Here is a 72,089-nt window from a genome sequence, read left to right on the forward strand (position 1 = left end):
TTCGGTCCAGGCATCCCCTGAACATCTACTGGACAGCCTCGGTCTTTTGAAGCAAGACCTTATAGAAAGACCCTTACTTGTTTTAGACTTTCTGAAAGTGAACAAACTCATGGACCTTGTCTAGCTATGCTAGAAATGGGGATTTGAAAGAAGAATGAATAATTGCGTCGTGTTAATACTTCTTAATTTAATAGGCTATGAAGATATTTTAGGTAGGAACGACATATTATGCTAGTAAGAATTCCTTACTTGCTACAAATAACTTGATTGTGAATAATATTAGATTTAGAGTAATATTAAATTATATTCAATCTAACATCTCGACTTCTAAACTTTTCGTCCATTTCATTACTTAAAGACTGGGATCACTTTTTGGGGAAATAGCACCACACGTTATTAATAAATAAAGATTAATTTGTGAAGGAAAACAGTAAGTTAAAATACTTCACGAAATATCCTTTCTCGTCAATACAATTTTATACCAGAAAAGTTGGTGTTTTCTTTACTAGAGAGCGTTGCATTATCTCTTTACCACCTATATTTCAGAGTTACTGTATCTGCTGTATTTTTAAACTATTTAGCTCAACTTGTTCACTGCATTGACCGCAAAATAAGTGAACAATGAAAATACAGTAAGCATAGTGAATAGTGTTATATAATAAACATATATTGTGAATAAGATAGTAAACAGGTGTTTGAGAAGTAATAAAAATTTAAAATTTGAATAAAATCTGAGCTTTAAAAACACCGATTACCTTATCAACAATATAGAAATTTCAAAATTCAAATCTAAATGAAAATTTGAAAAATGTTCTTTTTCTAGTTATACTCTAACTAAATACTAACTTTTACGTATTTAGAAACACAAGAAAAACAAATAATATTAATTAAGTCAATCGAAGCCAAATCGGGACTTCCAAAAAAGCGAGTTCTTTTTAAATATATATTTTTATTGGAAACAAATTTATCTGTTTGGAAATATCGTCTCCACACAATCAGTTGCAGTAACCGAAACTCGTAGAGGTAAGGTGTTAGAGATATGGAATCTATAGTTTATTGAAAATTAATTCGATTCGCGAACGACAGACTTTTAAAAAAAAATTTAAACTGTTGAATTGCAACTTCAAGTTCTTCACGGTTGGTTAGGATGTCATATTATATTGGTTCTGATGCAATCGACAGCTACTAGAGTGAAGGTCTAAGTTGTTTAGAATGTATTTATAATTTCATACTTTTTTTTTATATAAAACTATATAAGTTCAGTAGGTTATAGTTACATAAAATATAAATAAGTTCATTCATAAGGCAATTAAATGGCAGATAGTCTTGCCAATGCAGGTGCAGCTGAGGCCACTGGGTCTCCAGTGTCTCTTACCTCCTCAGAGCTCTTCTCCATTGCTAAAGCCAAAAATAAATCAGAATGGCTCACTCCACCCAGTCACAATTGGTACCAGAGTACCAGACCGGGTAGCTGTTTGACAGCTGACAAAGACCGTCAGTCTCAAACCGCCATCACACGTCTCCGCTGTGGACACCTGAAATCACTGAGGTACTCTGGAGGAGAAAAGTGCTTTGCCCTCTGTACCAAGTGCTCTTCGGCTCAGGCATCCACTGAACATCAACTGGACTGTCTCGGTCTTATGAAACAAGACCTTTTTGAAAGACCCTTACTTGTTTTAGACTTTTTGAAGGTGAACAATCTCATGGACCTTGTCTAGCTAGGCCAGAAATGGGGATTTGAAAGAAGAAGATAAATAAGTTCGGGTACCCGGAACTCATCGAAAAGTTTGATCTCTTGCTGATGCTTCTGTATATTGCATCCGGTTTGCACCTAAAACCGAACAGAAAGGTATTCTTAGCTGGTTCCACTCCCGGCTGTCACCGACCACAAAGCTGTCAAAAGGGATCGTGCACACACAATATGCGAAAAATTCGCTTAAGCAAAATTAGAGATGCGATTGTAAACCTGATTGATGGAATGTATTTACTTGCAAAAATCTCGCCAGCTTGCGTCTCGTTCTCATCTCCGAATTTATTGCTTTTGTGTTTTTTTTTTATTCAGTTCGAATGAACTTTAAATATTCTCAGGGGTCGTACAGAAACTTTGGGTTAGAATGCTTTTGCCATCTGTCTAAATATGAGACTTTTTCGTGGCTTTCCTCTGCATGCTATACAAAGGTGAGTTTTAAAAAAAAAGTTATCAAGAACCAGAGGGCAATAAGAAAGACAAGTTTGTCCCAATGCTTGACGTAGAAGTTCACTTGTCTTTGGGGCTGGACTCAAAATCAAGAGACTACAGAGTTGAGCATTGACAGTAATAAACACAAAAATGGGCGGGCCTTTAGCACCTCTCATAATGCAAAATAAAACAATAATGATATCTGAAAACAAAAACAAAAATGCAGCTTTTGCAAGTCAAATTGGGGTTCGTCCTTTTTCGGAAAATTTAAATCTACGATAAAAAATTAAAAAAAGCAGGGGCTTATTTTTAAGATATTGAAGATGACTCCACTCGACCACCCCCGGGGGGGAGGAGATTTAAAGAATAAGTTCCGTAATTGAATTCCTCATTTGATGTGATTTTACGAGAGTATTTTTAAATTTCTGGGTCGATATATTCTCGCGATATTTGACCGTTTCCGTACCTTTTTTTTTTTTTTTTTATCTTGTCCTTAATCGACTAACCCAAACCATTTTTATATTAGATTAACTATTAAATAAACAAAGTAAAAAAAAATAATTATGCACATTGTTGCTGATTTTCTGCAATAAGACAAAAGTTATTTTTACTTAAAATATCAAAACAAGTTGTAACATTTTTCGTATGCTTTTAACAATGTAAACTTTTATTTTAACAATGGCATAAGCAATTGTTATTTCGATTGATTAAATGCTTTGTCATTTCTTCTCAAAAATTATTGACTGAAGGCAACATTGAAGTTTGCATGAAAATTGTAAGTAGTATTATTTTAATGATATTTTTATTTATTTTCGTTTTCTTTTTTTTTTTGTAAATTAAACGGCTTTTCTTCACAGCTTATTAATAAAAGTCATTTAATAGAATGAAGAGAACTTAACTTCTACGTAAGACTCTTTATAACCAATGAAGTGCTTTTAGCTGAAAAAAGTTCTCCTTTTGCTTAATTATAGCCAGTATGCCCTATAATTAGTTCACTTATAAATTAGTTCAATCACGGGCCGAATGTTATAATATTTCATATTAAAAAAACATGTATAAGGCAATTTGACTAATCAGTCATTGATTTTTTATGTGCCTAATTCATAGTTATGGGCTAGTAGGGTCAATATCATTATACATAACATTTCTGAAAAACGTGCAATTCTATCGCTCAGTATTTCATTAAATGTATTCTGAATTTTTGCATGACCTTAACCAAACAAAATTGATTTAATAAAAAATAAAATAAAGTGAAAAATGAAAATTTTTACAATACGATATTTGCAGTTACTGATATAAATTGACTAGTTTTATTCGTAGCATGAAAACAGAATTGGAAATAAGTATTTAATAAGTACATCTTAAAAATGATTGAAAAGTAGTCAAATGAACCCACCAAATTTTTTGACGGAGGGAATCCATGTCCGGTACCCAGGCTAAATGATCCAGATCTACCATCCTATCACCTGTGTTCTATCCCCTGTGTCGCTTGATTAAAATTTAAAAAAAAGCAATAAATAAATAAATAAATAAAAATAAATAAATAAAAAAAAACGTTTTCACAAATGAAATAGGCTCAAAATTTCAAATCTAATTAATTGTCTTAAAACAAACTCTTTAGCGAAAAAGTAGGTGTCACAAATGTTCCAGCATAAAAAGAGTGTTTTTTAATGGGATCATTTTTATATTTCCCTGACAACTCTGCTCTACAGAAGGCATTATTATAACTTCCCAAACACTCCATAGTTTTATAGTGAATCAAGATCACGTGTCAATATCATAGTCGATTTAAATGACATATCACAGTGACAGTTACAAATAGTTACACGAATCACAGTTATCTTCAAAATATGGCAGACATCAGGTAATCAAGTGACCATCAGGTAATGAAGTTTAAATTGCATAGTAAACAGAGTTTAAAATAATAGAATTAAAATTTAAAATCAGATAACATAACAGATCATAAATTGGATAATTAATAATAATAATAATATTTAAGGTTTCCCAAATCAAAAGTGCCGTGCTAGAAATAGCAATAGTAACAACAGGAATGAGTTAGTTTCTGCTATGTATTGTTATGACTACAATCTTGTGTTTGCAAGATTATATGCTTCCCAATTCTAACCTGTCAAGTGCTAAAAAGCTAGTCTATATAGCAATAGCATGATAAGCTATATACGAGGATCTTGTGCTTATTTGCTGTTTAATCTTAAACCAAATAGAGATGTAGACACATTAACGAATTATTATATGCTTGTTAAATAAGCTATGAAAACATTTTTGGTATGAACAGCCAGCATGATGAGGAATAATTTCATTACTGCTAATATAAGAACTAATGACATATTCAATAATATTACATAAAATGTTATTTTCAACTAGTGGGCTACTCCCCCCTACTCGCTAACGCTCACCAACCCCCGAAAATTGCTACGCAATCATATATGGTTTGCTTCGCAAACCAAGCTCGCTTCGCTCGCTACTACTTTACGTACATTGCAAATGCACAAAATTCTAAGAATTCAAAACAATCATTCAAATCCATATAACAATTTTTTTTTAAAAAAAATTACATCTTTTTAGTAAATACTAAGTCATTAACTTAAATTTGAATTCAAATAAATGACATGTAATTCGTTAAACCTATTAGAAATGTGCTATAGCATAAAATCTTGAGATAAAATTTCTAAAACTGATATCTCTTTAAAAATGTTAAAATTTTGGCTACAATTAAGTCTATTAAAAATTGAAGTAAGTGAATTACAATGGAAAAACCTGCATAAACAAAACATTATGTTTTTAAAAAATAATAACCATGAAAGATTCACAACTTTGTTAAAAACATAAGTATAAGTCTTAGAACTTTGACATACAAAAGAACTAATAACAATAATAAAACAAATAAATTCGTGATATAAATCAAAAATCGTCAAATAATTTCGTAATATATAAATTCGTGGAAAAAAAACGCTTTCGACAAAATACTAAAATGGAGATCTATCGACAAAGACTACTCACTTCTGCCTAGCTTAATAGTAATTGCTGCAGCTGATAGGGTGAATTTCGGAAGAGATCACATTTGGTGAGAATGCTCTCTCTGGTTATTTCAGTTTCCGTTTTTAAAAGCGCTATATGTTGAGCCACCTCAGATAGATTTGGCATGAGACATTTTTAGAGGCAATCATTGGTCGATTTACTAGCTTTGCCATTCGAGGAGCTGTAATGAGGCTTTTTTTGTCGCCGCGTAAGAGAAATATATATATAGATAATACATAATATTAAATCCATTAATATTACTCAGAATATTAAATAATATTCTATCCAACATTTTGACTTATAAAATTATCCTCTATTTGATTACTTAACAACTGGGATCTTTAAGAGAAGGAGCACCTCATACTATTAAGCCAAATTTGAATTGAAAAAAGATCGAGTTTTTTTTTTAAATATAGCAAACATATTGCCTTTTTTTAACAATCTTTCTATAAGTATCTAAAACAATTGCACCCTTCAAACATATCAGAATTACTTAATATCATTAATATGTTATGAAATGAAGCATATTTGAACTCAAAAATTATATTATCTATTTTATTGGAAGCAAAATTATTTGTTTGAAAATATCGCCTATCAAAATAAGCTGCAGACGGCAGCTGGTAGGAAAAAACCACACGAATTAAACAATTTAGATTTTTTAAAAAATAAGTAAAAAAAAAATAGCAGCCGAGCTTTATGTAACAATGAACTAAATACATTCTTTAATTTATTTTTAGAATTTTAGCTCCGTAGATGAAACCAATTTCGTTTCCATGACAAAATCGGTTAAAGAAAAAATATATAACTATTAAAACACTTTCATTTAAAAACTTTGACAAATTAATACACTTTCAAATTATATAAAAGAAAACTTCTTTTCTTATTTCACAGAAAAAATTGTATCAGAGTGGGGAGAGTCATCTCAACTATATCAACCTTCATCTAACCCCATCATGGCAACAAGTTAACACGGCTTATATTCTACTGGAATGGAATTATATTTTTGTAGTGGTAGATACACTACAGTACTCCCCCGCCAGAATTATATGTGTGATAGAATTCGATGAACGGATGCAATTAGTTGATTCCTTACAGTTTTGGGAGAAACCGGGAGAGCTATGTTAAGATCACCGGACTTTTTTGAATGCTAATCGTGAGAGCTGCATTAAGTTCACGGTCGTAGTCGTTCCAGCGACAGTGTTGCCGTTAGCAGTCGAGTATATGGAGGCAGACATTGTGTTTGATATTGACTACGTAGCAACTGTGCCAGGAGTAGGATAAAGTCGCAGTCACAAGTAGCAAGTCAACTGTTCAATTTGGAATCCATTCAAGTAGGCGTGTTCAAATCTAATTGGAAGTTTCTGTCAAGGGAGTTAGAGGATCGAAGTAAAGGTAGTGGATGCTCAGCTCCAACTTTAAGTAATCTCGCATCGATTGCGGTTGAAGCCTGGTCTGTAGCTGTAAGTTACGGTGACTGTAGGGCCCGGAGAAGAACCTCGGCTTGTACGTTGCAACGCTTTTGCGACCGTGGGGGAGGGGGTGAATGCTCAGCTCAAACGTTGCGTAGCTTCGCATTGATTGCTAGCTGTTTGCTCAGCCTGTTGAAGTCTTTGCGAGGCTACGTAATGTCTGAGTCGAGCATCCACCTCTTCTACGACGGGTGTTACTTAATTGTATCGTACAAGCCGATCATCAACTCCGGCCTCTACAGTCCCCGTAACTTACACTTACAGGCCGAGCTTCAACTGCAGTCGATACGAGGCTACGCTGGCTGTTGCTTCCATAGCTAAAGCTTGGCTTTTACGCTGCAATGCTGTAGCATCCGTGGGGGTGGGGTGTATGCTCAGCTAAACGTTACGTTGTCTCGAATCGATTGCGGTTGAAACCTGGTCTGTAACTGTAAGTTACATTAACTGTAGCGCCTGGAGAAGAAGCTCGGCTTGTACGTTGCAACGCTGTTGCATCCGTGGGGGAGGGGGTGAATGCTAAGCTCAAACGTTGCGTAGCTTCGCATTGATTGCTTGCTGTTTGCTCAGCCTGTTGAAGTCTTTGCAAGGCTGCGGAATGCTTGAGTCGAGCATCCACCACCTCTACCACGGGTGTTACTTAATTGTAACGTACAAGCCGATCATCAACTCCGTGCTCTACAGCTCCCGTAACTTACAGTTACAGGTCGAGCTTCAACTGCAGTAGATACGAGGCTACGCTGGCTGTTGCTTCCATAGCTAAAGCTTGGCTTTTACGCTGCAAAGCTGTAGCATCCGTGGGGGTGGGGTGTATGCTCAGCTAAACGTTACGTTGTCTCGAATCGATTGCGGTTGAAACCTAGTCTGTAACTGTAAGTTACATTAACTGTAGCGCCTGGAGAAGAAGCTCGGCTTGTACGTTGCAACGCTGTTGCATCCGTGGGGGAGGGGGTGAATGCTAAGCTCAAACGTTGCGTAGCTTCGCATTGATTGCTTGCTGTTTGCTCAGCCTGTTGAAGTCTTTGCAAGGCTGCGGAATGCTTGAGTCGAGCATCCACCACCTCTACCACGGGTGTTACTTAATTGTAACGTACAAGCCGATCATCAACTCCGTGCTCTACAGCTCCCGTAACTTACAGTTACAGGTCGAGCTTCAACTGCAGTAGATACGAGGCTACGCTGGCTGTTGCTTCCATAGCTAAAGCTTGGCTTTTACGCTGCAAAGCTGTAGCATCCGTGGGGGTGGGGTGTATGCTCAGCTAAACGTTACGTTGTCTCGAATCGATTGCGGTTGAAGCCTGGTCTGTAACTGTAAGTTACGGTGACTGTAGCGCTAGGAGAAGAGGCTCGGCTTGTACGTTGCAATGCTGTTGCGTCCGTGGGGGAGGGGGTGAATGCTAAGCTGAAACTTTGCGTAGCCTCGCATTGATTGCTTGCTGTTTGCTCAGCCTGTTGAAGTCTTTGCGAGGCTACGTAATGCTTGAGTCGAGCATCCACCACCTCTACCACGGGTGTTACTTAATTGTAACGTACAAGCCGATCATCAACTCCGTGCTCTACAGCTCCCGTAACTTACAGTTACAGGTCGAGCTTCAACTGCAGTAGATACGAGGCTACGCTGGCTGTTGCTTCCATAGCTGAAGCTTGGCTTTTACGCTGCAATGCTGTAGCATCCGTGGGGGTGGGGTGTATGCTCAGCTAAACGCTACGTTGTCTCGCATCGATTGCGGTTGAAACCTGGTCTGTAACTGTAAGTTACATTAACTGTAGCGCCTGGAGAAGAACCTCGGCTTGTACGTTGCAACGCTGTTGCATCCGTGGGGGAGGGGGTGAATGCTAAGCTCAAACGTTGCGTAGCTTCGCACTGATTGCTTGCTGTTTGCTCAGCCTGTTGAAGTCTTTGCAAGGCTGCGGAATGCTTGAGTCGAGCATCCACCACCTCTACCACGGGTGTTACTTAATTGTAACGTACAAGCCGATCATCAACTCCGTGCTCTACAGCTCCCGTAACTTACAGTTACAGGTCGAGCTTCAACTGCAGTAGATACGAGGCTACGCTGGCTGTTGCTTCCATAGCTAAAGCTTGGCTTTTACGCTGCAAAGCTGTAGCATCCGTGGGGGTGGGGTGTATGCTCAGCTAAACGTTACGTTGTCTCGAATCGATTGCGGTTGAAACCTAGTCTGTAACTGTAAGTTACATTAACTGTAGCGCCTGGAGAAGAAGCTCGGCTTGTACGTTGCAACGCTGTTGCATCCGTGGGGGAGGGGGTGAATGCTAAGCTCAAACGTTGCGTAGCTTCGCATTGATTGCTTGCTGTTTGCTCAGCCTGTTGAAGTCTTTGCAAGGCTGCGGAATGCTTGAGTCGAGCATCCACCACCTCTACCACGGGTGTTACTTAATTGTAACGTACAAGCCGATCATCAACTCCGTGCTCTACAGCTCCCGTAACTTACAGTTACAGGTCGAGCTTCAACTGCAGTAGATACGAGGCTACGCTGGCTGTTGCTTCCATAGCTAAAGCTTGGCTTTTACGCTGCAAAGCTGTAGCATCCGTGGGGGTGGGGTGTATGCTCAGCTAAACGTTACGTTGTCTCGAATCGATTGCGGTTGAAGCCTGGTCTGTAACTGTAAGTTACGGTGACTGTAGCGCTAGGAGAAGAGGCTCGGCTTGTACGTTGCAATGCTGTTGCGTCCGTGGGGGAGGGGGTGAATGCTAAGCTGAAACTTTGCGTAGCCTCGCATTGATTGCTTGCTGTTTGCTCAGCCTGTTGAAGTCTTTGCGAGGCTACGTAATGCTTGAGTCGAGCATCCACCACCTCTACCACGGGTGTTACTTAATTGTAACGTACAAGCCGATCATCAACTCCGTGCTCTACAGCTCCCGTAACTTACAGTTACAGGTCGAGCTTCAACTGCAGTAGATACGAGGCTACGCTGGCTGTTGCTTCCATAGCTGAAGCTTGGCTTTTACGCTGCAATGCTGTAGCATCCGTGGGGGTGGGGTGTATGCTCAGCTAAACGCTACGTTGTCTCGCATCGATTGCGGTTGAAACCTGGTCTGTAACTGTAAGTTACATTAACTGTAGCGCCTGGAGAAGAAGCTCGGCTTGTACGTTGCAACGCTGTTGCATCCGTGGGGGAGGGGGTGAATGCTAAGCTCAAACGTTGCGTAGCTTCGCATTGATTGCTTGCTGTTTGCTCAGCCTGTTGAAGTCTTTGCAAGGCTGCGGAATGCTTGAGTCGAGCATCCACCACCTCTACCACGGGTGTTACTTAATTGTAACGTACAAGCCGATCATCAACTCCGTGCTCTACAGCTCCCGTAACTTACAGTTACAGGTCGAGCTTCAACTGCAGTAGATACGAGGCTACGCTGGCTGTTGCTTCCATAGCTAAAGCTTGGCTTTTACGCTGCAAAGCTGTAGCATCCGTGGGGGTGGGGTGTATGCTCAGCTAAACGTTACGTTGTCTCGAATCGATTGCGGTTGAAACCTAGTCTGTAACTGTAAGTTACATTAACTGTAGCGCTAGGAGAAGAAGCTCGGCTTGTACGTTGCAACGCTGTTGCATCCGTGGGGGAGGGGGTGAATGCTAAGCTGAAACTTTGCGTAGCCTCGCATTGATTGCTTGCTGTTTGCTCAGCCTGTTGAAGTCTTTGCGAGGCTACGTAATGCTTGAGTCGAGCATCCACCACCTCTACCACGGGTGTTACTTAATTGTAACGTACAAGCCGATCATCAACTCCGTGCTCTACAGCTCCCGTAACTTACAGTTACAGGTCGAGCTTCAACTGCAGTAGATACGAGGCTACGCTGGCTGTTGCTTCCATAGCTGAAGCTTGGCTTTTACGCTGCAATGCTGTAGCATCCGTGGGGGTGGGGTGTATGCTCAGCTAAACGCTACGTTGTCTCGCATCGATTGCGGTTGAAACCTGGTCTGTAACTGTAAGTTACATTAACTGTAGCGCCTGGAGAAGAAGCTCGGCTTGTACGTTGCAACGCTGTTGCATCCGTGGGGGAGGGGGTGAATGCTAAGCTCAAACGTTGCGTAGCTTCGCATTGATTGCTTGCTGTTTGCTCAGCCTGTTGAAGTCTTTGCAAGGCTGCGGAATGCTTGAGTCGAGCATCCACCACCTCTACCACGGGTGTTACTTAATTGTAACGTACAAGCCGATCATCAACTCCGTGCTCTACAGCTCCCGTAACTTACAGTTACAGGTCGAGCTTCAACTGCAGTAGATACGAGGCTACGCTGGCTGTTGCTTCCATAGCTGAAGCTTGGCTTTTACGCTGCAATGCTGTAGCATCCGTGGGGGTGGGGTGTATGCTCAGCTAAACGCTACGTTGTCTCGCATCGATTGCGGTTGAAACCTGGTCTGTAACTGTAAGTTACATTAACTGTAGCGCCTGGAGAAGAAGCTCGGCTTGTACGTTGCAACGCTGTTGCATCCGTGGGGGAGGGGGTGAATGCTAAGCTCAAACGTTGCGTAGCTTCGCATTGATTGCTTGCTGTTTGCTCAGCCTGTTGAAGTCTTTGCAAGGCTGCGGAATGCTTGAGTCGAGCATCCACCACCTCTACCACGGGTGTTACTTAATTGTAACGTACAAGCCGATCATCAACTCCGTGCTCTACAGCTCCCGTAACTTACAGTTACAGGTCGAGCTTCAACTGCAGTAGATACGAGGCTACGCTGGCTGTTGCTTCCATAGCTAAAGCTTGGCTTTTACGCTGCAAAGCTGTAGCATCCGTGGGGGTGGGGTGTATGCTCAGCTAAACGTTACGTTGTCTCGAATCGATTGCGGTTGAAACCTAGTCTGTAACTGTAAGTTACATTAACTGTAGCGCCTGGAGAAGAAGCTCGGCTTGTACGTTGCAACGCTGTTGCATCCGTGGGGGAGGGGGTGAATGCTAAGCTCAAACGTTGCGTAGCTTCGCATTGATTGCTTGCTGTTTGCTCAGCCTGTTGAAGTCTTTGCAAGGCTGCGGAATGCTTGAGTCGAGCATCCACCACCTCTACCACGGGTGTTACTTAATTGTAACGTACAAGCCGATCATCAACTCCGTGCTCTACAGCTCCCGTAACTTACAGTTACAGGTCGAGCTTCAACTGCAGTAGATACGAGGCTACGCTGGCTGTTGCTTCCATAGCTAAAGCTTGGCTTTTACGCTGCAAAGCTGTAGCATCCGTGGGGGTGGGGTGTATGCTCAGCTAAACGTTACGTTGTCTCGAATCGATTGCGGTTGAAGCCTGGTCTGTAACTGTAAGTTACGGTGACTGTAGCGCTAGGAGAAGAGGCTCGGCTTGTACGTTGCAATGCTGTTGCGTCCGTGGGGGAGGGGGTGAATGCTAAGCTGAAACTTTGCGTAGCCTCGCATTGATTGCTTGCTGTTTGCTCAGCCTGTTGAAGTCTTTGCGAGGCTACGTAATGCTTGAGTCGAGCATCCACCACCTCTACCACGGGTGTTACTTAATTGTAACGTACAAGCCGATCATCAACTCCGTGCTCTACAGCTCCCGTAACTTACAGTTACAGGTCGAGCTTCAACTGCAGTAGATACGAGGCTACGCTGGCTGTTGCTTCCATAGCTGAAGCTTGGCTTTTACGCTGCAATGGTGTAGCATCCGTGGGGGTGGGGTGTATGCTCAGCTAAACGTTACGTTGTCTCGAATCGATTGCGGTTGAAACCTAGTCTGTAACTGTAAGTTACATTAACTGTAGCGCCTGGAGAAGAAGCTCGGCTTGTACGTTGCAACGCTGTTGCATCCGTGGGGGAGGGGGTGAATGCTAAGCTCAAACGTTGCGTAGCTTCGCATTGATTGCTTGCTGTTTGCTCAGCCTGTTGAAGTCTTTGCAAGGCTGCGGAATGCTTGAGTCGAGCATCCACCACCTCTACCACGGGTGTTACTTAATTGTAACGTACAAGCCGATCATCAACTCCGTGCTCTACAGCTCCCGTAACTTACAGTTACAGGTCGAGCTTCAACTGCAGTAGATACGAGGCTACGCTGGCTGTTGCTTCCATAGCTAAAGCTTGGCTTTTACGCTGCAAAGCTGTAGCATCCGTGGGGGTGGGGTGTATGCTCAGCTAAACGTTACGTTGTCTCGAATCGATTGCGGTTGAAACCTAGTCTGTAACTGTAAGTTACATTAACTGTAGCGCTAGGAGAAGAAGCTCGGCTTGTACGTTGCAACGCTGTTGCATCCGTGGGGGAGGGGGTGAATGCTAAGCTGAAACTTTGCGTAGCCTCGCATTGATTGCTTGCTGTTTGCTCAGCCTGTTGAAGTCTTTGCGAGGCTACGTAATGCTTGAGTCGAGCATCCACCACCTCTACCACGGGTGTTACTTAATTGTAACGTACAAGCCGATCATCAACTCCGTGCTCTACAGCTCCCGTAACTTACAGTTACAGGTCGAGCTTCAACTGCAGTAGATACGAGGCTACGCTGGCTGTTGCTTCCATAGCTGAAGCTTGGCTTTTACGCTGCAATGCTGTAGCATCCGTGGGGGTGGGGTGTATGCTCAGCTAAACGCTACGTTGTCTCGCATCGATTGCGGTTGAAACCTGGTCTGTAACTGTAAGTTACATTAACTGTAGCGCCTGGAGAAGAAGCTCGGCTTGTACGTTGCAACGCTGTTGCATCCGTGGGGGAGGGGGTGAATGCTAAGCTCAAACGTTGCGTAGCTTCGCATTGATTGCTTGCTGTTTGCTCAGCCTGTTGAAGTCTTTGCAAGGCTGCGGAATGCTTGAGTCGAGCATCCACCACCTCTACCACGGGTGTTACTTAATTGTAACGTACAAGCCGATCATCAACTCCGTGCTCTACAGCTCCCGTAACTTACAGTTACAGGTCGAGCTTCAACTGCAGTAGATACGAGGCTACGCTGGCTGTTGCTTCCATAGCTGAAGCTTGGCTTTTACGCTGCAATGCTGTAGCATCCGTGGGGGTGGGGTGTATGCTCAGCTAAACGCTACGTTGTCTCGCATCGATTGCGGTTGAAACCTGGTCTGTAACTGTAAGTTACATTAACTGTAGCGCCTGGAGAAGAAGCTCGGCTTGTACGTTGCAACGCTGTTGCATCCGTGGGGGAGGGGGTGAATGCTAAGCTCAAACGTTGCGTAGCTTCGCATTGATTGCTTGCTGTTTGCTCAGCCTGTTGAAGTCTTTGCAAGGCTGCGGAATGCTTGAGTCGAGCATCCACCACCTCTACCACGGGTGTTACTTAATTGTAACGTACAAGCCGATCATCAACTCCGTGCTCTACAGCTCCCGTAACTTACAGTTACAGGTCGAGCTTCAACTGCAGTAGATACGAGGCTACGCTGGCTGTTGCTTCCATAGCTAAAGCTTGGCTTTTACGCTGCAAAGCTGTAGCATCCGTGGGGGTGGGGTGTATGCTCAGCTAAACGCTACGTTGTCTCGAATCGATTGCGGTTGAAACCTAGTCTGTAACTGTAAGTTACATTAACTGTAGCGCCTGGAGAAGAAGCTCGGCTTGTACGTTGCAACGCTGTTGCATCCGTGGGGGAGGGGGTGAATGCTAAGCTCAAACGTTGCGTAGCTTCGCATTGATTGCTTGCTGTTTGCTCAGCCTGTTGAAGTCTTTGCAAGGCTGCGGTATGCTTGAGTCGAGCATCCACCACCTCTACCACGGGTGTTACTTAATTGTAACGTACAAGCCGATCATCAACTCCGTGCTCTACAGCTCCCGTAACTTACAGTTACAGGTCGAGCTTCAACTGCAGTAGATACGAGGCTACGCTGGCTGTTGCTTCCATAGCTAAAGCTTGGCTTTTACGCTGCAAAGCTGTAGCATCCGTGGGGGTGGGGTGTATGCTCAGCTAAACGCTACGTTGTCTCGAATCGATTGCGGTTGAAACCTAGTCTGTAACTGTAAGTTACATTAACTGTAGCGCCTGGAGAAGAAGCTCGGCTTGTACGTTGCAACGCTGTTGCATCCGTGGGGGAGGGGGTGAATGCTAAGCTCAAACGTTGCGTAGCTTCGCATTGATTGCTTGCTGTTTGCTCAGCCTGTTGAAGTCTTTGCAAGGCTGCGGAATGCTTGAGTCGAGCATCCACCACCTCTACCACGGGTGTTACTTAATTGTAACGTACAAGCCGATCATCAACTCCGTGCTCTACAGCTCCCGTAACTTACAGTTACAGGTCGAGCTTCAACTGCAGTAGATACGAGGCTACGCTGGCTGTTGCTTCCATAGCTGAAGCTTGGTTTTAACGCTGCAATGCTGTAGCATCCGTGGGGGTGGGGTGTATGCTCAGCTAAACGTTACGTTGTCTCGAATCGATTGCGGTTGAAACCTAGTCTGTAACTGTAAGTTACATTAACTGTAGCGCCTGGAGAAGAAGCTCGGCTAGTACGTTGCAACGCTGTTGCATCCGTGGGGGAGGGGGTGAATGCTAAGCTCAAACGTTGCGTAGCTTCGCATTGATTGCTTGCTGTTTGCTCAGCCTGTTGAAGTCTTTGCAAGGCTGCGGAATGCTTGAGTCGAGCATCCACCACCTCTACCACGGGTGTTACTTAATTGTAACGTACAAGCCGATCATCAACTCCGTGCTCTACAGCTCCCGTAACTTACAGTTACAGGTCGAGCTTCAACTGCAGTAGATACGAGGCTACGCTGGCTGTTGCTTCCATAGCTAAAGCTTGGCTTTTACGCTGCAAAGCTGTAGCATCCGTGGGGGTGGGGTGTATGCTCAGCTAAACGTTACGTTGTCTCGAATCGATTGCGGTTGAAACCTAGTCTGTAACTGTAAGTTACGGTGACTGTAGCGCTAGGAGAAGAGGCTCGGCTTGTACGTTGCAACGCTGTTGCGTCCGTGGGGGAGGGGGTGAATGCTAAGCTGAAACTTTGCGTAGCCTCGCATTGATTGCTTGCTGTTTGCTCAGCCTGATGAAGTCTTTGCGAGGCTACGTAATGCTTGAGTCGAGCATCCACCACCTCTACCACGGGTGTTACTTAATTGTAACGTACAAGCCGATCATCAACTCCGGGCTCTACAGCCCCCGTAACTTACAGTTACAGGCCGAGCTTCAACCGCAGTTGATACGAGGCTACGCTGGCTGTTGCTTCCATAGCTGAAGCTTGGTTTTAACGCTGCAATGCTGTAGCATCCGTGGGGGTGGGGTGTATGCTCAGCTAAACGCTACGTTGTCTCGTATCGATTGCGGTTGAAGCCTGGTCTGTAACTGTAAGTTACGGTGACTGTAGCGCTAGGAGAAGAGGCTCGGCTTGTACGTTGCAACGCTGTTGCGTCCGTGGGGGAGGGGGTGAATGCTAAGCTGAAACTTTGCGTAGCCTCGCATTGATTGCTTGCTGTTTGCTCAGCCTGTTGAAGTCTTTGCGAGGCTACGTAATGCTTGAGTCGAGCATCCACCACCTCTACCACGGGTGTTACTTAATTGTAACGTACAAGCCGATCATCAACTCCGGGCTCTACCGCCCCCGTAACTTACAGTTACAGGCCGAGCTTCAACCGCAGTTGATACGAGGCTACGCTGGCTGTTGCTTCCATAGCTGAAGCTTGGTTTTAACGCTGCAATGCTGTAGCATCCGTGGGGGTGGGGTGTATGCTCAGCTAAACGCTACGTTGTCTCGTATCGATTGCGGTTGAAGCCTGGTCTGTAACTGTAAGTTACGGTGACTGTAGCGCTAGGAGAAGAGGCTCGGCTTGTACGTTGCAATGCTGTTGCGTCCGTGGGGGAGGGGGTGAATGCTAAGCTGAAACTTTGCGTAGCCTCGCATTGATTGCTTGCTGTTTGCTCAGCCTGTTGAAGTCTTTGCGAGGCTACGTAATGCTTGAGTCGAGCATCCACCACCTCTACCACGGGTGTTACTTAATTGTAACGTACAAGCCGATCATCAACTCCGGGCTCTACAGCTCCCGTAACTTACAGTTACAGGCCGAGCTTCAACCGCAGTAGATACGAGGCTACGCTGGCTGTTGCTTCCATTGCTGAAGCTTGGCTTTTACGCTGCAATGCTGTAGCATCCGTGGGGGTGGGGTGTATGCTCAGCTAAACGCTACGTTGTCTCGCATCGATTGCGGTTGAAGCCTGGTCTGTAACTGTAAGTTACGGTGACTGTAGCGCTAGGAGAAGAGGCTCGGCTTGTACGTTGCAATGCTGTTGCGTCCGTGGGGGAGGGGGTGAATGCTAAGCTGAAACTTTGCGTAGCCTCGCATTGATTGCTTGCTGTTTGCTCAGCCTGTTGAAGTCTTTGCGAGGCTACGTAATGCTTGAGTCGAGCATCCACCACCTCTACCACGGGTGTTACTTAATTGTAACGTACAAGCCGATCATCAACTCCGGGCTCTACAGCCCCCGTAACTTACAGTTACAGGCCGAACTTCAACCGCAGTTGATACGAGGCTACGCTGGCTGTTGCTTCCATAGCTGAAGCTTGGTTTTAACGCTGCAATGCTGTAGCATCCGTGGGGGTGGGGTGTATGCTCAGCTAAACGCTACGTTGTCTCGTATCGATTGCGGTTGAAGCCTGGTCTGTAACTGTAAGTTACGGTGACTGTAGCGCTAGGAGAAGAGGCTCGGCTTGTACGTGTCAATGCTGTTGCGTCCGTGGGGGAGGGGGTGAATGCTAAGCTGAAACTTTGCGTAGCCTCGCATTGATTGCTTGCTGTTTGCTCAGCCTGTTGAAGTCTTTGCGAGGCTACGTAATGCTTGAGTCGAGCATCCACCACCTCTACCACGGGTGTTACTTAATTGTAACGTACAAGCCGATCATCAACTCCGGGCTCTACAGCCCCCGTAACTTACAGTTACAGGCCGAGCTTCAACCGCAGTTGATACGAGGCTACGCTGGCTGTTGCTTCCATAGCTGAAGCTTGGTTTTAACGCTGCAATGCTGTAGCATCCGTGGGGGTGGGGTGTATGCTCAGCTAAACGCTACGTTGTCTCGTATCGATTGCGGTTGAAGCCTGGTCTGTAACTGTAAGTTACGGTGACTGTAGCGCTAGGAGAAGAGGCTCGGCTTGTACGTTGCAATGCTGTTGCGTCCGTGGGGGAGGGGGTGAATGCTAAGCTGAAACTTTGCGTAGCCTCGCATTGATTGCTTGCTGTTTGCTCAGCCTGTTGAAGTCTTTGCGAGGCTACGTAATGCTTGAGTCGAGCATCCACCACCTCTACCACGGGTGTTACTTAATTGTAACGTACAAGCCGATCATCAACTCCGGGCTCTACAGCCCCCGTAACTTACAGTTACAGGCCGAGCTTCAACCGCAGTTGATACGAGGCTACGCTGGCTGTTGCTTCCATAGCTGAAGCTTGGTTTTAACGCTGCAATGCTGTAGCATCCGTGGGGGTGGGGTGTATGCTCAGCTAAACGCTACGTTGTCTCGTATCGATTGCGGTTGAAGCCTGGTCTGTAACTGTAAGTTACGGTGACTGTAGCGCTAGGAGAAGAGGCTCGGCTTGTACGTTGCAATGCTGTTGCGTCCGTGGGGGAGGGGGTGAATGCTAAGCTGAAACTTTGCGTAGCCTCGCATTGATTGCTTGCTGTTTGCTCAGCCTGTTGAAGTCTTTGCGAGGCTACGTAATGCTTGAGTCGAGCATCCACCACCTCTACCACGGGTGTTACTTAATTGTAATGTACAAGCCGATCATCAACTCCGGGCTCTACAGCCCCCGTAACTTACAGTTACAGGCCGAGCTTCAACCGCAGTTGATACGAGGCTACGCTGGCTGTTGCTTCCATAGCTGAAGCTTGGTTTTAACGCTGCAATGCTGTAGCATCCGTGGGGGTGGGGTGTATGCTCAGCTAAACGCTACGTTGTCTCGTATCGATTGCGGTTGAAGCCTGGTCTGTAACTGTAAGTTACGGTGACTGTAGCGCTAGGAGAAGAGGCTCGGCTTGTACGTTGCAATGCTGTTGCGTCCGTGGGGGAGGGGGTGAATGCTAAGCTGAAACTTTGCGTAGCCTCGCATTGATTGCTTGCTGTTTGCTCAGCCTGTTGAAGTCTTTGCGAGGATACGTAATGCTTGAGTCGAGCATCCACAGCGAAGTCTTCTGTGCAAATGCTTCCTGAAGAGTATAAAGTTCTACAAGTATCCAGTACCCAAGTGTTGGATATGCCTCAAGGGAATGACGAATCTCAATGAAATGAGGATCCCAAGGGAATGTTGGATGGAGCCCAAGTGCCTTGTGATGAAACAGAAGTGTTGGATATGCCTCAAACGTTAGATGAATCCGAAGTGTTGGATAAGCTTCAAGTGTTTATTGAATCTAAAGTATTGGATATGCCTCAAGTGTTTGTTGAATCTAAAGAGCCCCAAGACGGGTTTTTTGATGTGGATTTTTAACTCATTGCACCAAAGGAGGATCAAGAATGGAATAACATCCGAGACTTTTTATACAATTTTTCGGACTATTTGGAGGCTTTGGATTTACGTACAGTTGTGATACCCTGTTAGAAAAGACAGTATCCATTTAATCCAGGAAAACCCTTGGATCAATAAAAAAACAGAGGAAACGCATATGTAATGTAAATATCGCATAGTATTGAAAGTATTGTGTTGTATTGTAAATTTGAATGTATTGTATTATAATATAAATAAATAATACCCTGGGGTTTTTTTCAATACTGTTTGTCATTCTTTAAGATTTCGTTTCTTGTCACATGGCCAAACAGGATGTGGACAATCAGAATGCCATTTTGTGGACAATCAGAATGCCGCACGTCATAACTCTTCATCCTTTTTCGCGTACAAAAGGGGATTCCATCCATCACACCATCTAATATGTTTAGTCTCTCTAAGATGGATCAGCTCATGAGAGAACAACTCTCATCATTACAGATTTTACTGACAGAACATAATTCTCGAATGTTTTCCATTCATGGCGCACACTGTCTCAGAAAAACATGTGAGCAGAAGATATGTAAAAGTTTTTGTCAATGGCTAAAAGAATATCACATCTCCCAAGATTATGAATATAGTCTAGTACCGTGTGAATTTTTGTTGTTGATGAAGAGATTGGAGTCAATCGACATGCAACTCTCAATTTTTGCCTGCAATTTGTCTGACAGAACCCCAAAAACCTTACTATTACTCTAAATTCACTTCAAATGCTTTTAAGTAAACTCAATAACTTACTTCATTTTCACTCAATTAATTAAATAAATCAATTTCAAAATTCATAAGTTGTCTTTCACCTTTCAAGTTTTACAAGGCAGCCGAAGCACCTTCGTTTTGACAACAAGTTCGTTGTTAAAGCGGCTTCCTATATTTCGTGGATAGGATATCAGATAGATCTCAGTAAATCAAATAATAAATATATCTAAGATGGCATCACTTCATTTACTGGAAATTCATTAATGATCAATCAGTTACAAACGCAACCAATAGGAATACGTTCCTGTTAGGATAAGAATACGAATCGTCTAATTAGGATTAGTGGAAGTGAATATTGATTGAATGATAGTGGAACACTGATCTAGTTGAGCCTCTAACTTGGACATCTGTATTTAAAAAAAGAGCCTTTTAGTTGTTAGTAAATTCAGCCCTGAATCTAACTATCTGTGATTTAAAATTTTGGTTGATAAAATTATTAAAAGTGGCAAAAAACTAAACCTTTTTTATACTTCACTACCATTTTAAATAGGTTTTCATTATTTTATGTTTTTGTAAATGTACAAAAAAAAAATCGAGTTTTAATTAGTTTTTATTTCGAAGCGTAATATCGAGAAAATATTCTTAATTTATGATGACACTAGAACGCCACCTAATCCTTACTTTGAAACCTTTTTTTAAAGCATTCGACGAATATTTCGAATAATTCAAACTGTTAATTTTGGAAAAGTTAAAGTGTTGAATAATATATAACTAAACTTATTTCAGATAAATAAATGTCTAATACCGCTTTTCCTAAGAAAGTCATAAAACTGAGAGGTAGAAAAGAAGTTGGCGACAAAAATTAGCGAGAAAACTTCTTTGATAATAAAAAAATAAAGGAAAAAAAATACCCTTTATGTTCAACAAATTGTTATGTAATAAATAACCGTTATTACCATTTATATCTAAAGTAAAATGTATTGCTTCAAAACAATGAATCTTTCTGGTTGTAATTGTAAAGCTATTTTTCATTATAAGCGCAACATAAAAACAGTGGCGTAGCGAGGGGGGAGCAAGGGGGGGGCATCATGCCCCGGGCGCTACACACAAAGGGGCGCCAAATGGTCAGCAAAACAAAAAAAATTGTTGGATAATTTTTATTTTACCACGTTTATATAAACTTGCCTTCGTGTATGTCTGTCCGGGTGGAATTTTGTAATCGATTTTAAACTAACTTCCCGACTAGCTACAAACTTCAAATTTGGCACATAGTTCAGAATTGGATGACAATGCATGAAAATGAAGAGAAAAAAGACATACGAAGTAAAATTAAATTAAAATTTGAAAAAAGTTTTTTTTTTCGAGATTGTCTTTTGTTGTTGATTCCATTATTTCAAATTAGTATTACATGTCAGGTGAAAAGATTTTTATTGTCGGAGTATTTTTATTGGCTGAAAAATCACGTGGTAGGATCCAGTTTTTCCTCATTCATTTCCAGATCGTCTTGGTTGCCATCAGCATAAAACTAATGAAAGTCGTAAAGGTATTGTTTTTCTATAAAGATCTTTGTATCCCTAATTTAAAATGAAAGTTCTATTATTTTAGTAGTGGTCTTGTAGTAGTCTTGACTACTCTTGACTAAGAAAAATAATCTAAATAAAAATATATATTTTTTAAAAATCGCGTTTTTTGTAGTGAAGATTAATAATTAAAAAGCAATAATTTTAAAAAAATATAAAATGAAAATTAAAAATTAAAAAAATCATAATTTAAAATAAAAAAATTCAAAATAAAAAGTAATATTTTTAAAAACCACGTTCTTGTAGTGGAGAGTAATAATTAAGAAAAAAATTGAAAAACGAAAAACGTGGGGCGAATGAAATACATAACAGTACATCATATACGCATACATATACACATTTTCTTACTCATACACATGCGCAGCCACATATACATCCACATACATACGCATATCCACAACCATATTCCACATCCACATTCAGATGCAATTACAATTACAGATATACATAAACATATTCTCAAGAGCACACATACACACATTAATATAACATTACTGTTATGTATTTCATGCGCCCCACGTTTTTCGTTTTTCAAATTTTTTTTAATTGTTATTCTCCACAACAAAAACGTGGTTTTTGAAAATATTACTTTTTACTTTGAATTTTTTATTATAATTTATTTCTGGAAAATATATTTTAAATTTAGTGCCGGTGAAATATAATAAATGTTAATTCGTAAATAAAAAGGAACACTAATCAAACTGTAATAATGTATTCATAATAGAAATAACACGTCTTTTCCACTGGGCTGACTCGACCTGTGTCTGTCAGCACTTCCTTATGGCATCTACGCTGTGTGGTTACATATATTGTCTCCAAATATTTGCAGTGTACGAAGTACAAACATCAGTGTACAAAGTGTTTGTATGTTTGTACAGTGTACAAACATTCTTTCTTTCAGAACACTATTTATTTTTGTTTCTATAAACGCTATGTAGCTTACGCTTGTTATTTTAAAACGATAACAATAGCACTCTAATGTACTTATATGTACAGTCACGGAAAAAAGTATCCCGAAAATAACAACTAAAAGATTGTCTATTTTTTAATATAGATACTTCTCAGACACACAACAAATACAGCGTTTTGCTGTTCTAGGAAAGGACACAAGCGCCGTATTTGTTGTGTACCTGAGAATTATCTGTTTCAAAAAATAAATGTTTCTTTATTTGTTACTTTCCGGATACTTTTTTCCGTGACTGTACATATCCGTGACACTTGCGACATGTTGTGGAATTCCGCTACAAGTTAGGTAAATACCCGAAATATTAACGTTTAAGTTATTTTGTGCCTGTATTTTTCAGTTTTGCGTCATTATCTTCGCGCTCTGTTTAGAATAAAAATGAAATATTATTAAAATATTATAAGTTTAATGTTAGCATAAATTATAGTGTATATTTCACTGTGTTGCTACCTTTCAAGTTCAAGGCATTCTTGGTTAGTAATAAAACAAATAAGATTACTTACTACATCTACTCGACGATTCTATTATTCAGTGAATAAGGGATGAAAAAATTTGAAATGATCAACTTTGATGATATTATTGATAAATTTGCTTCATCAAAAGCGGAAAATTTATACATAGTAATTAGTTTTTTTAATGTATTATAATCATATTATTAAATATATGTATCTCCTTAGAGATAATAAATATTTACTTTTTTATTGTTTTAAAACTGCGTGTTTTTAAAATATTTCTTTATAAATATGTAAAATAAATAATAGGTATCTTTTGAACTAATTCTAGATGATCATATACATTTCAAAATCTAGTCTTGTTTTCTCAACTACATTTTTTGTCTCAAATTTAATGCCTAGCTTGAGCCTATGACTTTATTTATTTTACTTTATTTATTTATTACTTTGCGAGTATATTTTACTTATAATATTAGATGGTTTTCGAATGGGTGGGGACGTTAAAAAGGTATTGTGCCCCGGGCGCGAGTTAAGCTCGCTACGGCACTGTTGCAAACGGTTCTAAAACTTATCCAGATTGCATGGTTTATAAATGCTAAAGATTGCGTTTGAAATTATTAAATAAAGTACGAAGAATTAACTAGGACAAAACATTTATTATAAATAAAACAGGTAATAGCTAACGACAAGCACATAACATAAACATTCCATGAAAATTATAAAAAAAAAACCAACTGATGCCACTCACAGCTTTTAAAAATAACTAAATAATAAATAATGCCGCGGTGGCCAAGAGTATCATTTCCAACATTCTCCCCCCTTGCAAAATAGGAATTTTGCAATCTATATCATTTAATTTTAAAATTTAACTTTAAAGTTCAACCCAAAATTAATAGTTCATAAGTTGAGTTTTTCAGGAGGGTGAACTTCTCTTCCAAAACGTGTTTTTTTGAATGACCCTTGTAATATTTTTCCACATTGAATACGGGCTGTGTTATTGTCTTCTCCTTGAAAACTTTGGCTATTCTTTTCATTGCAGTCTGCAGAGGAAAATATATCCTTCTCAGAATTTAATTCCAGTGGGAAGAGACGCTGAATAGGTCTATGAATAATTCCCGTTGATGTCTTTAATTTCACCAGACGGATGATGTTGTCCTTCCCTGGTATCATTTCTATCACTCGACCTAGCATCCAGTCTATTCTCTTTTTGTTATCATTTCCAATAAGAACTATGTCATGTATCTTGATATTTCCTCTCTGTCCCCTAGGAGTGTTACGAAGAAAGCCTAAGTATTCTTTCTGAAACCGTTTTCTGAGTGTTTCTCTGACACGCTGTAAATATTTCCATCTTTCAGTCAAACTTACAGACTGAATCTCATCCAAGTCTCCAACACCATTACAAGATAAGCTTTGGATAAACATAGATGGTCTTAATGTTACTAAGTCTTCACTATCTTCTGAAACATAGGTTAGTGGTCTGTTGTTCATCAAAGATTCGCATTCGCAAAGCAAAGTTAAAAATTCTTCGTATCCCAGGCAGGCATGACCCAAATTTTTCCGAAGAACATCCTTTAAAATCTTAATCAACCTTTCCCAGAATCCACCCCACCATGATGCTGTGGGAAGATTGAATTTCCATTTTATCTTCTGTAAGGCACTCTTATTTTCTATTTCAGCCCAATCCAATTGCTGTAAAGCGTTATTCAAACCAACGAAATTTGAACCATTATCAGAGTAGGCCACTTCAATTCTACCTCTTCGAGCAATAAAACGACGGAACGCTTTCATAAAGGCATAGGTGCTTAAGGAAGTAATCAGTTCAAGATGGACGGCTCTAAAAATAGCGCACGTGAAAATCACTATCCAAGATTTTACTCTACCTTTCAAAAAAATAGGACCAGCTAAATCTACACCAGTCACTTGAAAGGTTTTCACCATTTTTGTTCTGTCTTCTGGTAACGGTGGAAGAGGTACTTCAAAAGACTTGACGGCATTTCTCTGACAAATTATGCATCGTTGTACGACAGATCGTATGGTTTTTCTACCTCTAATAATCCAAAATCTCTCTCTGAGGATAATCAATAAGGTCTGAGTTCCAGCATGCTAAGTGTAGTTGTTCGATCATACGCAACACTATCAGATGTTTTGACGGTAAAATTATCGGAAAGGTATATTCTTGTGAATTTTGTGAATCCAGAACTCTAGACTTCATTCTTAAAATACCATCCTCGTCGAGAAAAACTTGAAGGTTTTTAAGATCTTTCTTTCGCTGTTCTTCATCGAAGGCATCTTTCTGTATTATATAAAATAATGTTTTTTCAGCCTTTTCAAACTCTTCATTGGATATGTTTTTCTGATAAGTTTGACTTCTAAAATGAGTAGGTCGGAATCTCAACATCCAAGCAATGGTACGTACAATCATGGAATATTTTGAAAATCTATTACCCAATTCCGAAAGTATTGTTTCCATGTTGGTATTTTCGGCTAAAATAACAGTTCGCCTCCTTTCTCTATCAATTTCGTCGATGTCATAATCAGGGTCAGCTGATGGCCAAAACTCGGGAGATGTTTTCAGAAATTCAGGACCAGTCCACCACTGTGATTTTAGAAGCTTTAAGGGAAAACAACCTCTCGACAACAAATCAGCAGGGTTTATAATTCCTGGTACATGTTTCCAAACACCTGATTTGCTGTAATCCTGTATTTCTCTAACTCTGTTCTCGACAAATACAGACCAATTATTTCGCCTTTTTATCCAAGATAAAACAACTGATGAATCAGACCAAAAGTATGTGTTCAAATCTTTTATGTCTAAGGATTTCAATGCTAATTGATATAATCTTACACCGAGTACAGCAGCCATAAGTTCAAGTCTAGGTAATGTCATTTCTTTCAATGGTGCTACTCGGGATTTCGCCAAGATAAGATACAAAAGAACTTCTCCTTTTTCCTCTGTACGTAGAAATATGCAAACACCATAAGCAGTTTTGCTAGCATCACAGAATGTATGTAACGAGCTTGACGAGTTTATGATAATTCTTCTTGGTAAAAGACAGTCCTTTAAATGATGTACTTCATTAGTCCATTTATTAAACTCCCCTAGAATTTCTTTAGGTAAATCCTCATCCCAATCAGTTTTTAGTTTCCAGGTTTTCTGTAGAATAAATTTTGGGATAAGAAGTGCTGGCGCAGTCAAGCCGATTGGATCGAAAATTTTCTGGATACTCGATAATAACATTCGTCTTGTAGTTGCTCCATTCCAACTCTCTACCCGACATCCCAATTCATCTGATGGACGGTACCATTGAAGACCCAATACATTTTCTGGACAATCATCTACATCTATGCTACTTTTCCAGCCTCTAAGATTAAATCCGGCAGAAATCATCAACTCCCTAACATTGTCAATATAATGTTGAATTTCATGTTCTTCAGATACACCTGTGAGACAATTATCCATGTAAAATGTTCCTTCGAGTGTTTCGGCGATCTGGCTCAAATGATCAGGTGGGTTCTTTAGCAAATCTTTCAAACAGGCAGAAAGGAGAAAAGGAGAGCTACAAACCCCAAAAACTACTCTGCAGTGTCGAAATTCAACTATATTATTATTTTTCCACCAGAAAAAACGAAGGAAATCTCTGTCTGAGATGTCAAGTTCAATTTGTAAGAATGCTTTCTCAATATCTGAAGTTAGTCCTACAGGAAACTTTCTGAAGTTTGTTAAAACTAGTGGTATTAAGTCTAACAAATTCGGTCCAACTTCTAGGCAACCATTTAAAGAAAGTCCATTTTTATCTTTGTTAGAAGCATCAAACACTGGCCTAGTCTTGGTCGTGCTACTATCCTTAAATACTGCCCGATGTGGTAAGTAATGAGTTTTTCCCCAACAGTTTGGCGTAGGCACTAACTCGATTATCCCTTCATTCAACCACTCATTTATTACATCATCATAATCTTGAAATCTTCCAAGTTTCTTTAATTTTCTTGATGTAAATTCGAGTCTTTTCAAAGCAGCTTCTCGATTGGATTCTAGAGGAAGATGATCGTCAACAAAAGGAAGACGCACAACATAGCGACCAGTATTATTTCGTCTGGTAGTTTGCTCAAAAAACTTGGTTACCTTCTCATTTCTTTCTTCTTCAGTAATTATTTCTACAGGATCCAAAATACCCAATGTTTCTAACTTCCAAAATTTAGAAATTTCAGAGGAGCATGTCATGGAAGTCAGTAAGGTAGACATTTCGAAATTGGAACCTTGTTTGCTACCAATTAGAGTCCATCCTAGAGTGGTTCTGATTGCCAATAAATTCTTATCAACCGAAACCATATCAGGAGTAACAATTTTTGTCCAAGCATCAGCTCCTAGTAATATTTGAATGTCTTCTATACTTTTGGCGTCTTCAACTGAATAATCACTAAGTACTATATTTTTATTCTTGAGCAAGTTATAAATTTTCTCATCATTAAATTTTGGTATAGTAGTACAAATTTGATCAGTGCCAATTAATTCAAGTACCAAATCAGATTCAGAATCTTGAGCTGACAATTGAACTTTGAACAAATTATGTGTCATTAATGGTGTTTTCTTCCCACCAAATAGAACTTGTGATAACGCAATTTTCCCGCATGTAACCAATTTACAATCTCTCGCACATGAGTTTTTAATGTAACTCTTTTGAGAGCCAGAATCACATAATACTCTCACAGGAATCCTTTGGTTAGCAATAACAACATGTGCAATCAAAGTTTGTAAATACGAAATCGAACGATTAGATGAAGTGGATAAGGTATTTGCAATTTCCGGTTCTTTTTGGTCAAACTTCGTAAGATCATGATTAATAGAATTAGGACACATAATTGGGTAATGCGTCTTTTTGCATATTACGCATTTCACAAAAACTCTACAGGTAGATGAGCGGTGACCCGTTCTTAAACATTTAAAGCAGGCTCCTTTCTTTTTTAACATTGCACTACGTTCTTCAAAAGATGAATCTAAAACGCTAGCACAATCCTGTGAATTATGAGTTGTTCTTGAGCAGAAAATACAACTCCGATCTTTAATTTGAGAATTTCGGGCTGATACTAATGTAGTTGCTGTTGGGATATCTCTAGGTTTATTTATCCTAAAACTACTTTTAGTAACATTTTCAAGAGAGTTCTTTCTTAATTTTAATCTCTCTTCACTTTCGACTTCAACTTTTAAAAAGTTAAGCAATTCCGTTAAGCAATCGGAATGGTCAGCCGTTGAAACATTTTTAGAAACACGATAGCGATCCCATGTTTTAAAAGTGATATCTGGTAAAGCTGATTCTACCAAAGGAAACAGCATGGCTGCATATTTTTCTTTCGTTACGCCCAATGAATCCAGAGCTCTAAGTTGGGCTTCTAAAGAATCATATAATTCAGCTACAGACTTTACACTTTCTTTCTTTAATACTAAATTTAAAATTTCGCGTACGTAATATTCAATTAAAAATTCATCCTTCCCGAATCTTGATTTTAAAAGGTTAATCGCCTTTTCATAATTTTCTTTCGAGGAAGGAAAATTTTCGACTAATTTATAGGCCGGAGAATTTGGTTTCATGCATTGGAATAAATACTCAAATTTATCCTCATTATCCAGATTATCATCATTATGAATTTTTGAAAACTGTGACCAAAATCCAATCCAACCCTTAAAATCGCCATCGTATTTCTTCAGCTCAATTTTTGGTAATCGTACTTGTCGCTTATTGTAGATAGACAAATGAGTATCCCAATTACTTTCAGGTTTCTCTAAAGACTTAATTAATTCCTGAATCTTATGAAATTTAATCGAATACTCATTTGAATTCATTAGTTCTTCTTCAATTTCGGCATCATTAACGTTTTCTTTCTTTAAAAGATCATGATAAATTTTATCGTCTGCTTCTCTTAGAACTTTAAACTTTTCCGTAAATGATAGAAATCTTGCCGAAATATCTGTTTTATCTTTAATTTCACTATCTAATAATTTAATCAGTGAATCATATTGTTTTGTAAAAACTGACCTTAAAATTCTTCGTTCCATAACGCCAATCTTTAGTTCAAATTCAATTTACTTGTCGTGTCCGTGTTCTGGGCGCCAAATGTTGCAAACGGTTCTAAAACTTATCCAGATTGCATGGTTTATAAATGCTAAAGATTGCGTTTGAAATTATTAAATAAAGTACGAAGAATTAACTAGGACAAAACATTTATTATAAATAAAACAGGTAATAGCTAACGACAAGCACATAACATAAACATTCCATGAAAATTATAAAAAAAAAACCAACTGATGCCACTCACAGCTTTTAAAAATAACTAAATAATAAATAATGCCGCGGTGGCCAAGAGTATCATTTCCAACAGCACTGCATAAAAACTGTATTTATTATTACATTCATGTTGAGAGCAAAAAAAAATATTGTTTTAAATAATATTCCACATAAGTGGAGCAAATATGAAAAAGAAAAACACAGTTGTTATTGATTTAAGTATACATGCGTTTGAAGGCCACAGAAAAGAAATATGTGTGTGCATGTTTGTTTTATTGATGTTAAAATAAGTAAGTCATAATACTATTTTCTTTTTAACTATTTTACTCTTCTTCGGTGTTTCGTTTATTTTTAATTATTAAAAAAATTATTCTTTTTATGTATTCGCATTTATAATAAGATTATTTCCATATTTTATTTACTGGATTTTTTTTTATTTATTAACACTAGAAAGACGGAAAATTAGTATATACCTATATTGCCGAAAAGCAGTCAAAATGACTAGATTGTGAATGCGTCAATAAATTTGTTTAAAATTAATTTTTAACATTTTTTATATTATTTACAGTCCTGTAACAAGTTATTAGTAAATATTAGCAATAAAAAAAATTATATGTTGTTCAAAAAGTCACAAAATTCTAAGAAATTGTGTCATTATATACATCATTGTTTTTCTAATTGAAATTAAAAACAGACAAAATGACTTCCTTGTGCAATCTAGTGTTAAATATGAATTGGTACTTAAATTGAAGCTTGTTTCGTTCTTTTTTTTTTTTTTTTTTTTAGCTTTTAATAAGGATTTTTCTGTTTACAAACAGCATTAATTAATTTAAATATAACTTATTTATCTGTTGTATTTATTATTGTGTAATCACTCGTGAGAATGGAAAATTGAGAAAACTAAACCTTGTTTCTTTTCTAAAGAAAACAAAGAGAAACAGAAAGGCAGTAATTAGAAACACTTCAAAATTTCATTTACCAATCTATCTAGTTTTAATGTCTTTTACTCAGTGTTCCTCATAAGTGCTTTGACGGATTTCGATAATGCTTATGTTGTTTTTTTTTCCTTGCTTAAAATATTAATGTATAAATCCAAATGTGCGTACTTTTTTCAACAAATATTCTTAATAAGGGTTATTCATAATTCCATCCACCTCCTGTAAACACCATTTTTCTTTACTGCAACTGGTTTCAGTGGTACATGTTACTGCCATCTACCGGCAACTGCTTAAATTAAAACTTGAATAATTTCGGTATAATTTCATGTGTTCTTTTTTGCCCCTATTCGTGTTCGTTTTTTTACTATACGGCTTCGAAAGCCCGGAGGGAATTATGAATAACCCTGTATTAAGGGTAATCAAAAAGTAACCTGAAGATTATTCGAAATTTTAAAACACAGTTGCTTTAACATGAAACTTGAACCAAAAAGTATGAATGGCAGAAATTATTTCAAATTTATTATTCTGTTTCTATTCAGAAACAAAGTACTGTCAAAACTACCAGAATATGGTAACATTTAATGTTTCTGTCTTTTGGGAAACACCAATCAGTAATTTTTAAGGAAGTGCCTTACCTTAGATCATGGTTAGGAAAGTATCTTGGAAGTGCCTTACCACGATACCTTAGATCAGGGGTCTCCAAACTACGGCCCGAGGGCCACATCCGGCCCGCGGACAGATTTCGTCCGGCCCGCGGAGAGCTAGCATACTTGAAACCTCCTTTTAGAGAACATATTTTTTATAGCAAATTAAATTTAGTTTACTGAAGTGTTCTAATTTTATGTTCAATAATTATTAATATGACATCTACATTGATATGGTCATGGGCTAACTACTCATAACGTTGTTGTAGGCTTATTGTTATTGTTTTTGTGATAAGTTGGATAAAGAAACACAGAATTGTAATGAGTAAAGACATGCATGATATGCATAAAATTTAACTTCAGTATATAATAACTAACAAATTATTGAAATGAATCCAACTAACATTTTATACATTTTGAATAAAAACATAACTTATAACAAGCATAATGACATATGAAATACTAATGAGATTTATGTAATTGAGATTTTCCACTGACAATAGTTTGTAGTTGTGGACTAATTTTACTTGTACCAATTATTAAAAGAGATTTAAGATGCTCATCAGTTAATTTAGATCTGTAAACATTTTTTGTGTACTTCATTTTGGAGAAGGTCTTCTCACACAAATAAGTAGTACCAAAAACAGAAAACAGCCCACGAGCAAATTTATGCAAATTATCAAATTGTGTCAGTGAAAGACTCTTATAAAATTCCAACAAAGATGAGTTTTGATATTTGTTCTTAATTATATCACTGCACTGTAGATCAATCACTTCCATTTGAAGTTCCGGGGCTAGGGTTTCAATGTCAGTATCAAAAGGATTCTGAAAAATCTTAATTTGATTCGCAATGGCATCAAAGTCCGAGAAACGAGTATCAAAATTTATTTTCAAAGCACTCAAAGTTTCGATTGCAAAATCGATAGGAAACTCAGTCTCAGTGGTGTGGCTCAATATTTCACATGTTTTAAAATCTGAAAAACATTTACTTCGTAGTTGTGATTGAAACAGTATCAATTTCTTCCGGAATGATTTGATATTAGTGTATAAATCAGGAAGATGCTGGTTTTCTCCTTGCAATCTCAAATTCAGTTCGTTTACATGTTTTGTCAAATCAACATAGAATGCTAACTTCCACAGCCATGCGTTGTTTTGTAATTCAGTAAGAGGGCGATGCTTTTCATTCAAAAAAATTTCGATCACTGCTCGAAATTCAAAAAAGCGCTGAAGGACTTTCCCACAACTAAGCCAACGTACGGCAGTATGATAAGGTAAGTCATTTTCTCCAATCACTGCAATAAATTGTCGGTGATTCAGCCCAAAAGATCTGATAAAATTAACAGTTGATATGACTGGTTTCAGAACTTCAGACATATCCAAACATTTTCCCCACAAAGACTGTTGATGAATGATACAATGTAAGAATAATGGTTTTGAACCACCGTCATTTTCTACAGCCTTTGACACAAGAGCGACCACTCCTTTATCTTTCCCACTCATGTTTTTGCCTCCATCAGTTGTAATACATTTCAAGTTTTTCCATCGAAGATTCTTTTGATTAATGACCATTTCAACTCCTTTAAAAATATCTGTACCAGTAGTTGTGCCATGAATACTATACATATCAAGAAGTTTTTCATGCACTTCATAGCTTTTATCTACTCCTCGAATATAAATCAACACCTGAGCAGTATCTGACACATCCGTTGACTCATCCAAGGCCAAAGAAAACCACTCAACATGTCCATTTTTGTCGAACAGTTGAGAGGATATATTTTCAGCGATGTTTTCTACCCTTCGAGAAACAGTGTTTGCTGACATACTGACAGTTTTTAATAAATTTACCTTTTCAGGGCACATTTCTTCGGCTACTGCAATTATGCATTCTTTGATCATTTCTCCATCGGTGAATGGTTTTCCACGTTTTGCAATTTCAAGAGCCACACGAAAGCTGGCACGAGTTGCAGCCTCTTGTTCAGTTTTGAGTTTTGTAAATGAAGATTGCTGCGATTTCAATCCGTGCTTCATAGCTTCGAATTTTCTGTCCGCAAACTTCCTGTATATTTTGAGTAATTTTGAAAATGTTTTGTTTCATAATGACGTTTAATGTTATATTCTTTGAGAACGGCTATGCTTTCATTGCAAATCAAGCATAGCGCCTTGTTACTGACTCAATTACGAAATACTGAATGTTCCACTGATCTTTGAATTTTCTGCATTCACTATCAATTTTTCGCTTCTTTTCCATACTACTAAATCACACACAAAAGCAACAATTCAAATCAAAATACTGTTACAAAGATGTCTTAAACTTAAACACGCACAAACACGTTTTAAGGAGGTATGCTCTATTTTATTTCACAACAGTGTCATAGGAACTGACTTGTGGTTGCGCCACTAGCCTTCTTATATATTCCAATTACTGACATCTAGAAGTGAGTGGAAGACACCAGAACTTTCTCGAACCAACGAGATTATTCTGTACGTGCTATTAGAGCCATCTGTTAGCGATAGAAGGTACTGCCTATTTCCGCTTGTGTCCACCAGATGTCGTGTCACGTTACTCCTCATGGCTCGTACTCTACGACTAATCTAGAAATTACAGATAATGACTGGAAAATTAATAATATGCAGTGTTGCCGTTTTGCGGACTTTAGTCCGATTTGCAGCCTTTTTTAAACGTTGCGTACTTTTTCGGACTTTTTTTTTCATCAGTGGACTATTTCACTTTTTACCACCGGCAACAATGATAATATGGTTTTGGCCCTCGGAACTTACTGGAGTAATCAGTATGGCCCTAAGGCTGGAAAGTTTGGAGACCCCTGCCTTAGATCATGGCATAATAACAACTTATTCGGTTAATTTTACTTTTCAGTTCTGTGTTTTTGAAAACAAAACGATTTTTAACGCTTGATAAAATATTTTTTCTAAATATTCTAAGCATAAAAAACTAAATAAATGATTTAAAATAAAAAGTAATTGAAGTTGTTTCTATGCTATAAACTAATTTTGAGAATTTAATTCACTTTATATGAATACAGCTTGCAAGTATTCTTAAAAAATAATAAAGATCATTTTATTTCAACTGCAAAATTTTAAAAAAAGATTTCAAATTTGTTAATTTTTAATGATTTTTCAATAAAATTAACGCTAATAAACATATTTTTATCTAACTAATATAAGTCAAGGTGTTTGCCTCTTGTAATGTAATTTGTTATACTTATTCCGAATATAAAAACCATTTCCTCTATCACGTTTTAAGGTGCAGATAAAAATTAATTTTTCCATATTTATCTTTAAAACTGTAGTTATGTAGATGCCATTAAACAGAGATTCCACCAGGTTTAGAAATTAAAATGGGACAGTCAGGTCTCAACAGCACCGAAATATTTTTTCTTAGCTGCCGAAACGGTTCCGCTAGGCAATTAATTTTAACAATATATATACAGTGGAACCTGTCTAAATTGACGACCCTCGGAACCAAGTCAAATGGTCACTATATAGAAGTGGTCACTTTATGAAGACTCTTTAAAAAGGACTCTTTAAATAAAACTTAAAGAAAATGGTCACCTTACTCAGGTGATCACTTTTCCACTGTATATATATATATATATATATATATATATATGGGTCATTCTCACGAAAACTGTCATTCTTCAGTTCATAAAATCCCAAAAAAGTAAAGTGAATAAAAAGCTCTGAAACTTTTTATATTAATAGAAATATGTAATGGCATTATAAAGAAAGTGAATATCCTATAAATTATACTTAATATTTAAATTAATTAATTTTTTAAATAATTAATTTATAATTAATTAATTTATAATAATTAATTAATTAATTTAATAAATAAATAAATTAATTTAATAAATTAATTTAATAAATTAATTTGTTAATTTTTTAATTTATTTTTCAAATTAATTAATAAGTAAATTAATTATTTTCACTATTTAAAAAGTGAGGGAATGACACTAATAGTGAGGGAATGATATTTTATTTTAATACATGTTTTTATCTAAGTTACATCTACCTAAAGTTTGAAAATGATAACATACTAAGTATGTCTAATATTTATTATAATTTAGTCTTATATATTCCATAGTTTTTACAGGTTTGGGAAATAAAATTGGCTGGCACGATTGAACAAAAGAAAATTTAATAATATACTCATCTTGAATCATTCCCTCACTTCAGCGTCATTCCCTCACTTTATACACTAGTGAGGGAATGACGAATTCAATAAAATTTAAAAATAACAGTTAGGCCTAATTAATTTCTTAAGTCAATCACATACAATTATATTCATACAAGAAAGCAACATATAATTATCCACTTTCTCGATGAAGTTGTATTTTATTTTACTCTAAAAAATGACATGAGGGAATGACAAATCTAAAAAATTTTACCTGGTTTGATTCATTCAAATTTATTCCACAACAAAGCTTCTTTAAGTTGAAGATGGAAACATACTGCAATTTTGTTCTATGATGCCAGTTGTTAACTTCTGAAGTTTTTATTAAAATATTTTTATTCTAAGAAGATTGCGGGTGATAAGAACATTGTTTTGAGGGTAGTTTCAAATAGTGCTGTGTTAATATTTTTATCAGAAATTAAATTTAAAATTGATTTTCTGAATTCTATATTTCAGTATTCTGAAATAAAAAACACGAATTTGTAAAAAAAAAAATTATTTCAGAAACAACTTTTTTCTTTTTTTAAATCAGCAGTGGGGACAAGTGAGGGAATGACATATTTGTATATTTTAATTACCTAAAATAAATAAAAAATAAAAATTGATAATTTTATTTTTATTCTTTTGTTAGCTTGCATTCTGAAGGACACTTTCCCTGAATTTTTTTTTTGTAAGCTGTAAAACAAACATAAAATATACTGGGGACATGAAAATGATTGTTTTTGTGAGAATGACCCATATATATATATATATATATATATATATATATATATATATATATATATATATATATATATATATATATATATATATATATATATATATATATATATATATATATATAACGTCGTTGCCGAGTGGAAGGATTAAAACAGGTCTTAGGTCGGGAAGGAGGGTACAAAATTTATTTTTTAATTATTAGACAAGAGCAGTCATGAGAGTGAGTGAAAGTGAACACGAAAAGTTGCGCTCCTTGGTTAGATGTTAGGGAAAATCTTGCAAAGTAAAATCCGTAATATGTCTTAATTTAGGGAATGAGGGAAATCTTAGTAGTTGCTATTGGTTTATGAAATAGAGCGAATGTTTCCCACACAGAGCAAAGGGAAATATGTCCTGCTTTTAATTAAATGCATACTTGAGCCAAAAATAGATTTAAGAACAGGATGTGGCTTTTAAAAGTGTGAGAAAGTATTTCGATTAGAATAATTAATTAGGATGAAGTTTTATAAAAGAAACTAACATAAAAAGATTAATTGAAGCTTTTTATTTTACATTTTTATGTTCAATTATTGTATCAATAGAACCAAAACAAAATACATCAACACAATAGTGTGAAGAGCACTAAAAAAATCGAGACGAAAATAGAACACATTAAGTAAAAAATATCTCAAGCAAAAAACAGAAAATAAAATGTGAAGAAATTACAGAGCAAAGCTAAATCTATAAAGCGAGTAGCCAATTCAAATGAGCTTAAACGTACTGGAATCTGTCAAAATTGATTTAAAATATTTTCGTAATAAAATTGCTAGATTACAAAATATGAAAACAGAAGTGCAAATGGAGTTAGAAGCGTAAATAGAGGGATTTTTACGTCATGTTCTTACTACAGTACTGAAGCGTGTTTCATTTGTTAGTTAATAAGGATTGACCCAAAAATGGATATGCGGAAGGTAATAATATTATACTAGATAATTTAAAGTTTATAAATAATGAGGTTGATATTTAATGATACAATTTTAATGATTTTTTTAAAATTAAGATTTATTTTTTAAAAAAAAGGAGAGAGAGAAAGATTGGACAGATTCTTAGCCACGGATTTTCCCGAATTGGATTTGCACATTTTATGGAATTTTTATGAAATCTTGAACTCATATTAAGTATTGAACTCAAGTAAGGTAATTGTATACTATTAATTTTAATTTTTTACCACTTAAAAATAGTTCTACCAAGAGATTCATTAAATTTAAAACTTTTGATTATGTTGAAATCTTTGGAAACAAATTTTTAAATTTTTCTAAAATATTATGAAATTTAGTCTTGTTGAAAAAAAAGTTTTGAAAGTTAATAAAGAAATTTAAGTAATTTGATTTTTTTCTCTTGATTTGAGCAAATTTTACTCTTTTTAGCTTTTATAAGACATTCATTTTGAAATGTAAATTAAAAGAAAAGTTAATAATAAGATCTTGAAACTTATATACATCATTATTCTAAGGGAGAAAACAAAATTTTTCATTGGTTTGATATTATAATGTTTATTAAAATCTTTTACCACACCTAGAAATAAAATTTATATTTAATTTGTGACTATTAAGAGAGTTTTTATTACTTCTTGATCACCCGTTTACCTCGATTTGCACGCTTAGCTTTAATGTAAAAAAAAGTGAGCAAGTTGAGTTCTGGCTTTTTAATATACATTTTTGTAGTTTCGTTCAAAAATATTTTTTTTAATATTTTCTAAAAAGATTTTGTTTTCATATTTTTTCTTCTTCACTTTTCATTAATCTTTATTATTTTACATATTTTCTTTTTCTTCTTCTTTTTTCATTATTCTTTATTATTTTCCATATTGTCTTTTTCTTCTTCTCTTTTCATTGTTCTTTATTATTTTCCATATTTTCTTTTTTCTTCTTCTCTTTTCATTAATCTTTATTATTTTCCATATTTTCGTTTTCTTCTTCTCTTTTCATTAATCGTTATTATTTTTCATATTTTCTTTCAATACATGAAAGCGAATAATTTGGTATAATTTCACAAAGTGACTTTTAAAAATTTATTTAAATATTAAGTTTCATAATACAATATATAATTGAAATTGAAAAAAAAAATTTTATACCTTAAAAACGAAAAGAAGAATGTTTAATTTTAAATAATATTTTCCTCAATTACCTGCTTATTTCAGAATAAATATGAAAATCGAGACACGTTTAAATTCAAAATTAAAATATGCTGAATTGCAAAGATAACTTCCATTTCAAATATTTTTTATATGATATATAACAAAATAAACAGTCCACTTTTGAAGCCTCGTTGATTTCGCAGAGTAAGATAAATATACTATCGCATTTAAAAATGCATCATTTTCTTTTGAAACACCTAAATAAGTGTGTTTCATGGAGTCGCTTGAATTTTTTATCCATAAAATTAATTCCTTTTTCGTGTATTCTTCCAAATATATTTTCTTAGAATAGAAACTTTAAAGTGTGACATGTGTTTATTCTTTCCTTTTGTCAATAAAAATTTTATTTTTATTTTCTTTTAGATAACTTCTTCGCCTCATCGCTTGGTTTTATTTTCCCAGATACTGCTTCATACAGTTTAAAGAGAATCTATTTTTATTTTCTGACTTAAATTTAGTCCTTACTTTTTTACATCTTTCTGTAATTTAAAATTATTACTTCGATTTCAGAGAAATTTAAAGCGTAAAAGAAATTAAGTAACTTATCTTGTATACTTTTTTTTTATAAACTTTATGCCCTAAAACATAAAAAAAAAAACAATTTAAAAAAGAAAAATCAATAGTTTTTTCTGAAATGTTTATGCATTTAGAAACAATTTTGAAATCATTTAATTGAACGGGAGTTCGAATCCAGCCAGCCGAAGACTCCCCGTGTAAAAATTGTGAGTGGTGCTCGTTAAATCTGTCGAGTCACAAAGTGCTCCATGTCGCATAACAAATTATATCTCTCGGGGTACTGTATTCAAGATTGATCGTCTTCTGGTTCAGGTCAAAATTTCGATCTGAGGATGAATCAATGGATATATCAATGGGTCTGCCCTATAAACGGGTGTGAAGTATGGATGTGGAAGAGGTTAAATTCTAGGCCATAGATGGCGCCCCAACAAGCACACGACTTTAGGGCTAGTGAAGGGACAATGTCGGCTCACCTAAAGTGCCATTACGGCGGGCTTTTCATTGCCGTATCGGTGCCGTTAATAAAGTGAAATCTGGGCCAGAATGAGGGCCAGTGCATGGCATTTCAGGCAAAGCGACGGCAATCGTTAAAGGACCGGAACTAGTTTGTTGCCTCTGGATTACTTTGCCATTTTTGCCTGTTAAATACCGGAAAAAAATTTTTTTTTCACAGAATAAAGAGAAAATTGCCGTAAAGGCTTTTATTGTACCTTTATGATGTCTTTTTTGCCTTTTTATCAAAAGCTGAATATGTTCACTGGCACACGTCGTTGCCTCACTTGCCGTTAAGGCACCTTAACTGTTGGCTGATTAGAAAACGTCTATGCCGTTTTCGCCCGTATCGCACCTTTATTTCAGGTGCTTAGGCGAACTTCTTTGCCTTATTTGCCGGCGTACCACCCTTAACTCACCTCAAACTCAGTTTAATAGAAAGTTTTAATGCCATCCTTGCCGGTATCACACCTTTATGTTAGGTGTATCGGCAATTTTTTTTTTGTCACTTACTTATTTATTAGAGTTCTCCTTAAATTTCAAAGACTTTTTGCTGCATGTTGTTGATAACAATTCTTATTTAAGGAACATAAATTGTTTTCTCTTACTCTGCTGATATCAGCTATAGTAATTTATTGCATTTTAACTTTTTATATTGTAATAAAGCAATAACTGCCATTACATGCAAAAAACTTATGCTAATATAAAAAGCAAAATGTTGGAAAAAATTGCTTAATTTATGGTAAATTATCATCCAATGAATCTTCTTACATAATATAATAGATTTCTTTTTTATTTCATTTTAATCAATTATAAATGCAATAAGTTAAAAGTAGAATCATATAAAAACATTGTGTGTTTAATTGAGTGTTCACATTTTTTTACACATTATGAGGTAAAATTAAATAAAAATTTTATTCTAAGATAAAAACATATTGCGACTTAATGTATAAGTTATTTAAGTTATGAAAAAAAATTAAAATAATTATATATATTAATGTATAAGTTATTTAAGTTATGAAAAAAAATTAAAATAATTATATATATTAATGTATAAGTTATTTAAGTTATAAAAAAAATGAAAATAATTATATATATTAAACCTACAATTAGCTTTTTTTGATAGAAACAAAGCCACAACCCAGTCATTATTTTTGTTTTCAATATTATTCATATTTAATATTGGATAACTTTCTTTCAATATTATTCATATTCAATATTAGATAAATAAGACACATTATAAATATTTTTAAAAATATATATATACTGGGCACCTGTAAATAACACATCAGTTTCTGTGATTTTAAATAAATAAAGCTGGAATTTTAATAAAAATAAAATGCATAAAATTTAAAATAAAACATGACCTTAAGAAAAGAATATTATTTTATTTCAATATAACAAATCAAAATACAAACAAGTACATAACTGTACAATAACTTCTTTATAAGCATTCTCTTTCACAATGAATCTAGTTTTCCTGCAAGAAAGTAACCAATTTATTTTACAACAGATTTATTAAATAATACGTACAGAAACAAAATATCTAATTAATTTTTGACGAATTTTAATTCTGGGTTAAGTTATAATATCAATTAATTCTAACTATTCAAAATACTTTTATTGATCCCAGGGAAATATTCGAAGAAAAATTCTATTCAATAATTTTCAAAATTTTTGTTTTTCTCTTATAAATATAGTACGCTATAGAATTTAATAAAGTTGCTCAAACCACCTGTTTTTTTTTATTACTTACAAGCGAGCATTGATTGTCACAAAAGTAAATTTAAGCTGATTGTAACAAAAGGTAATAATAGCACAAAATGAATATTCCAGCTCGTAATAAAAAAAAAATGTGTAAAATAGCGGATTCATTTGGATGGAAAAAAATTGCAGCATCAAATATTAAAAGAACTATGAATAATATCCTATGAATTAACGAAACAACCTGGATAAAACTTCTCTTTACAGTATTATGAAACAATTAATTAGTTTATATATAGAGAGAACAATGATTGACTTTAAAAAAGTTAAAAGTGGTGACCAAACTTCATTACTTTAAACTCATCTGTTATAAACTGTTAACTTTTAAAATGCTTCCATAAGTTAGAAGACTAACTGAAGCGGTACATATCGCTTAACAATGCTTATATATTGCATTTTGTAACTACAGATCAATCTATTTAATAATTGAACATAAAAATGCATTTTAAATAAAGAATTTGATAGCAAAGCTTTAATATTTTTTAATTTAGAAAGAATACATTCTCACCAAAATAGTTTGTAGCTATTAATATGTGATGTAATGTTAATATTTAAACAAAATTTAACTTTTTTACGATTAAGAACTATGAACGAATTTTTTACTTTAAATTAATATGTGAAAATATTTTAAGTTTATATAAAATTAAATTATTTAATTAAAAGAAATTTTAACCTCAAGGAAATAAACAAACTAAAGGTTTTTAAAAATGCAAAAAATAATAATGTAAAATTTTTTAAAATAGTATGTTTAAAATCTGAAAATATGTTATTTGATTAAAATTTCTAACAATTAAAAGAATATATGATCGTTCAAAATTATACTCCATTAAGTATTAATTACTTAAAAATGATATACCAATTATTATAGAAGAAGTTATTAAGATATGCGATAAAGAGGAATGATTTTCTGAATTTGTAATGAATTTACAAACTAACTAAAGAATATAAATTTTATGCCATCAAGATAGGTTGGTTTAAACTAAACGGTTTTTTAAAATATTTAAATTTTTTTTATACATAAAAAATTTTAATTTGAAGAGAACCAGTTGAAAAAAAAAGTTGAAAACCAGTGAAATATATATATATATATATATATATATATATTAAACATCATAACAGTACATAGCACTTAATAACAGCTATGCAATAATTTTAAGATTTATTTTATAATAAATTTTTACTTTTAAATTTTTAATATTTAAAAATTATGAAAAGAAATTTACTTTAAGATGACATGTAAGCTATGATAAAATCAAATCATTTGACTAAAAAAGAAATTTCTCTCAACAAATACAAGTAATTCTAGTATAGGCATAATTTTTAAAAAAACGAGCTGAAACTTTTTTAAAAAAGTAATAAATTTAGGCGGCTAAAAAGCTAAGAGTTTAGGAAAGTACTTTTGAAAATCAAGAACAGGTATTTTGATTAAAAAATTTCGATTTAAAAAAAAATTATTTCCTTATAAAATTTTTCCTTTAAAATCATAAAAAATTTTTTATTGATAATCTGAAAATATTTTAATACAAATTACAGTCGAAGAAATTATTAAAATTGCAGTTCTACATATAGAATATAAAGTAGATTTTCTAATTTTGCTATGAACTTGTAAAATAGATTCCACAAATTATAGAATATAAAATCGGTGCTACTGAGTTAAAATGTAGTTTTATCATGTTCTTACCTTTTCTGTTGATTCTCGTTCATTCTAATTCTAGTACTCAACCATTCTATTTCATTCACATTCTCAGAATTTCTGGACTTTTCATGAAAGAAAGAAAAATAATTAGAATATGAGCGTGGAAAAAACTGTTATAAATCAACAAAATAAAAACATTAAATTAAAAAAAAAACTGCTTAGAACTCATTTCTAGACAATAAGTTTATGTTTACCAGCTATCTTGTACATGCACAATGCTTATCGGAAATTATTATTAACTACTGAAGATATTTCTTATAAAATAATTACCATTGGCAAATACTATAGAATATAGTTCAAAATTGAAATGCGAAATTTAGATTATTTTTTTTAGAATTAGGTAAAATTAGATAAGTTATGATAAAATTAAATCATTTGACGAAAAAAATGTTTCCCACCTCAAAAAAAATTCTAGTATATTTAAAATTTTCAATTTTAGTCTAGCATGTGTATGGTATGTTTGTTAGTCTAGTATGTGGTCAACATTTACAAAAGTGAAAAATAAACTTGAAAATTTTTTAGGAAAGTACTTTTGCTAATCAGAAATAAGTATTTTGATTAAAAAATGTTAAGGATTCAAAAAAATATTTTCTTTAAAATTATAAACAATTATTTACTAATAATTATAAAGTATTTCAATAATACAAAGAATACCACAAATTATAGAATATAAAATGGATGCCACTAAGTTAAAATGTCTTACCTTCTTTTCTGTTGACTGCCATTTTCAGTCTCTCCAGACTTTTCATGAAAGAAAAAGAAAACAATAAGAATATAACCATAGAAAAAACAGCAAAAAATCAACAAAGTAAGAACAATGAATTGAGAAAAAAAAAACTGCTTCTAACTATTTACAATACAATATATCTGACAATAAGTTTAATGTTTACCATCTATTTTTTATATGCTCAATGCTTATCGTAAACTAGTATTAACTACTGATGATCTTGCCTTTAAAATAATTACACTAGGCAAATGCTATAAAATATAGTTCAGAATTGAAAGGGTAAATTTAGAGGACAAGTTTATATCTAAAATAAAAAATCGAATTTAAAGTCCTAACTTATTATGCATCTTTTTCAAAATTGGGGTAAAATGTGTGTTTAGATAAATTCTGCCTAATATTTATAATAAAATTACATTATCAAATCAATCAAATATTATAAATGACAATCATTAAGAAAATAGTAATTTATAGTTCTTTTATAACATGACGTAGTATTAAAGTGAAAAATTTTCTTTTTTAAATTTTGTTCTCTAATTCAAATTTAGAAAAGGAATAAGATATGAAAGGAAAAAAAATCCGGCATAACAGACATAGAAGTCTATTCAAATTATAGATACTAAAATAGTCCAATATATTACTTTTGTCCGGGTTACCCTTAATTTTAGAAATAAAATTCCTTGCCTCTTCCATTATAATTTCAAAAAATATTTAGATTAATTTTTTGCACCACATAGTAATCATCAGAAATATATATATTCAACAGTCAATTAAAATCACTTTTTTTTTTACGGAAAATATGTCAAGCATAATGCTTTTTTAAAAATAAAATTTCAATAGGTGAAAGTTCAACAGGAAGAGATTTAAAATAAACAACCCTATAAATCTTAAGATAGAGAATGAATTAAGAAAAAGATAAATAAGATTAGATAAATAGTAAAATTTGCACAAGAACTGGAAAAAGAGCTAGAAACAGAAAACTTAATTCTATGAAGAAAGAAAAAATATTATGCTGCAAATATTTCTATACTTAAAAAGAACTTTGAATTTATTTCTACAAAAAATATTCTTATTTTAAATAATTTTAAAAAATGCAAATATGTTGCAGTAGATTTCTTTTATGGGATAATAAAGTATATGTTTATCTTAATTACTTTTAACCTCATTGGCTACATAGTGTTAACGTGAATTTTAGAGTGAATTATATTTCACGTTTATTGCAAGATTTTTTTCATGTTTTGGCCGAAAATTACATCGTTCCTGACAGTTCCAGCATTTCTGTTTACTTAAAATCAAATTTCCTGTCCCTTTTGTACACAAAGATATGGGCCAAAACAATTTTTTTTACCATTCATTATAAATGTAACGTTCGTTATAAATATAAAGTTTTTCAAAAATATGAAAAAAATTTTAAAAGACATTTTAAGAAAATGCTTTTGCAGATTAAATTATGCGTTATTTATTTAAAAAATTTAAAAATGTTTTAAAAAACATACTTCAATAACAGTAAAGTTATTTCCTAATATTATTAAAAATTTAATCCTAAATTTTACCCTTAATATAAAGATTTGAGATGTTCTTACCTTTTATCTTGACCTTTCTTCCAAAAGATTTTTTCTTCCAAAAGATTTTTCTTACAGTATTTCCATCCGTGCAAAAAAAAAATTAAATAAATAACATTAATAAAAAGCAATTACAAAGCAACAAAAGCAAACTTAGAAAGAGTTTTCCCAGTTAATTTATTCTGAAAAATTAAGAGCTGAAGGCAAGTGTGAGACGAGTTTTAGATTGTTAAACGTTTCTAATTTAAAAAACTCTTATCAAAAAATTATTAAATTTAAATTATACGATAAACTAATAAAAAATTAGAAAATGTTAATACCTTTTTTTTTTTTTTTTTTTTTTTTTTAGTGGTCGGAAACATATTTGAAGAAAACCCTTTAGGTCTGATCAGAAGTTTTATTTGAAACAAAAGGTGAAACGCGCTGTCAATCCATGGTCCTGGCAAAAAATGACTACCGATTTTTTTAATAAATTAAATAAGGTAATTAAACTAAGTAAGTAAATTAATTTAAATAATTATTAAATTAAAAACTTTTTAAAAAAATAAAGAAGCATTTGATTTAAATAGCTATAGAAAATCATTTTTCTATTGTTAGGATTAATGGAACTTACAATTCATTTTAAAACTAAAATGGTAACTTACACTATATTGGTTTTTAAGGGAAGAAAATAAAACAAGGATTTAAGGGAAACAATTACGCGGATAGGTGATCGGAAACGGGGGAATATAACGATTAAAAAATATAATTACTAAAAACTAAATAAAGAAAATAAAAACAAATTATTTGTGAAAAATTAATAAATAATAGTTTTCTGAAAATATAACATGAGCTAAAGAATAAAAGTTTACTTACTTGTCCTTCTTAGGCTGTTGAGTATCGCATTCCTGCAATAAAGCAGAAAGGAGACCTCTTTTGAAGTTGACCATTTCCATTATTTATCCCCTTTTTTTTCCAAATTTTTTGGCGACCATTGAATCTTTTGGCGTCTGGGGTAAGTGGACCACCTGGTTGAAGAGATTATTTCTTAGAATCGGGGAAGGGGGTTTAAAGTGCTTAGCGTTCGCTTTCCCCTCTCTTTTTCCCTTAACTTGAAGGATTGGAAACAAGGTCACTTAAATGATTCTTTTTAAAAATACGTGTCCTGTGATTTCAGACAGTAAGATGTCCTCAAATTAAGATCAATATTTATTTTTAAATTATTAAAAACAATTTCTGGTGATATAAAGGAAAAATAAATTAAATAACAAAAACATTTAGTTAATTACCAACGATAAATGAACTCTCGAAATTAAATAATTGCATTATGTCAAAACTTATTTGTATGCTTTTTTTTTCAGAAAAACTTTTATACTTCTACACTTGGAAATAATGCTTACATGAATGTTTTGACTTCCTGTGCAGAAAAATAAAATCCTGTTTCTCTATAAGATTAATATGTATTATTAATAAATATTATTAACTCTTTCTGTTAAGGAATTGTTCCATGCGAAAATTAAAAAAAGAAAAACAGGGAGTCTCTGACTCCCCCTGTTTCCGATCACCTATCCGCGTAATTGTTTCCCTTAAATCCTTGTTTTATTTTCTTCCCTTAAAAACCAATATTTTAAACTGAAACGCTGAATATTTTGCTTTTAAAATGTACAAGTGAAGTAGCGTTATGTAAGAATGTTTTGTTAAAATGCTAATCGTAACGACTTCGAGGACTACCTCAACTTGAAAATTATCATCTGCACTTTAAAGAAGATTTGACCTAAGGAATACAGATTGTGTATTACAATAATAAAACAAGAAAAATTGCTGAGAAATTATTTTATTTGTTGACGAGAATTTTAACAGTTTAAACTGAGAATACTTTTTATTGTTAGGTTTATTTATTTTTAAAAAAGTCAATTTAACTGTTAAGATTTATATCCTGCAACATGCAAATCCCTCTCTCTCTCTTTCGCTACTCTTAATTCACAATTCAGTCCGAGCTTACAAAATTAAAAAAAAGACAAAGATCTCCTGACGAAAAAATAAATTTTCTGCAAAAATGAATAAACAGTCAATATTTAAAATATACCTGAAAAAAATCACGAATGAACACTTAAATTAGAAATGGCTTTCAAATAAATTGGAATTCGAAAGAAAATCCGTTTTAGGTTTACATATAAATATGATTTTTTAGCTCATCGAATTTTAACTGCATAATTACATTTAAGTGGAAAATACGAAGAAAGCAATTCGGTAAAATTACGGAACTGTATTGACATTTCTGGTTTAAAAAAAAAAAAAAAAAAAATAACTTGGGTAATAAAATTAAAATATATCCTGCATTTAAACCATTTATTTGATAAATTTTCTATTCAAATTGTAAGGGTTTAACAGAAATTCTGGTTTTCACAAATATAGTTCTTATTACCACACATTTAGTAGAAAATACAAAACAGAACAGTTAATTTTATTGAATAAAGGCTTATAAGAAGAAAATGCTCTTAGCTAACATGATTATTTACCATATTTTACCAAAATTTAACAAACATTATAAAATTTCATCTTATTGTCAACCTAAAACATTACCCAAACACTTTGGTAAAAATTATCGAGTTTTTTGGTGTTTCCATAGAGCTAGAATTATGGTAAACTTAGCAATATTTTGGTAGTTTTGATCATACATTTTCTCATCTTACAGATCATCCATATATAGTATTTTTTTTACAAGTATAAGAGTTAATAATACTTATTATCGAATGTTAAATTTTCTCTGTATTTCTTTCTATAAACCATAGTAATTTCAAATTTTAAAATCTTGTTGTTTTTGCTCAGAAAAACAAAATTTCAATTCTGTAGAGGAATTTTTGTGTCCAGCAGAGCGGCTCATACGATATTTTTTATCACTGAGTGTAGGAGTTAATAATTCTCAAACAAATTATCGATCATACATTTTCTTCATTCCATCGTAATCCCTGTACACTTCTCTACAGTCCATTGTAATTTGATTTTTCTAAATCTTGCAGTTTTTGCTCTACAAATAAAATACAGATAATAAAACGTAGATTGAAGTTATCAATGGCGCAAACGGCAATAATTTAACTCCGTTGGCTACGCCCTAACGAATTTTTAATTTAGAAAGAAACGCATGGTATTGTAACGTATTATTATTTCTCTACTCAAAGAATTAAGGAGTTTTCCTCCCTAAACATTGCCCGTTCATAAATTTTTCTGTATTGGTTCAAAATTAAATAAAAACAGAGGACATTAATTATTTTTTCCTTCTGAACTTTTTTGCTAATTTAAGAAATGAAATACGGTTAGAAGTTTCTGAGTTAACTCATAAATATTAAGACAGTAAAAAATTTAAATGCATGAATTTCAAAAGATCTAATTTTAAATGCATTTGTGTCCAGATGAGAGAAGAATTGAATTTTAATAATTTATGAAGATGCGAAATAAGAAGATTTAACAATTTAATTACCGTTAATTTTTCTTTTACAGTTTTCTTTTTATATTTTAGCTTTCTTCATTATTGCACGAACCACGAAATATAGTTAATTAAGTAAGTTACCGATTTATTATATCAATTGTTAGAATTATGACAGGTTGTAACTGATTTCTCGCTTTATAATATTTTAATGTTAATTTTAATTTGAATAATGTTAATTTTAAAACACATGAATGAGAATGAATTTGATTTATTTGAATCATTTACAAGCTCTGGACTGTTCAGATACAAGGAGTTTAAAAATCCAAAAAAGTGCAAAGAATTATGATGCTTTGTTGTACTTATAAAGCATAAAAAGCGAGACCCTCTCCATTTTTAACAAGTTATATTACTAATCAAATAAGACCTTGATATTAAATCAAAAAATATTTTTTTTAAAAATTAGAGTTCATTTATATATTTATTTTTCATTTACTTTTCTAATTTCCCCCAAATGGTTGAAAGATTTTTGTTAGATACATTTTAGAAACACAATTTTGATCTGTAAATGACTTTTACGGTGTATTGCTTTTCGCAATCTGCGAAATATGAGAATTTTGCGTTTTTCTGTTATATTTTTTGCTTATTTATTTTTTTAGGAAAAAAAATAAACAGTTCAATGAAAAACTTATTACGAACAATTGAACATAATAGTGGTCTTATGAAAATGTTAAATAATAATAATCGTCAGCAATATAAGGAAAGAAATTAAAACTGAAATTGATGATAGGGGAGATCGATTCAAAACATAAAAAAATAACAAAATATTGGAAAAGTCTGAAGTTCCTCAAGAACTCTGACCCCCAACAGGGTGGGATGTGAGAAACGCATAACCGGACATCGTTAACTTCTCAAGTTACCATACACTAACAAAGAGAGGAAAAGGATCTCTTTTTGAAACAGCTACATTCCATCACCTACCATCACTAGTACTCGTCCCCCTCAAAGTAAACTTTAACTTCTTAATTCTAAAATAAAGGTCTTTACTTCTTTTACTAACAAATATTTTAATATCATGAAGGGCACACAAATACACTTACAAACTCCTTTTTATTCCTGAAATTCTATTGCATAAAATTGATCATTAAAATTCTTATGATTCTCTTTTTGATATTGACTTTACATTTAATATATGCAGAAAAAAAAAGCGCTAGTTCTTACAACGTACAAAAGTGCTTGCATTACAAACTACTAATTTTAGTGCAATCATTAATAATAATAATTCAAATTATTATAATTTTATCGAAAACTATTTAAAACAGCACTAATTCGATAATTAATTATTATGATGGGTCGCTCCTGGGAGAGCAACCCCCCTGTGTAAGGAAGGGACAGTGAGTAAACTTTGTTTTTGTTTTAACGAAAATAATTCGAAACAATATTTTCATTTAAGGTTTGTTATAGTAGTGTAAGGATTAAGGTGTTAAAATTCTGAGTTGGAAACTTAAATCCTTTAATTTTCTATTAAGATATGTTTACTGGACTGCTCGAAATTGATTATATGGGGTTTATTTGATATAAACCCCATATAACCAATTTCGGGAGATATTATATTTATTTGAGCTAAGTCAAATAAAGAATGAATAAGTCAATACGGCAAAAAAATTACTCAGCGTAAATTACTCAACGTTGAATTACAAGTTCCTTAAAATAAATATTCTACAAAAAATATGAATATCAAAAAAAAAAATTTTTTTTACAAAATAAAGAGTAAAAATTTAATTTAACTATGTCGTATTAGGTAAACTTCGTTATTCCTACTATAATTGCGAAATTTATTATATTTAACTGCAAATAAGCTAAGAATAAGTTACTAGATATCAGATATTATTGATATAAAATTTTATTGAAAGATTGGTTTGAACTGTTTTCTAAAAACCGAATTAATCCAAATTAAAAAGATTATTAAAATAAAAAATTAAAAAAAGTATGTGTTATTAAGAGAGAAAAAATATACTTTACAATTACAATTTTGTTAATAAAATGATTAATGAAAGTCAAAGAATACTATTAGTTTAATAACATGAGAGAATTGTAAATGCACTATTCCAATCACTGGATACCCATTGATCATTTTTTTTCTTGGATAGATCTTTTATAAGGTCGTCATAAATTACAAAAGGTGTCTAAATTAATTTTTATCCTTTTGTCAGTCAATGGGCCAAATTGATAATTAATTCCAGCCAATATACGTTTCGTAGAACAATACAAAATTCTTTTCTTTCTTCAGTATTAATATTTATATAATAATTGCTGCCTAAAAGGAGAACAATAGTTGTGTATAAGTTAACTATAAAAAGATTATAAAATGCTTTAAAGTAATTTAATATAACACTATTAAAAATACGCTCTGGTGAAAATAAAAAGAAAAAACTCAGTCTGTAAAACAATGAATTCTAAGAATTTCAAAAATTGTCTTCTTTATTTTTTATTATTACATTTCGAGATGCTTTTTGATTTTCGAGACGCTATCATGATTTTTTTCATGACTCTTAGAATTCTTTACTTAAGATAATAGTGTTGAAGTTTTCGATTAAATTGGTCTAATCGAGAAGTGCGAACGCATGAGAACCTAGAATAATAACATTAACATTGATCATTCCTAAAACTTTCTTTTTATATGAAGTTGGAAAAATAAACTGCATTGCTAAATTAACGTAAAACGAGCAGATATTAATAAATTTCCTTCTCTGTCAGAAGACTGAAAAGGTCCCTGACACCGCCACTGTTTTGGGGTTTTCAACTTAACGTTACACTTTATCAGACACTGTTAGATTTAGAAACTTCACATTACGCAGATATGTAGGAGATTGAACGCAAATTGCAATGGAATTAAAAAATAATTCTAAAATTAAGTCAAGATTATTTTTATTCTTGTTAGAAAAATAACACGTGGGCCGCTCTATGGCCGCAAGCATTCAGTTGCAGAAGTTAAATTTGGTATGCTGAAAGAGCCAAATTTAGTTTATAACCGTAACATAGAGTCTTTATTTCCTCTTAGAAACTCTTATTTGTTTGAAAGTTATTACAATTTAAAAGGTTCTTTTTAATTTTTTCTTTAACTAATAAATATTTATCGATTGTTGTGGAAAAATTTTTCATTTACGCGATTTTCATAATATCCCTCTTGACTTTATTAAAAATAATAAAAATAAAGAAAAAAATATATATAGAAAAAGATTAGGTGTTGCCAAATATAAAACTTCGACATTTCATACCGATATTTGAAACTATATGTAGAATAAAGAGAAATAAGAATTGTTTCCTATATGATCTGTTAACAAGAAAAAATTACTTCTAATTTATTAATTCTTATTGTGTCTCGCATTCTGCCTTTCTAAATGTAATATTTTTAAGCACAGTTATTTATTATTCAAATCCAGCTATCTTTTTTATTTTGTTAAAATTAACAAGTTAATATAATGAACTTAAATAAAAGTATAATAATTTTATATTAAACAAATAAATTTTAATCGACTTTTCAGGAAAAAAAAAAACTTTTAAGAACATTCTTGAGAAAGGTTTGTACCCAATGCCTCTAGTTCTGAGAGAAAAAAAAACGATTTTGCGCGTGGGCAGAAACTGCTTTTTTCATAGAACATCTTCAATGCGTAATAACTCTCGGCGAGACCGTTTTTCCTTATTTTTCATTTGTCAAAACTTAGTAATCCTTAAAATACAACTGCTGGCAATCCAATCGTAATTTTTATTTAAAAAAGTAGAAGAAAACGATTTGTACTTGATCTTCAATTATTTCAAACTTGATGAACGAGAATCAACTACAGGGATTATCGAGCGTAGCGAACAGGTGACGGTGCCTCCATGTAGAAAACAAGGATACATAAAAATAAATTGTGTCGAACAACTATTATCAGTAAGCGTATGATTAATATTTAAAATCGCCTCTAAAAAGGGACTGTAGAAGCTGATCAATTGATAAAAATTTATCTGCTGCAGTCAAGGTATAAATTATCGTCACAATCTGAAAAACATTTAATATATTTAAATATTTGCATGTTTACGAACTATGATCTGTTTTTGATTTTTTTTAAAATTAACCTCAAACTTTAACCGGATTTTAATAAATTAATTCTAAAAGAACTGCACTCTTTAAAAACTAGGTATGAAAATTGGATTCGTTTTGTACTATGAAAATTGCCAAGTCGATTCGGCAGCATGAAATACTATTTCATTTTTCGCCAGTTTATGGTTAAAAGTTAAACGAGCTCCACTTAGTTCTAATTACATAATCATTCAATTTTGTCTAAATAGTTATGCCTTTTCTAAAATATTGATTTGCAAATTGACCGTAAATTTAAAACTATACCAACAGTTTAATTGGGCAAACAAATAAAATTTCGGTTCTCTTACCGTTATTTTCATATTTCAGCCATATTTCTGCCATTGTTTCCTAAGATTTAAAACACAGCACAATTTTAAAATTTGTTAACCCCAAAACCCCTTGTGAGAAAAAACAATGTTTTTAACTCATGTATAGGAAACATTTTGCAAATGACGTTTGAAAATGGATAAATGTGCGTTTATTATTTTGTATTGTCGTGTTTCTTTCATTTTTCTGCAACTAGGGAACATTATTGGAGAATGAGTAATTTTTCACACAATGCATTTTTATTTAAATCTTATATCGACTTCATAGAAGAAAAAATCGGTAACTTTTTTTAAATCATGCTATAACTTTTGTATTTTTTCCAGCTTTAAATACGATGCTATTTTGATTAACACTTGAATTGAAGTATGTGATGAATGTAAGTGTAAAGAAAGATTGAAACAGAGAAATTTAATGTTTAATTTTGTCTAATTTGCTATTAAAAGAATTGAGTTTTAAAATAAAACTCAATAACGCAATTCTGGTTTTAAATAACTATTCCGCTATTTAATTGGTAAAGGCAATATGCAGTAGAACATTTTTTTATTTATGTCACATTTTATGCTAGAATAAATAGTGCAGACCCTTGCCACACATGAATGATAGATTTGCTTTTTTTTAGTAAGCAGAAACTTTTGTTGGAGGGTTGTCCTTGGGTGGGGGAGGGATATGGTTTCCGCTGAGTCCGCGGGGGGTTATGCCTCAGCCAGGACAGAAGCCGTACCGACTGTCACTCTGTGTAAATTGGCGAAATTCTATCAAAGTTAAAATAAAGGCAACCCTACAAGACCCGACACTTTATATTTTCTGCCATCTATCGGCAGGAATCGAAAACACGTCTAAAGTAAAAAATAAAAAAACAGCGCCATCTGTGTATTGCATTCACAACAGTTTTTTTTTCCTTAATGTATATAAACTATTTTAAAAATAAATATAATACTGCATGAAAAAATATTTTTGTTATGCGAATAAAAAATAAATATAATTAACATTTTGAAAGTATAATTTTTATTTTTATCTATATTCTGTATTATAAGCTTAGAGAAAAAATTATTTGCTTAATATTTTGAAGTTTAATTAATAAAAATATCCAAATGTATTTTTATTATTTAAAAACATATTTTGAAGAAAAAAATTTCCTAAGCAATTATTACCTTCAAGTATTGCTTAAAAGTTTACGGAAAAAAAAGTTACTTACTTTATTGGACTAGACGTTTGCTATAACCAATCAGAAAATTTAAACACGATTTTTTTAAAATTCAAAATTCCTAAGACCATTTAAACTATTTTGAATCCAGTTTTTAAGAAGTAAGTGATTAAACTAAGATATTAAGTTTAAAATGAACATTAAAATAAAAAAAAACAAAAAGCAGTTTATATAAATGAAAAGTTTACTTTTTTAAATGGTATACATTCATTATTACAAAATACTTAAATTGTAATAAAAGTTAGTAAATTAATGTAATAAAAAAGCATATTTAATTAAAAATCCTTGCTCTAAATTCAAGATATTTATAATTTCAAGGAGGATATAAGCAATTTACAATATTTTTTTCTATTTATTTTCTATAAATGGATTTTTTTATTTACATGAATTTTGAACTTACCAATTCATTTTTGTTTTAAAGAATGTTTAAAAAAAGAATCATAGTCTGAAAAAAATTCATGTTAATTTCATTTGGTTAATTTCATTGTTCTAGTTATAAGTATTAATATTTATTCTTATTTTTAAGGGAATATGTATTCAATTTTTCTTGAAAGTAACAAATATATTATATTTCGAGTTAAAAATTATACTTCAGAAAATGATTTCAAAAAGAAAAAATAAAAAAAAATAATTATATATATTTATTTAAAAATTGTAATCAAATTTAAAATGATTATTTTTTTATTAAAATTACTTTTTTAAAAAATATAATAGGTAATGCCACAGAAAGTATATTTAGATTATAATAAAATAATAAAATTCTAGTTTTTAATATTCTATTTAAAAAATTAGCAGTTTTCAAAGAATAATAAAAACTGTTTTTTTCCTCTCAAAAAATACGGTTAATGTTTTATGAATTTTTTTCCTTTCTCTCCTGATTTTTTTCAAAGTTTTGAGTTAAAAGCACATTTTTTACCAACTCTGCATCTATTCATTATTAATCAATTGTAACATTACATTTAATTAACGGTATACAGTAAAGGTCCTGTAACTAATTAAGTGTAAGAGGCCAAACAGCGGTATACAATAAAGGTCCTGTAACTAATTTAGTGTAAGAGGCCAAACAGCGGTTTTATTTTTCGGGCCTGTATAAGTGAGGAGTTATTCCGCCGCTTCCTGAAATGCCTCAAAACAAACGATAAAGGACCCTATTGTACTTGCCTTTTGCCGTTATCCTACCTAGAATGCCAGCTTACGGCCTTACGTTTGCCGTGAGGTGTGTGCTTACTGGGGCCACTGTTAAACAAGAGCAAACACATACCTTGCCTTAATGGCCTTTCGATAAAAACAACAACAATAATTTGATTTGAAACTATGATTCTAAGCCATTTCATCTATCATTGTTTCTATGATTTATGTTTGTTATCTAGGTGATGTTTTCTGTGTATCACAACGAAATTTTTCCTGAATTTTAAGGCCTTATAAACCTTTTTACATTTAAATGAAGTGAAAACAATTCCTAAATAGTTAAATTGGCTTTATTAATCAACTTTCAATCAAATAAGCAAAACCACTTGGTCCTAAGCACATAAAATTTTAGTTCATCTAAAACAAATAAAATTTTGACAACAGTTTAATAGACTTTATGGAATAAATTTCAAAACTTTAAAAAAAAATTTTTAAAAATTCAAAATTCCAGCTGAAATTTGCGCACTGTAGCTGAGTAACTGATCGAAATATCAATTTCCAATATATATATACTAGAGGGCTCCGCCCCCTGCTCGCTACCGCTCGCGAACCCCCGATAATTGCTACGCAATTACATTTTTGTTCGCTTTGCCAACAAAATTAAAATCGTTTTTCTGGAGATTAGCTGGCAATTTTTCTGCACTAACACCACATAGAGAAAATATGATAGGATTGTAATATGTCAAAGGTCCTTGTTATCAGCATTATAAACTTATATAAAGCAATTTTAATGCAAACAACAATATAAACTTATATAAAGCGAGGAAGCAATATTATTTAACAAATTACTATAGGTCATTAGCTGGAGATTAATCTCCGTATTCGAAGCACAAGTGGCAGAGCCTAACTCGGGTTGACTATATTTGAGGGTGCCCCTTGATTCTCGCCAAGAATCGCGGTTGATCACCAAGCTGGGCGATATTGAAACCCAATCGTGATTCTGATTAGTTTAGATTTTAGCGTTGTTTTTAAATGTTCAGCTGTGTATGTGATTTCAGAGATCCGTTAGTTCTAAGTTGGATACCGGCTGGTAAGGTTACTTTTTCTTCTGCTCAGTAAGATTGATGGTATGTGAACAGTCATAAAAAGGGACTTTAGAAAAAAATGTCATCGCCAGTCCGGTACCACAGACGCAATTTTGGATTCGTATTTCGCCGAATTTATGTGGCGATGGAGGTACACAGATTCTATTCATGATAAATTTAGACAGTATCTAACAGCTATTAGAGAATTCGGTGCACCTAAATCTGAGGATATTCAAGCTTAAAGAAGAAGTGAGTTGCTTTTTCTCTTTTCTTTCTGTGCGCACTCCATTAATTTTTGCTGCGATTCAAAATGCATTTTCTTGGGATTATTAATTTTGCTCATATCGGGTTCATTGCAATTTTATAAAGTTTTGGCTGATGTTTATTTTATTTTATAACCGTCGTTGAACAGCCGACCCAATTTCATGGGTTTACGACTACTAACGTTCAACTCCGTATCCTTGTAATTTTGAACCAATCCAGAAGACAAGGAAACTCCTGGATCAGTACCCCCAGAGGTCTTGATTTGTTGTGGGAACATGGAGGACTTTGAGACTCGACAGATTTAACGTGCATCAGTCACCATTTACTACACGGGGAGTCTTCGGCTGATGTTTATTTTTATTTTATAACCGTCGTTAAACAGCTGACCCAATTTCGTGGGTTTACGACTACTTACGTTCAACTCCGTAGCCTTGTAATTTTGAACCAATCCAGAAGACAAGGAAACTCCTGGATCAGTACCCCCAGAGGTGTTGATTTGTTGTGGGAACATGGAGGACTTTGAGACTCGACAGATTTAGCGTGCATCAGTCACCATTTACTACACGGGGAGTCTTTGGCCGGCGAGGATCGAACCCCCGACCTCTTGGACATGGGCCCAGCACCCTACCGACCAGGCTATCCCGGCCTTGGCTGATGTTTATTTTATTTTATTTTATAACCGTCGTTGAACAGTCGACCCAATTTCGTGGGTTTACGACTACTTACGTTCAACTCCGTAGCCTTGTAATTTTGAACCAATCCAGAAGACAAGGAAACTCCTAGATCAGTACCCCCAGAGGTATTGATTTGTTATGGGAACATGGAGGACTTTGAGACTCGACAGACTTAACGTGCATCAGTCACCATTTACTACACGGGGAGTCTTCGGCCGGCGAGGATCGAACCCACGACCTCTTGGACATGGGCCCAGCACCCTACCGACCAGGCTATCCCGGCCGTTGGCTTATGTTTATTTTATTTTATTTTATAACCGTCGTTGAACAGCCGACCCAATTTCATGGGTTTACGACTACTTACGTTCAACTCCGTAGCCTTGTAATTTTGAACCAATCCAGAAGACGAGGAAACTCCTGGATCAGTACCCCCAAAGGTTTGATTTGTTGTGGGAACATGGAGGACTTTGAGACTCGACAGATTTAACGTGCATCAGTCACCATTTACTACACGGGGAGTCTTCGGCCGGCGAGGATCGAACCCACGACCTCTTGGATATGGGCCCAGCGCCCTACCGACCAGGCTATCCCGGCCCGGCTGATGTTTATTTTTTATTTTATTTTATTACCGTCGTTGAACAGCCGACCCAATTTCATGGGTTTACGACTACTTACGTTCAACTCCGTAGCCTTGTAATTTTGAACCAATCCAGAAGACAAGGAAACTCCTGGATCAGTACCCCCAAAGTTTTGATTTGTTGTGGGAACATGGAGGACTTTGAGACTCGACAGATTTAACGTGCATCAGTCACCATTTACTACACGGGGAGTCTTCGGCCGGTGAGGATCGAACCCACGACCTCTTGGATATGGGCCCAGCGCCCTACCGACCAGGCTATCCCGGCCCTTGGCTGATGTTTATTTTTATTTTATTTTATAACCGTCGTTGAACAGCCGACCCAATTTCATGGGTTTACGACTACTTACGTTCAACTCCGTAGCCTTGTAATTTTGAACCAATCCAGAAGACAAGGAAACTCCTGGATCAGTACCCCCAAAGTTTTGATTTGTTGTGGGAACATGGAGGACTTTGAGACTCGACAGATTTAACGTGCATCAGTCACCATTTACTACACGGGGAGTCTTCGGCCGGTGAGGATCGAACCCACGACCTCTTGGATATGGGCCCAGCGCCCTACCGACCAGGCTATCCCGGCCCTTGGCTGATGTTTATTTTTATTTTATTTTATTACCGTCGTTGAACAGCCGACCCAATTTCATGGGTTTACGACTACTTACGTTCAACTCCGTAGCCTTGTAATTTTGAACCAATCCAGAAGACAAGGAAACTCCTGGATCAGTACCCCCAAAGTTTTGATTTGTTGTGGGAACATGGAGGACTTTGAGACTCGACAGATTTAACGTGCATCAGTCACCATTTACTACACGGGGAGTCTTCGGCCGGTGAGGATCGAACCCACGACCTCTTGGATATGGGCCCAGCGCCCTACCGACCAGGCTATCCCGGCCCTTGGCTGATGTTTATTTTTATTTTATTTTATTACCGTCGTTGAACAGCCGACCCAATTTCATGGGTTTACGACTACTTACGTTCAACTCCGTAGCCTTGTAATTTTGAACCAATCCAGAAGACAAGGAAACTCCTGGATCAGTACCCCCAAAGTTTTGATTTGTTGTGGGAACATGGAGGACTTTGAGACTCGACAGATTTAACGTGCATCAGTCACCATTTACTACACGGGGAGTCTTCGGCCGGTGAGGATCGAACCCACGACCTCTTGGATATGGGCCCAGCGCCCTACCGACCAGGCTATCCCGGCCCTTGGCTGATGTTTATTTTTATTTTATTTTATTACCGTCGTTGAACAGCCGACCCAATTTCATGGGTTTACGACTACTTACGTTCAACTCCGTAGCCTTGTAATTTTGAACCAATCCAGAAGACAAGGAAACTCCTGGATCAGTACCCCCAAAGTTTTGATTTGTTGTGGGAACATGGAGGACTTTGAGACTCGACAGATTTAACGTGCATCAGTCACCATTTACTACACGGGGAGTCTTCGGCCGGTGAGGATCGAACCCACGACCTCTTGGATATGGGCCCAGCGCCCTACCGACCAGGCTATCCCGGCCCTTGGCTGATGTTTATTTTTATTTTATTTTATTACCGTCGTTGAACAGCCGACCCAATTTCATGGGTTTACGACTACTTACGTTCAACTCCGTAGCCTTGTAATTTTGAACCAATCCAGAAGACAAGGAAACTCCTGGATCAGTACCCCCAAAGTTTTGATTTGTTGTGGGAACATGGAGGACTTTGAGACTCGACAGATTTAACGTGCATCAGTCACCATTTACTACACGGGGAGTCTTCGGCCGGTGAGGATCGAACCCACGACCTCTTGGATATGGGCCCAGCGCCCTACCGACCAGGCTATCCCGGCCCTTGGCTGATGTTTATTTTTATTTTATTTTATTACCGTCGTTGAACAGCCGACCCAATTTCATGGGTTTACGACTACTTACGTTCAACTCCGTAGCCTTGTAATTTTGAACCAATCCAGAAGACAAGGAAACTCCTGGATCAGTACCCCCAAAGTTTTGATTTGTTGTGGGAACATGGAGGACTTTGAGACTCGACAGATTTAACGTGCATCAGTCACCATTTACTACACGGGGAGTCTTCGGCCGGTGAGGATCGAACCCACGACCTCTTGGATATGGGCCCAGCGCCCTACCGACCAGGCTATCCCGGCCCTTGGCTGATGTTTATTTTTATTTTATTTTATTACCGTCGTTGAACAGCCGACCCAATTTCATGGGTTTACGACTACTTACGTTCAACTCCGTAGCCTTGTAATTTTGAACCAATCCAGAAGACAAGGAAACTCCTGGATCAGTACCCCCAAAGTTTTGATTTGTTGTGGGAACATGGAGGACTTTGAGACTCGACAGATTTAACGTGCATCAGTCACCATTTACTACACGGGGAGTCTTCGGCCGGTGAGGATCGAACCCACGACCTCTTGGATATGGGCCCAGCGCCCTACCGACCAGGCTATCCCGGCCCTTGGCTGATGTTTATTTTTATTTTATTTTATTACCGTCGTTGAACAGCCGACCCAATTTCATGGGTTTACGACTACTTACGTTCAACTCCGTAGCCTTGTAATTTTGAACCAATCCAGAAGACAAGGAAACTCCTGGATCAGTACCCCCAAAGTTTTGATTTGTTGTGGGAACATGGAGGACTTTGAGACTCGACAGATTTAACGTGCATCAGTCACCATTTACTACACGGGGAGTCTTCGGCCGGTGAGGATCGAACCCACGACCTCTTGGATATGGGCCCAGCGCCCTACCGACCAGGCTATCCCGGCCCTTGGCTGATGTTTATTTTTATTTTATTTTATAACCGTCGTTGAACAGCCGACCCAATTTCATGGGTTTACGACTACTTACGTTCAACTCCGTAGCCTTGAAGCTCCCTATATGGTGCTTCATCTCCCCTCCCCCCAGTAATTTAAATTTTAAACTGAAAACAATTAAAATCAAATGAAAAAAAACTTTAAAATATGGCAAACAAATTAAAACATGTAATATTAATAAGTTGAGGCTGAGTAATATTTCAAAAGCAGAACCCATTGCAAGTATTTGCCCAATTAACTACAATAATGTCAACTGACAAAATATTTTAGTTTCAATCCGACAAAAGCAAATTATATTATAAAAACATATGTAACTGAAATTCGACAAATCAAATTAAGCAATTTAATTTTTTGTCGTATTGAATACTTATAAAAAACAAAGGTAAAATGAAATAATTATGTTATCAATGATCAATAAACATTTTTGTCTGAGTTGTTATAAAAAAAAATAAGGTGAAAACATTAAAATTAAAAACTATTTACGATACATCTCTGAATCTTCACAAAACCTAGCTATGTACATTTTTCATAGATTTTTCTTTTCACATCTGTTTGTGTACCAATGATTTGCACTTTTATGCATTATTTAAGAAATATCTCAAACAAATATGAACTGTTAATTAATATTTCTGGCTGCACGATTTTTTGAAAGTAAGTAAAAAACAATTAAAAGTAAGAAAAAACAATGATAAAATAAAAAAATTATTAACAGAACCTCCTCATATACAACATTTTTTATCAATTTCTTTTCCATATTATTCGTTTTCATTTAAACGTCATCACTCGAGCGCCAGCAAGCAGGGGGCGAAGCCTCCTAGTATATGTATATATACAATGAATGTATATATTTAATATATGTATATATATAATGTATGTATATATATAATATATGTATATATATAATGTATGTATATATATAATATATGTATATATATAATGTATGTATACATATAACATATGTATATATAATGTATGTATATATATATAATACATGTATATATATAATGTATGTATATATATAATCTAAGTATATATATATACCGCTAGGCTAACCGTGGAGGGTTTCGTGGTCTTTCTCTCCATGTAACGCAAATTTTATGAGATGTACAAATTCTCTCTATTTATTACACCAGTATATATATATATATATATATATATATATATATATATATATATATATATATATATATATATATATATATATATATATATATATATATATATATATATATATATATATATATATATATATATATATATATATATATATAATTTTATTATTTTTTTGTTTTTAAAAAATTGAAAAATTTAATGATTTAATGGAACATCATTAAACTATTTATAATTAATCTTTAATTTGATTATTATTAAAATATTTTTCGTAAATAATTTAAAAATTTATTTGAATATAATTATTAAATGTATTATTTATAAGAGCGATTTAAAAAGAAAATATTACTAGGAAAAATAAATAAATAAATAATGAAATAAGTTTAATCCATTGTAAACGTAAAGTGTAATGTTAAGAGTCACGTGATATATGACGCTTGAGCAACGACGACTCTTGTTCAGCCTCTCTAGTGAAGCTCCGCCCCTTCCCGCCGACTGTTCTTTGATAGTGATGTGCCAATCGATTCATTTAAATGAATCGATTCTTTAGAATCAATTCACTAAAATGAACGGTTATATGAATCGATTCTTTGATTCTTTTTTTAATGGTCGTTATAATGGAAGTCTTTATAAAAGGTGGTCGTACAAATTAGTTTAGACTGTTTTAGTATTTGAATTAGTTGATCTAGGTCAGGGGCTCTCAATATTTTTCTGCCATGGAACTCTAAATAATTAACGTTCTTTCGGCGGAACACCTGATAAAAGTACTTTCTCGTGTAGCCGCTGTAACCTTTCCACGGAACCATAGGGCTTTACGGAACACCAATTGGGGACTATTAATTTAGATCTTAGGCTCTAGGGTGCAGAAGAAGAATATTCCAGTTAAGTGATCAGCCGAATGTGGCTAAAAAAAGTGCCAACTAGCGGAGCCCTTGCAATTCTTGACGGAACTCTAGGGTTCCATGGAACACCATCTGGGAACCACTCTTTTACATCTTACACTCTAGGCGGCAGAAGTTGAATGTTCTACTTGGGTGGCTATAAAAGTACTATCTCGTGTAACCGCTGTAACTTTTCCACGGAGCCATTGAGCTTTCCGGAACACCAATTGGGGACCATCAATTTAGATCTTGGGCTCTAGGGTGCAGAAGCAGAATATTCCAGTTAAGCGGCGGTCAGTCGAATGTGGCTAAAAAAAGTACCAATTAGAGAAACCCTTGCAATTCTTGGCGGAACTCTAGGGTTCCATGGAACACCATTTGGGAACCACTCTTTTAGATCCTATACTCTAGGGGTCAGAAGTTGAATGTTCTACTTGGCTGGCTATAAAAGTACTATCTCGTGTAACCGCTGTAACTTTTCCACGGAACCATTGAGCTTTCCGGAACACCAAATGGGAACCATTAATCTAGATCTTGGGCTCTAGGGTTCAAAAGCAGAATGTTCCACTTGGGTGGTCCAGTTGAATGTGGCTATAAAAAGTACTAACTAGTGGAACCCCTGTAATTCTAAACGGAACCCAAGGGTTCCGCGAAACACCATTTAGGAACTGCTAATCTAGGCAATGCTAATAATTTTTTTAGAATTTTTGTATTTTTATTTTTTTTTAATATTTGTTTGATTCATCAATTTTATTAAAAAATAACTATTTTTTTAAAAAAAATTGTTAATATAAAGACCAATAATGAATAATAAAGATATTCGTAAAAAAATAAAACGGTAAATTCACTTATAATAATGAAAAAAATTCAAATTGTATAACGTGAAACAAAATAAAAAAAATAGTTAAATTGCGTTTTAAAACTTAAAAAATTAAAACTTGAAAAAGTGAGAGGATATGAATTGATATTCAATAAGTTTGTCTAAAAGTATTCCGAAAAAAAAAAAAAAAAAAAGAAAAGGGGGAAAAAAATAAATAAATGAAATAATTAAAAATATCCCTCCCCCCAGCAGTAAAAAAATATTTACTCTAAATACTCACATTTTTCGCAATAAACAGTTTTTCAATCATTAAAAAAATAAATATTTTTTTTTATCTTTTCGTTTAAAAAAAAAAAAAAAAAAAAAAAAAAACTGTTTTTTTTTTTCTGAAAATTTTTAGTTACTTGCCCCTTTTCATAACCCCCATCCCTCTGAAGGCATCTTTTAATTTTAGAAAAAAAGATAATAGCGAAAAGAATCGATTCGTTTCTCAAAACAGTTCTTTTAATGTTAAAAGATATAAAACTGCTCAAATGAATCATTTAAACAGTTCAGTGAATCGAATGCAATGTTAAAGTATAGGAAAACGACTCAAAAGAACTGATTGGAAATCCAAATCAACTCTTTGAGCCGATATCAATGTTAAGAGATACGAAACGACTCAAATGAATCGTTTAGAAGTTCAATTCAACTCTTTGAGCCGATTTCAATGTTAAGGGATAGGAAACAGTTCAAAAGAATCGATTCATTTGGCTTAATGATTCTTTTAATGCTAAGAGATAGGCAAACAGTTCAGTGAGTCTTTTATTCGACTCAACTTATTTTCAACCAATCAGAGGATCGTTCATTTGATTCTCGACTCTTTTTCTCTCATTCAGTTCATTTTCAACCAATCAGACATTTGCATTCATACGTAAGTTCATTACCCAATCAGCGCAACGGTTTCATTTTCTATGGCTCTCGCTCCTTGGCATAGAATAAACGATAACATAAAACTCTGCTTTGCTTCATATTTACTGAAATTTATAAATTGAAAATTAACCGTACGAATGAAAAAATTCGCTCTTTAATATTTAAGGATTGAAAAGTAATATCTGAGCTTTACAGCATCAATATCTTTTTTATTTGAAAGTAAGAACCGAAACTGGAGAAGACAGCTTTTCAGTTGTTGTTGCCATTTTTAAATTGTTGTTTATCAATAGAATTTATTAATTTCGTAGATGAAAAGAAAAAAAAAGAGAGTGATGCATACCTTTCACTGCATCAGAATGCAGTATGCATTGCATTAATAGCATTTTCAATTCCCTTCATCCTTCAAGTGAGTTCATTTTATTAATCACCTCCGGAAACCGGTTGTGCGCAAGCATTGACATCGGGGTCATTCTCATTGGATGCGATTTTTCCGCTTGCGAAAACTCTCACACATACGAGTAACTTATTGGCAAGTTGTTCGCATGTAAATATTTTCAACCAATCAGATTGTCATTCACATGATACTCGAGTGAGAATGTACCTGTGTCTATTCGACTGAGTTGGGATTTTAGCAAGCTCCAATTGTATAAACGAAATGCTGTATCAAATGCATATGCGGATGTTTAGTAAGTATAAGTACTAACTCTGAATAAGCTTATAAAGTGTAGAGTACAAAATATTGTCAAAAAAAAAAAAAGAAAAAAAGAATCGATTCTTTTTCAAAAACGAACTTGATGAATCGATTCACAAGAAAGAGTTGATTAAAATATCGATTCGTTCGTTTTTCGCACATCACTATTCTTTGATGTGCTCCCTGGATCGCCTGCGTTGAATCGCGCCTTGGCGAATCTTGTTGGCGTCACAGATCACGATACGGAAGTATCCCTTTTTTCCCCATTATCTTATTATAGCTATTTGTTTCAAATATAAAAGAAAAAAATTTATTTTGAATAAAAAAAGTTGGGGATCATTTCTTGCTATTTATGATTGTTATTCAAGTGATCTTACTCAAGTACATACAATTTATCTACCCTTATGATTCTTGCTCTAGTAACTCATGCAAAAAGTGTTATACAACAATATTCTGGTAGTGCAGTGATTTAATTTTTAAAGCTAACAAAGAGACCAATACTTAAAGTGGGTCATATAAGCAAGAATCGTATTTCTTGCATTTCATGTAATTAGAATTTTTCTTAAGATAAATGACATTTGTCTTAACATTGTTAAGAAACTTTGTTTGTGCAGTATGAGCAAACGAAGTTTTTCTCCGAAAAGTAATCATGTACTGTGAAAGTGTTTTTTTTCCCCCTGCAAGATAACCTTATTCTTGTAATATATGTAACTAGATTTTTTCAAAAAGAAGTAGTCTCAAGACACACTGCAAAATTCATACTGATGAAAAATCTTATTTTTGTAGTATATATGTAATAAGAGTTTTTCACAAAGAGATCTTATAACTAAACACAATCTTGTTCATATGGGTGAGAAGCCTTATTCTTGTAGTGTATGTAATAAGAGTTTTACACAAAAAAGTACTCTGACTCAACACATTCGAGTTCATACTGGTGAGAAGCCTTATTCTTGTAGTGTATGTAATAAGAGTTTTACAAAAAAAAGTACTCTGACTGAACACAGTCGTGTTCATACTGGTGAGAAACCTTATTCTTGTAGTATATGTAATAGGAGATTTTCAACTAGATCTTGTTTGACTCAACATAGTCATGTTCATACTGGTGAGAAACTTTATTCTTGTAGTGTATGTAATAAGAGTTTTACACGAAAAAGTACTCTGACTGAGCACAGTCGTGTTCATACTGGTGAGAAACCGTATTCTTGTAGTGTATGTAATAAGAGTTTTACTCAAAAAAGAACTCTGACTGAACACAGTCGTGCTCATACTGGAGAGAAACCTTATTCTTGTAGTCTATGTAATAAGAGTTTTACACAAAAAAGTACTCTGACTGAACACATTCGCGTTCATACTGGTGAGAAGCCTTATTCTTGTAGTAAGAGATTTTCAACTACATCTTGTTTGACTCAACATAGTCGTGTTCATACTAGTGAGAAACCTTATTCTTGTAGTAAATGTAATAAGAGTTTTTCACGAAGAGATCATCTGATTGAACACTGTCGTGTTCATACTGGTGATAGGCCTTTTTCTTGTAGTGTATGTAATAAGAGTTTTACTCAAAAAAGTACTCTGACTGAACACAGTCGTGTTCATACTGGAGAGAAACCTTATTCTTGCAGTGTATGTAATAAGAGTTTTACGCAAAAAAGTGCTCTGATTGAACACATTCATGTTCATACTGGTGAGAAGCCTTATTCTTGTAGTGTATGTAATAAGAGTTTTACACAAAAAAGTTCTCTGACTGAACACAATCGTGTTCATACTGGTGAGAAACCTTATTCTTGTAGTATATGTAATAAGAGTTTTAAACAAAGAGGTCACTTGACTGGACACAGTCGTGTTCATACTGGTGAGAAGCCTTATTCTTGTAGTATATGTAATAAGAGATTTTCAACTAGATCTAATTTGACTGAACATAGTCGTGTTCATACTGGTGAGAAACCTTATTCTTGTAGTGTATGTAGAAAGAGATTTTCAATTAAAGGTCATTTGACTCAACATAGTCGCCTTCATACTGGTGAGAAACCTTATTCTTGTAGTAAATGTAATAAGAGTTTTTCACGAAGAGATCAACTGATTGAACACTGTCGTGTTCATACTGGTGAAAAGCCTTATTCTTGCAGTGTATGTAATAAGAGTTTTTCTAAAGGAAGTCTACTGACTCGACATAGTCATGTTCATACAGGTGAGCTTTCCACAAAGAAGTCTACTGACTCTACATAGTCGTGTTCATACTGGGGAGAAACCTTATTCTTGTAGTGTACGTAATAAGAATTTTTCACAGAGACGTCAACTGACTAGACATAGTCATGTTCATACTGATTAGAAGCCTTATTCTTGTAGTGAATGTAATAAGATATTTTCAACTAAACTTTATTTGATTGAACATAGCTCTGTTCATACTGGTGAGAAACCTTATTCTTGCGGTATATGAAAAAAGAGTTTTTCATAGAGACTGACAGAGAGTTTTCATTGAGACAACTGACTAAACACAGTCATGTCCATACTGGACTATAAATCTTAATTCTTGTAGTATATGTTATAAGAGTTTTTCACTAATAGTTCTTCCAAATAACCACATTTGTGTTCATACTGGAGAGAGATCTTTTTCATGTAATAAGACTTTTTCAAGGAAGGATTATCTAACTCATCACATTCATATTCACAATGTTTGGAAGCCATTTTTTCCTGTACTACAGTACAGAACCCGTTATCCGGAAATCAGAAAACCGGAAAACCAAAAAACCGGAGCGAAATTCGATAAATTTTCCCACAATTTTAAAAAAAAAAATTTTTTTTTCCTCATCAGATTTTAGGATTTTTCTTTCTTTTTTGAAAGATGTTTACCTTACCATCATTTCAAAAATAATCATTAGTGTATTACCTCATCGTTTTTTCTTATTTTTAAGATTATTTACAAATATATTTCTTTTTTAGTTGGGTTTAATACTAAAAAAACGGCTTTTTGTAGCGATTCAGAAAACCGGAAAAATCAGTTATCCGGAATAGCGATAGTCCCGATCATTCTGGATAATCGGTTCTCTACTGTACTTTCTTGTGTGTGTGTCATTCTTATAATATATGTGTAATAGTTTTTCTCTGCAAAAGACTGACTTTGGTGTTTGTATTTGCACACTGAGGACACCATTTGCCCACTGAGGATAAAATGTCTTCTTGCTTCCATTATAAGTAAAAAATTTCATAGAAGTGTCATTAGACTAAACACAATTTAATGAAACTGAAAAGTTTTTTTTCTTTTCAAAATATTTTATAATGCAGTTTTCATTGTATTTTTCTGTTTTTATGCATATTTAAAGCATGTAAAATAAGCTCCAGTATTGAAAAGTTGTGGATTAAAATACATTCTTATAAATACATCTTAGTAGCAGTTGTAACCTTGGTACTGGATAACAGTAACTTTATTTAAAACTACTAATGCTTAGCCAAAATTTTATTCTCTCAACATTAGAATCCTGAGTTGTAGGTAATATTTTTTTATAAAAAAAAAAACTTCAATAGCAGCTTTTAATTAAAATTACATGTAACATCTTTTATTTAATGAATCTTTCTTAGCACGTGATGTACAATTACACATCTTTACATGTCTTTCAGTTGCAAAATATTTTTTGTTATTTTTAGAGAGAAAAAGTATTTTTATTTTTAAAAAATGTCTCCTTTTATTAAACATAATAAAAGTACTGATACGATTCTCATTACTTATTTTCTGATTTTTAAAATTTATTTATTTAAAAAAACATTTTCTTTTGCTATTGTTTTTTTATATTTATTTTTAGTAAAGAAAGCAAAGCACTGAAGAAACTTGTCTACTATTATTTTGAAGTTGTAATTTTTTGAAGCGAGAATAAAGTTTTTAATCAAGTAACCAAAATGTTATTTTTTTGTTATTTACTTTTTTTCAACCCTCGGAAAAAGTAAAAACTCAATTTATTTATTTGTACGTTGTCAAATAATGAGATATTAAGCCATTAAAACACTTAAATAATGGTGATGTAGTAAGTGACCTCACGTCTTGGCAAGATTACCATTACTCAAATATTCCTCTGCACGATGATCTATAGCTATTTTCTGAAGTAGTTATAAAATTACGAGAAAATGGTTGAGGGTGATTTTTCTAGTAATCGGAGCAAAATCTATATTAATATTTAAAAATTCATTGAATATTCTGGAATTTTTTATTTATTCATTTTTCTTTTGCAGTATATTAATATGCTTATTTGTTCTTTCACTTATTGTATAAGTTAGTTATTTTCTTTGTAATACTTTTACACTTTTAGAATTTTCCTTTTGAAATTACAAACCAGCTGCAGTTTGTCTATCCGTCTTATTGTAAAGTTTATGGTAAAGAACCTTCGTTTTTTACTTCTACTGTTTTGAAACCGCTTATAATTGGTACGATTAAAAAACCGTGAATACAAATATTTGTGTGAGGTTCTTATTTAGAGAGCTCTTTTTGATTATCTCTGACAGACATCTACAACCTCATGTTGCAGTCAGAGTGCAATAAAGACGATGCTGACATTTTTAGAGTCATTTAAATTAGAAAAAATAAGTTATTTTAGAAAAAGCTAAATATCTCAAAAACAAGCAAACCTTTTCTCATTTTTTAAAGCTAGCTAATTTTTATGATATAAAATTAAGTGCAAACTTCAAAAAACATAATTGTTCATTTATTTAAAATAGTTCTATCATTCATAATAGGTAAATTTGTTTTTACTCATAATTACATCAGTAACGATCATTTTTATTGACTCTAAATTTTATTCATTGATCAGGTTTTCATGACGCCAGCACAAACGGCATTTCTGCACCAAGGAAATGATACTAACTAAAATTAAAATAGTTTGCAAAAAATCATGTACCTTCGGTAACATTTTGAAGTCAATGGAGGCAACCCCGAAAAACGATCCACCTCCATTAACGTCCATTTTAGTGTGGAGCAGAGAGTGGTCGCGCTCGAGAGGTTTTACTGCATGTTATTTTTCATATGAGAAAAATAAAAATACATTCTTTTATTTCAGATTTATTACTTTGTAAATAAAACTTAAATAGATCAACGCAAAACGTTAAAAATTCAAGCCAGCCACTACAACAAATGTCAACATCTTTATTCATAGACGCAGGTCCATATAAATGTTACACATACATACTCTCAAAGTAGAAAAAGAAAAGTATCTCTCAACAATGTTATAAACATGTGGATGCCCCAACTCAGAGTCACAAACATACATACTTTAAAAAAATTCATACAACTTTCACTTATTACTATATAAAGTTACAGACAAATTAGAAAAAGTGAAATAGGTGTATTAACAGGTTTCATGAATGTACTCTAACAAGCAAGCAAAAACTATTACCTTATAAAGAGAATCTAGATATTTTCAGAAAAGAACATGACACCTACAGAAGCTTATAGTAAGCATACTTATATTACTTTGTAAACTATGACTAGATAAAAAATATTAAAAAAAGAAAATAATCTATTTTGCTTAAAGGACTTATAAATAATTGGGGATAAGTATTTGTGTTTAAGTAAAATATCTCAAAATTTTTTATTGAAACAAATCTTGGTGGTTTCAATTCACACTATAAATCAAGCAGTTATAAATATTTTCAACTAAAGAGAGACTAATTCACTTTAGTAGAACTAGTTAAACTCTTTAGTTAACAATATAGGCTTTAGTTAAACTAGGGCCAACAGTTTGAAAAATAAGCTTCTAACATAAAAGCAGAATGTTCTCCATTAACTTGCAGACATAAAATAAATAAGATGTTTTTTTTTTTTTCTCTCTCTCTAATTTCTGTCTATAGAATAAAGGAAAAATATTTATGAAAACTTATTTTTCATATGGATATTATGAAAAGACGCATGACACGAGAACAATTTTAGGACTTTTATTACATAAGATAACCCAAAGTTAGATCAAGTTTTCCTTATTCTGTTATTTTCATGCTAAACACTTTAAGACATTGCTTTTAATCAATATTTTATTAAAGCTTTATTTACTCTTGCATCAAATTTACAAAGGTAACTACCAAGACTGAAAAAAGAAATAGGACATTTAAATTTTGTATTAGGTGAATTTACACATGACTCGCTTCGAATTTTGGATATTATTAATAGATCAACTTTTAAGGTCAAGAACCTTTAAATATTTCAAAAATGTTTTTATATAAATTAAATACAATGTTTAATTGGTAGACTTGCTTTGAAATCAGAGCTTATTAAGGTAAATGACATTATTTATCAAGTACTATAAATTTCATTGATTTATCTCTCCAAGATTTAGAGCTATGGGTAAAATTGTAAGGAATTTTCCTACTCACATACAAATTTCTTAATGTGGGAAAATCATTTTTTTGTAGCATATTATAAATGTAAGTTTCATGTTCATTCTGAATATAATAAGCTTATTCACAACAAGCTTTCAAAATTTTAATAGCAATAAATTTTGAGAGAAAGAAAAGTTTTCAAAATATTAAAATTGCTTTCCACAAAATGCACGGTATTTTATAATTTTAGTAACACAGTCAAACTAATGCAAAACAAGAACATAGGGATTGAGACAAAGTCATTCTGGGTGGTCCGTTCGGACTGATGCATCACTGCATTGAATAGTGCAGACTTATGATTCATAAACTTTTTTTTTTAGGAATATAATGCTTAAACAATAGCAACAAAAGGTATAATTTATAAATGGTGTGTATGTAGTAATATCTTCGATGAGTCATCATCCACAATTTCTTCTTATTCAACTATTTTCTTCTGATTCATGACAAGATACATACAACTTTCGAACATTTTGGACTAAAACTTTCTTTTAAGGTATCAGACTGGGTGAAAACCAGCGATTTTGATTATTGTCTATATTTGAACTTTTATATCCATATTTAAATCTCTATAAATTGAAAATGAGTTATGATTTCTAAACATTTTAGCCATATAAAATGTTTTGCCTTATTTTTATTGTTTTTTGGCAATTACATACTTTAAATGCATTGTCAGAAAAACATTGATTTTTGAGAACATTTCTTGATGCCAAAACAGGTTGAATATAGAATTCTTTGAAACTTTGTATGCACAGATTTTATGTAATGATAGATATGTTTTGAACTAAAAGTTAAGGTCTAAGTGTGAATTTATTATTTTTATCGTATTTTACGTTAGAATTTCTATAAAAATTCAATATTGAACAATATAACTAGTTCTATTTCATTGTATATTAGAAATTTTTTAAAGATTTTAGTTCAAAAATCGGTTATTGATTGACGAAAAGAGTTATTTTTATATACATGCATTATAATTTGTAGTAGAGCTGTCTCATTTATAAAAAATTATAGTTTTTGTGCTCACATTTGTATAGTTTTTATCTCATTTTAAAAAATAATTTTTTTTTCTTTTTAAGTTCTATTTAGATTTATAATTTTAGGATCTCTGCTTACCTAAAATAAATTTAAATTTCAATAAATTCTGTATTAAAAAAAATTAAGTTGAACCCAGTCAGATATCTTAACATGCTGTGAAAAGAAATTT

The 72,089-nt window shown here is 33.8% G+C and overlaps 4 protein-coding genes and 1 long non-coding RNA gene across 5 annotated transcripts; 1 reads left to right on the plus strand and 4 right to left on the minus strand.

Annotated features, from left to right (window-relative positions):
• Window positions 1–23,661: 23,661 nt before the first annotated feature.
• Window positions 23,662–24,702, minus strand: LOC147807642 (uncharacterized). The gene has a single exon (XM_087166732.1). The coding sequence runs from the start codon at window positions 24,700–24,702 to the stop codon at window positions 23,662–23,664; it is 1,041 nt and encodes a 346-aa protein (XP_087022858.1).
• A 109-nt stretch (window positions 24,703–24,811) lies between these two features.
• On the minus strand, window positions 24,812–28,813 carry LOC147807643 (uncharacterized). The gene is made up of 2 exons (XM_087166733.1): window positions 28,438–28,813; window positions 24,812–28,200 (listed from the first exon to the last, which is right to left on the minus strand). The coding sequence occupies exons 1-2, from the start codon at window positions 28,811–28,813 to the stop codon at window positions 24,812–24,814; spliced, it is 3,765 nt and encodes a 1,254-aa protein (XP_087022859.1).
• A 2,273-nt stretch (window positions 28,814–31,086) lies between these two features.
• On the minus strand, window positions 31,087–32,652 carry LOC147807644 (general transcription factor II-I repeat domain-containing protein 2-like). The gene has a single exon (XM_087166734.1). The coding sequence runs from the start codon at window positions 32,650–32,652 to the stop codon at window positions 31,087–31,089; it is 1,566 nt and encodes a 521-aa protein (XP_087022860.1).
• A 7,436-nt stretch (window positions 32,653–40,088) lies between these two features.
• LOC147807645 (uncharacterized) lies at window positions 40,089–44,756 on the minus strand. Its single transcript, XR_015434541.1, has 4 exons — window positions 44,488–44,756; window positions 42,884–42,921; window positions 42,166–42,242; window positions 40,089–40,200 (listed from the first exon to the last, which is right to left on the minus strand). It is a non-coding gene; the product is annotated as an uncharacterized LOC147807645 (long non-coding RNA).
• Window positions 44,757–64,706: 19,950 nt separating this feature from the next.
• LOC107452550 (uncharacterized) lies at window positions 64,707–66,913 on the plus strand. The gene has a single exon (XM_016069042.4). It carries the CDS (start codon window positions 65,384–65,386, stop codon window positions 66,758–66,760), a length of 1,377 nt encoding a protein of 458 aa, XP_015924528.3. The 5' UTR covers window positions 64,707–65,383; the 3' UTR covers window positions 66,761–66,913.
• The last annotated feature ends 5,176 nt before the right edge of the window (window positions 66,914–72,089 follow it).

The sequence above is a fragment of the Parasteatoda tepidariorum genome, chromosome 6, assembly GCF_982258835.1.
Source record: "Parasteatoda tepidariorum strain Cologne lab strain chromosome 6, Ptep-v5.0, whole genome shotgun sequence".
NCBI classification, from domain to species: Eukaryota; Metazoa; Arthropoda; class Arachnida; order Araneae; family Theridiidae; genus Parasteatoda; species Parasteatoda tepidariorum.

What these genes read in the sequence shown, in the direction of transcription:
- LOC147807642 (XM_087166732.1), bottom strand. Translation starts at nt 24,702, where the DNA reads ATGGTGAAAACCTTTCAAGTGACTGGTGTAGATTTAGCTGGTCCTATT.
- LOC147807643 (XM_087166733.1), bottom strand. Translation starts at nt 28,813, where the DNA reads ATGGAACGAAGAATTTTAAGGTCAGTTTTTACAAAACAATATGATTCA. An exon ending in ATACGATGGCGATTTTAAGG is followed by an intron (nt 28,201 to 28,437) that starts GTTGGATTGGAT and finishes TTTTAAATTTAG; the next exon opens with TATTAAAGAAAGAAAGTGTA.
- LOC147807644 (XM_087166734.1), bottom strand. Translation starts at nt 32,652, where the DNA reads ATGAAGCACGGATTGAAATCGCAGCAATCTTCATTTACAAAACTCAAA.
- LOC107452550 (XM_016069042.4), top strand. Translation starts at nt 65,384, where the DNA reads ATGGGTGAGAAGCCTTATTCTTGTAGTGTATGTAATAAGAGTTTTACA.